The sequence below is a fragment of the Mobula birostris genome, chromosome 10, assembly GCF_030028105.1.
Source record: "Mobula birostris isolate sMobBir1 chromosome 10, sMobBir1.hap1, whole genome shotgun sequence".
NCBI lineage: Eukaryota > Metazoa > Chordata > Chondrichthyes > Myliobatiformes > Myliobatidae > Mobula > Mobula birostris.
The window spans coordinates 102,280,065-102,342,346 of NC_092379.1; the positions used below are offsets into that span (position 1 = coordinate 102,280,065).

At 40.9% G+C, this 62,282-nt stretch overlaps 1 protein-coding gene across 1 annotated transcript; it reads left to right on the forward strand.

The window, feature by feature from the left end:
* Positions 1 to 774: 774 nt before the first annotated feature.
* Positions 775 to 42,252, forward strand: LOC140204210 (ribose-phosphate pyrophosphokinase 1). The gene is made up of 7 exons (XM_072270725.1): positions 775 to 1,054; positions 16,517 to 16,700; positions 19,230 to 19,328; positions 26,181 to 26,305; positions 29,000 to 29,173; positions 33,504 to 33,663; positions 40,103 to 42,252. The coding sequence occupies exons 1-7, from the start codon at positions 933 to 935 to the stop codon at positions 40,193 to 40,195; spliced, it is 957 nt and encodes a 318-aa protein (XP_072126826.1). The 5' UTR covers positions 775 to 932; the 3' UTR covers positions 40,196 to 42,252.
* The last annotated feature ends 20,030 nt before the right edge of the window (positions 42,253 to 62,282 follow it).

Below are 62,282 nucleotides of genomic sequence, written 5' to 3' on the forward strand. Positions count from 1 at the left end.
ATTTTTTGACTCTCCATGTGCTCCCACCTCCCTTCAGCTCACTCAGAACTAGCATAGGGTTCCCTTTAAGCTTAAACAACAGGAATTCTGCAGATGCTGGAAATTCAAGCAACACACATCAAAGTTGCTGGTGAACGCAGCAGGCCCCTTAAGCTTACTGTCCACCAAACCAGATCCTGCAAGATGCCACATTCAATCACAACTTCATTCAGCACTTCAAAGGCCAATTCTTAAAAAATTCACACAAAAAATGCTGGTGAACGCAGCAGGTCGGGCAGCATCTATAGGAAGAGATACAGTCGGCATTTTGGGCCGAGACCCTTTGTCAGGACTAACTGAAAGAACTGACTATCTCCATACAGTACCTGTGGAGAAAGAAACAACCTAGGCATAATAGAAAAGAATGATTGATAGTTCCACGCAAAATACTATGCATATATCTTTACATATGTATTTTATCTAATGAAGCAATAAAGAACTGAAACATTAACATAATTTTGCACTGATGTTATTTGCTGAATAGTTGTATCATTTTCTGATTTAACGAAATTTAAAACGTACGTAATTAAAATACATCGCATTTGCATTGTGTAGACCTGGTGCAGTTAAAGTTAAACACGATCAGTATCTGATCTGAGTACCAATACAAATATTGCTCTTCAACCTGAAAACATATTACGCAGCAGCACCGAGCAATCTGGAAAATTGACAGATTCCGGACGAATCAGCAGTCTAGTTACGGCGGTAGTCCCACCCTAATAAAAAACGTACGGTACCTACCCACCACACCATCCTTTCCCTCACTCTCACCAAACATGGTGGCGTAGGGTCAGCATTTTAAAATCGGAGTCTCATCGATTTGTACTTACAATCTCTTAACGAATTAAGCTGTTTTAATTTATTATAAGTTATATTATAAGGAAACTAGAAATATGCCTAATATCAAGATTTTCAGCGGTAGTTCTCACCAGGATTTATCACAGAAGATTGCCGATCGGTTGGGGCTCGAGCTTGGGAAAGTAGTCACGAAAAAATTCAGTAATCAAGAGACATGGTGAGTACAATGAGGGAAGAGGTTGCGGTTGCTGGCAGCATGGGTGTTATAATTTTACAGCCGACATAAAAGACCTGTTTATTTTCCCTGCGTGACTGTGGAGAAGTCGTTTGTTAAAGTTGCTGTGGCCTTGTGGTCAAGGCGCGGGCACGCTGTTGCTCGCAAAGTAGGTCGGGATTTGGTGTTTTTTTCCCTCGCCTGGCGTCCTAGTTCTGAGTTGGAGATCTGTCGTTTTCGACTACAACTTCCAGTAGGCCTCGACTGGCGGTAAAACCACGTTGCAACTGGCTGGTGGGTGAAAGAAAACGCGAGAAGCAAGAAAGAGCTCTTACTATTTTTTAAAAAAATTTTCTTTGCGTAATCATACATTTCACTTTCCTGGCGCTGCCTTTGCATTAATTGTACCTTAGTGCAGATTTTCTACCTCTTGAAGTTGTAACCTCGGTTTTACTGCTGTAAATCGTGCAACCTTAGCAACGTCAGATAATCGGTTATTGCGGTGATTGTACCCATTAAGTTAATAGCACAATGCTTAATTGAAGTCCAAGATTAAATTATGCCATTAAGCAGGCATATTATTGAGAGTTGTGTTGTTTTAGCACAGTGCTGGTGTTTTCAACTCCTGGGACTGATTTCAAGCCCCTTTTCAAAGCGACGCGAGCAACTGCAGATGCTGATTTCTGGAGTAAAAGTAAGATACTGGAAACACTGAAGTCAACGGGATGGAAGAGATTTTGGGGCAAGACTGCATGAGAAATGAAAGTTCAGGGAAGATGGCGATAGTGCAAAGTGATAAGGTGGGGTGAGACAGGCTGATAGATGATGGGTGGAAACAAAAAAGGTAGGGGAGAAGTGGAGACAGAAACCAAGTATAATATTGGGTAGTAGAACCATGCAGGTACCGGAGGGGGATTGAAAAGGTGAACAAGGGAGAGAATCCGAATCAGGCTTAATATCACAGATATATGCTGTGAAGTCGGTTTTGCAGCAGTAATACATAAAGAACTATAAGCTAGAATAAGGAATGTATTTTTTAAAATTAAGTAATGCAAAAAGCACAAAATAGTAAGGTAGTGTTCATGGGCTGATTCATTGTCTGGTTAGAAATCTGATATTGAAAGGGGCGAAGTTGTTTCTAAAATTTTGAGTGTGTGTCTTCAGTCTCCTGAACCTCTGCTTTGATTGTAGTAATAAGAAGAACATGTCTGAGTGATGGGTTCCTTAATGATGGATGCCACCTTTTTTGAGACATCACCTTTTGAAAATGTCTTCAGTACTATAGAGGCTAGTGCTCATGATGTTGTTGGCTGAGTAGCAACCCTCTGCAGCTTTTTCAGATCCTGTGCAGTACCAGGCCCTCCATACCAGATGATTATGTAGCCAGTTAGAATGCTCCTGCAGATCTGTACATCTGCAGAAATTTGCTAGTCTTTGGTGTCATACTGTACCTTGTCTCCTCAACTCCAAATGAAATTATAGCCACAGTTATGCCGCCTTCATGCCTTCTTCATAATTGCTTCAATATGCTGGGTTCAGGTGAGATGTTCAAGGATGTTGACACCCAGGAACTTGAAACTGCTCACTCTTTCTCCTGCTGATCCTTCGTTGAGGACCGGTGTGTTCCTTCAGTAGGTTCAACTTAATGTCAGAGAAAGGTATACAATACATATCCTGAAATTCTTTTTCTTCACAAGCATCCACAAAAACAGAGGAGTGCCCCCAAAGAATGAATGACAGAACCCGGAAGCCCCTCCAGCTTCCCCCTCCCACACATAAGCAGCAGCAAAGTGACAAACCCTCCCACCCAGCAAAAAAGCATCTGCACCCTCCACCGAGCACTTGAGTGTGCAGCAAAGCATCAATAAAGACACAGACTTGCAGTACCCCAAAGACTACTCATTCACCTGGTAATTCGATATACCACAGTCTCTCCCTCTCCCCCTCTAATAAGGGGGAAAAAGAGGTGTCCCTGTTTCACAGCGACAGGGGAGACAGAACAAAACAATTTGCCGATTTATGATGTTAAAAGACTGTTGTGTCGCTATTTCCAAACTCTATGCCCAAAGTTCTTGGGTCTCTGGGCACACAGCCAGCTCGCTGTTTACGATTTTCCGTCTCCCACAACACACCAGCTTCCTGCGGCAGCCCTGACCTTGAATCCGCCCGCCTCCAGAGCAGTGAAAATCCGGCACACAAAGGCGTGCTAGCCTTCTAGGTCACATCGTTGGCATATCGAAAAACAGTCGGTTGCGAGGCCCTGAAAGCAGGTCCCATTCCCGCAAAGAGCCAAAGTCCGTGTCCTCAAGGTCAGGCCAGAGTCTTCAAAAGAACTCTGAGAAGGAAAAAAGAGAGATATTAAAGATAGAAATAGAGCCGTTTCTGAAGATGCAAGCAAAGGAGTCACTATTAAACGCTACCATCTGAAGCTCCACCCTCAACTTCCCCTTCCTGACGTCCACAGTCAATTCCTTGGACTTAACTGATGTTGTGTGTTGGATTCTGGTTCTTAACTCTAAGGTTCTTTTTATAAGTCTGGAATGAGGCATAAACTTTGCTTCATCATTTTATTAAGAGTTGAGTGACTACTGAAAGAGGAGAGAGAAACTAAAGATGGTCCTAATGTAAAACAGCTACTTTTTAATTCAAATTCATCGATAACAATAACCCAGTTAAAAAGCACTTAGTTAATACTGAAGTAAAAATTAACTAATGAGAAAATACTCATTCACTTAATGAAAGGACAAAGAAGCTTCCAGAATTATACTTTGTATAGTCATTAAGTGTTATACTTATGGCCATTTAAAATACAAGCAGATAATTGTTAAACTGCAAAGGAAATGACAAACAGTCAGATCCAACGTGAGTGTAAGGTGGTTGTAATGCTACTCGACCAGTTGATCTATCTCACTCCTATAAATTTCCTCGTTGCCAGCTGAGATCCTGCTAACAACAGTTGTGCGTGATGTTTGAGCTGTACTAGCCACGCATTCATGGATATAGAGAGAGCAGAGCAGTGGGCCAGGCACACATTGAGGTGCACCAGTGTTGATTATCAGCAAGATGATATTACCAATCTGCGCTGACTGTGGTCTCAATGAAGAGGTCAGGGATCCACTTGCAGAGGGAGGTACAGAGGGCTAGGTTTTGAAGCTTATTGATTAAGGATGATACTGTTGAATGCTTAGCTGTAATCAATAAACAGCAGCCTTAAATAGGTATTGCAGTTATCCAGATGTCCAAGACTGAGTGGGGACCCAGTGAGATTGCATCTGCTGTAAATCTATTGTGGCAATAGGCAAATTGTAGCAGGTTATGACCAGCCTCTCAAAGCATATCATCACAGTAGATGTGAGTGTAACTGGGTGATAGCTGTTGAGGCAGCTCTTGGCACTGGTATGATTGATGCCCTTTTGAAGCAGGTGGGAACTTCCACCTGCAGCAGTAAGCGATTGAAGATGTCCTTGAACTGTCCTGCCGGTTGATTGGCACAGGTTTTCAGTGCCCTAGCAGTTACATCCTCATGAAAGATGTTCTGACGTTGGCCTTTGAGACAGAGATCACTGGGTCGCTAGAAGCTGCAGGGATTCACACAGGTGTAGTTTTTTTAAAACATCTCTTTATTGCTTTTACAGAGTGAAAAGAAAACACATAGGTTTGAAAGTACAGCAAAGTTAAAAGGAAGAAACAAAATACATAAATCAAAAGAAAAAAAAACACACAAAAAAGCAAACACCCCGCTATTAAAAAAAAGCGGTCAATTCAGTTCATTACTTTTATCATCCTGAATATTGTTCTCCAGAAACTTGTAGAAAATGTCCCAAGTTTCTGGAAATTTGCCAAGTTTTTCTTGTGATATAGCTTATCTTCTCTGGAGCAAGATAAAAAGTCATTCCTTTCAGCCATTGTGAGAGTCCACTGGTTGTTGGTTTCTTCCATGTATAGGCTATGCAGCGTTTAGCTTCCAAAAATCAAATATTAAGCAGAGACCTTATATTTTTGGAGGTTACAAAGTCCTTTGGATAAATATTCAGAATACATAATTTAGGATCAAGGGGTACCTTTTTTTCCAATAATCTGACTAATCAAATCCAGCACCTTCTTCCAGAAACAGATTATCTGAGGGCACTCCCACATGCAATGGAACAGACCCCTTTTGGTGGTTACAGTTAATGCATGCGTCTGGAAAGTGATGCAACTTGACTGGAAATTTACTGTTTGGTTATCCATTTGTGTTGTAATTTAGAATGAGTGTTCACTGATAGGGTTTGAACTAAGGAACATGCTTCTGACCACTCTTTTTCTGACAGATACTCATGCAGATCAGTTCTCCATGCTTGTAGTATGTTGTTTGATGACTCTTTTCATTTACTTGCAAACAAATTGTATAATATAGACACATGTCCCCTAGCTTCAGATAATTTCAGAGTGATGTCTTCTAGGGTAGATAAGGAAGGAGCTTCAAACTGTAACCTTGCCTGGACATAATAAAACTTCGCAACTGAAGATATTTTAAAAAAGTGTTTTGCTGGAATTCCATATGTGGCCTTGAGTTCTTCATATGACATAAATGTATTGCCATTATAAAGATCAGACACCTTAGCTATGCCTCAGGTCAACCAAGTTTTAAAACCAGGGTCTGCTGTGCTGGGCCAGAAGTTATCATCACCAAAGATAGGAGTAAACTGGGATAATTGTGATGTCTCTCCCAAATACGCAAGAGCATCATGCCAAACCCTTACTGCATTTTTTAAGAAAGGGTTTTTAGTTAGTTTGACCAGTTTTTTCTTATCTGCTGAATACCTGTATAGTTCTAGAGGGATATTGATCGACTGGGATTCCATTGAGACCCAGGTAGATGAGTGATCCTTAACAAAGTAAAACATTCTTGCTCTTATTTGGGCCACCCAGAAATACCATATAAGATTTGGTAGCTGTAAGCCGCTTCTATCATACGGCAAATATAACAGGGAAAGCCTGAGTCTTGGATGTCTTATTATTCCAGATAAAATTAGAAAAAATTTTCTTTAATAAATATAAGAAAGCTGATGGAGGAGAAAGTGAGATAGATTAGAAAAGGTACAAGAACTTGACATTTTTAGAACGTTTATGCATCCAATCAAAGATATGGGCAATTTCATCCATCTGTTTACAAGATGAATAACTGAGTCTGTGAGAGGGTTATAATTAGTTGGGATAATTTTTATCAATAGTAGGAGTAATTTTAACACCCAAATAAGTAAATCCCTGTTCTGACACCATAAACGGAGTTTGAAGTGGGGGATGGAGTCTCTCATCTTTATCCATGAATAATATTGCAGATTTGTTGTTTATTTTATAGCCTGCAAAAGTACCAAAAGTACTTACCAGGTCAATTAAGGCAGGTAATGTTTGTTTCAAGTTGGAGCAAAACAAAATTACATCATCCGCGTACAGGGGCTATGCAATGTTTTATATCTCCTATAGTTATTCCTGATATGTTAGCCTGTTTTTGAATTGCCATAGCAAGTGGCTCAATGGCCAGGATAAACAGGAGGGGAGATGGAGGACAGCCCTGTCTTGTTCCCTGTTGGAGTTTAAAAGGTGCCAAAAAAAAGCCCATTAGTTAAAATTTGAGCCTGTGGGTTGGAATAAAGAAGCTGTATTCACCTTAGAAATTTCCCCCCATACCAAATCGTTCTAAAACTTTAAATAGATATTGCCATTTCACTCTGTCAAAGGCTTTCTCGGCATCCAGTGACAGAATAGCGCTATCAGGGCTTCCAGATTTTTCATAAAGTATATTAAGCACTCTTTGAATGTTGTGGAAGCCTTGCCTTCCCTTAATAAATCCATTTTGGTCAGGGTGGACCATTTTTGGCAAGAGTGGCTCCAGCTTCCTAGCTAATACCTTACAGAGAATTTTAAGATCATTGCTCGGAAGTGTGATTGGCCTATAAGATCCACATAGAGACGGTGGTTTTCCAGGTTTTAACAGTAGTGTAATTGCTGCCATATTAAGAGAGGAGGGAAGGGATCCAGTATCAAATGAATCCTGATACATATCAAGCAGAGGTGGTATTAATTTAGTCTTAAAGATTTTATTTATTGCAATCAGAATTCCATCGGGCCCAGGAGTTTTCCCTCCTTTCATGTTAGTTATAGCTGCAGACAATTTTTTAGCCTCTAAGTTAAACTCCAGTGAAGTCAAGGACGTTTCATCCAGGGGTGTAAATTCTAACAAGTCAAGAAATTCCTTTTGTATTTGTGGAGCTGGAGCTGAATATTCTGAGTTATACAGATTTTGGTAAAATCTCAAAAAGAGATTGTTTATTTTGGGTCAGCAGTTGTCATCCCCTCATCTGATTGTATGGAGTTTATTGCCCTTTCTGTTTGTATTTGTTTCATGCTCCAGGCCAAGAGTTTACTAGCCTTTTCACCCTGCTCAAGATAGGATTGCTTCAGTCTCATCAAACTTTTTGTTGCCTTATTAATGGACAGTACATTATACTTAGCTCACAGTTTGAGTTCTACAGATAGCTGCTGAGAGGGATTTTGAAATATTTCAGATTCAGTCTCTTACTCTTTTTCAAACTGTTCTATTTCCAATCTAAAGGATTTATGTTTAAAGCTGGTAAAGCTAATCATCTGACCCCTTAGAAAGGCTTCCCACATTATAGCAGATGTCTGGTCCGTATTTCCAAAATAGTAATCTATCTGTTCTCCAATAAACTCTGTAAATTCTGGATCCCTCATCCAAGTCGTTTGAAGCCTCCATCTTGAATAATGTAAAGTGTTAGGCAGGTTCAAAATAAATGAAACTGGGGGGTGATCTGAAATTCGTCATTCCCTCCTACAATTTAAAGTGGTTCATAGGGCTTATATGACCAAGGATAAATTATCTCGTTTTTATAGGGATATATCTCCCTACTGTGATAGGTGTAACAATGGAGAAGTTTCACTTATTCATATGTTTTGGACATGCCCAAGTCTTGAAGTATTCCAAACTTTTTCTGTACTCTTTAAAGTAAATTTTGAGCCTAATCCTTTGACCGCCCTATTTGGTATTGTTGGAAGGAAAGATATCATTCTGAAGACATCTGACCTGCCCATTCTGGCTTTTACCTCTCTTATGGCTAGAAGGGCGCTTTTGTTTAAATGGAAGGGTGTTGTTTTTCCGCCTAATCATCCTCAGTGGTTACAGGATTTTATGGCATACCTAAATTTAGAAAAGAATCATGTTCAATTTCTGAATCTAACTTAGATTTTCAAAATTTGTGGGGGCCATTTTTAAATTATTTTCATAATTTTTGACTTGTTAAAGTACAGAAGTTGGTTAATAGTATATTTTATTATCTGATAATTTTTTTTCCCCAAACATCTTCGACTTTGGTAGTGGGTGTAGATCTTTTTTTTAATAAAATTGTTTATATTCTAATATATGAATTAATCTAATCCATATGAATATAGAGTAAGGAGTTTATTAATGTTATTCAATATACTGTATTTGGTAGTATCATATTCGGTCTTTTACTTTATAATATGTATTCTCTTGAACTCTGTATTCTTCTATATAGAAATCAATAAAAATATTGAAAAAGAAAGAAGCTGCCATCTTGAGTAATGTAAAGCGTTAGGCAGGTTCAAAATAAATGAAACTGGGGCGTGATCTGAAATTATTATGCTATCGTACCAGCAGCTTAAAATTGTGGATATTAAAGCAGCTGAAACTAAGTAGTAATCAATTTTGGAAAAGGTCTGGCAAGTGCTAGAATAGCAGGATGAAGTTAGTTTATCCGGGTACTTCCTTCTCCACACATTAACTAAATTAAAGTCTTTAGCACATTGCAATAACTCTTTTCTTGTCTGATGGTGAGGCGTATCTATCCCTTTAGATCTGTCTAGTTCAGGTTGAAGTGCACAATTAAAATCACCACCTACAAAAAGGCCCAGCAGAGCAGCTAATGATAAAAACAAGTGTCTGAAAAACACTGGATTGTCATCATTTGTCCCATACACATTGACCAAATTAAACCTGATTGAGAAAATTTTGCACTGAATAATAAGGTATCTGCCAGATTGGTCTTCAGTAACATTAACAAGGTGGAAAGGCACCAACTTATGTATAAGGGTAATTACCCACCCCCATGAGTGTGAGCTGAAAGAGGCTGAAAAAACCTGTCCCGGCCATCTCCTCCTTACTCTAACTACAGGTGTCCCCCGCTTTTCGAATGTTCGCTTTACGAAACCTCACTGTTACGAAAGACCTACATTAGTACCCTGTTTTCACTTTCAGAAGGTGCTTTCACTGTTACGAAGAAAGGCAGCGCGCACCCCGAGCAGCTGCTCTGCCCCGGATTGGGAACGGCATTGCTTAAACACGTTGCATTGAGCAGCCGTTAGCAAGATGAGTTCTAAGGTGTCGGAAAAGCCTGAAAGAGTAAGGGTGTTACACTTAGTGTAAAACTAGACATAATTAAGCGTTTCGATCGTGGTGAACGAACAAGGACAAAGTGCGTTTGGCTTGTGGAAGTTGACGAAGGTGATGTTGAAGAGGTTTCGGCATCCCATGACCAAGAACTGATAGATGAAGAGCTGATGCAATTGGAAGAGGAAAGGATAACAATCGAAACCGAATGCAGAAAGTGAAGCAACTGTGTGAGATTTTCGCTGCAATAATAAAGTACAACTTTAATTTTGAAAGGGTACGTAGGTTTAGGGGATATTTGCAGGATGGTTTGAGTGCTTACAAACAACTGTATGATAAGAGAAATACGCGAGGCTCAGCAGTCAAGCAAGCCTTCCACAGCAGACGACGAACCTCGACCTTCGACATCGAGGCGGGCAGTCATAGGAGAAGATGAGCTGCCTACCCTGATCGACGATGAGATGACACCCCTGTGTCCTACCACCCCAACATCCGGGCCCCAGGCAGATACTGTACCAATTCGCGGAGAATGCAGCAGTAGCCAGGAGGCACACAGCACATCTTTAAGAAAAAAGCTGAAATAAACATGCTAATTAATTAGGTGCTGCCTAGCGCGTAATTGTCAGCCCAGATCAGAGGCGATGCAATTGGCAATCGCCTCTGATCTGCGCTGACATTTACGTGCCGGGCAGCACCTAATTAATTAGCATGTTTATTTCGGCTTTTTTCTTAACGATGTACTGTGTGCCTCCCGGCTACCGCTGCATTTTTCGCGGCAATGTATCGGGTCGGTGGCCTGGAGGGTGGGGGCCACTGCACCACCCAGCCTGCGACGACTCAGTCTAACACACCATTATCAGTGTGCTTGGCGCTGTTTTCCCAATTCCGGTAAGTGATACTACACTGTACATACATTATTTCTACTTTATATTGGCTGTGTATTTTTACGTGTTATTTGGTAGATTTGGCAGCTTCATAGTTTAAAGGTTACTGGAGAGCGCATTTATGCCAACAGTGCTTGCGTGAGATTTTCTGCCCAGAGTGCTTGCGTGAGATTTTCGCTATGGAGATCTTTGCAGGCAATCGTTGTAGAGAAGTATTTCTAATTTATATAGGCTGTGTATTTATCATATCATTCCTGCTTTTACTATACGTTACTGTTATTTTAGGTTTTATGTGTTATTTGGCATGATTTGGTAGGTTATTTTTGGGTCTGCAAACACTCAAAATTTTCCCATATAAATGGTAATTGCTTCTTCGCTTTACGACATTAAGGCTTACGAACCATTTCATAGGATACAACAGAGATAGACAAACAACCAATGTGCAAAAGACGACAAACTGCAAATACAAAAAGAAAAGAAGAAAATAATAAATAAATGAGAACTAAGTATCAAGAACGCATGTAGTCTCCTTAAAAGTGAGTTAAGAGGTTGTGAAATTAGTTCAGTGTGGGGTGCATGAAGTTATCCCCTCTGGTACAACCCCCTGATGGTTGAAAGGAAGTAACTGTTCTTGAACTTGGTGCTGTGGGGCTTAAGGTTCCTGTACCTCCTTCCTAATGGCAACAGAGAGCACAGCCTGGATGGTGGATGTCCTTGATGATGGATGCTGCGTTGTGACAGTGCTCCATGTAGATGTGCTCAATGACGGGGACAGTTTTACCCTTGGACTCAGCTGTATGGACTGCTATTTGTAGTGTTTTTTCAGTCAAAGGCATTGGTGTTCACATAGCAGGCAGCGATGCAACCGGTCAATATTCTTTCCACCGCACATTTACAGAAGTTCGTCAAAGTCTTAGATGACATGCTGAATCTCGGCAAACTTCTAAGAAAGTATAAGCACTGCAGTATCTTCTTTGCAAAGGAAGTTATGTACTGGACCCAGGACAGATCCTCTGAAAATTATAGTGCCAAGGAATTTAAAGTTGCTGACACTCCACTTTTGATCCCCTGATGAGGTCTGGCTCCATGGAGCTCCGGTTTCATCCTCCTGTGGTCTACAATCAGCTGCTGCTGGCGGGGGGTGGGGGGGGGTGTGGAGGGAGAGAGAGAGATGTATGTGTATATATGTGTGTGTGTGTATGTGTATATATGTGTGTGTGTGTATGTGTATATATGTGTGTGTGTATGTATATGTGTGTGTGTGTGTGTGTGTGTTTGTGTATGTATATATACACATACATAAAAATCTGGCCGAATGGTACAACAAACAACATATATACACACACACAAATATATATATATATATTGTTTGTGGTACCATTCGGCCAGATTTTTATTTGTTTGTGTGTGTATATACACACACACACACACACACACACGAAAATGACATTGGAGGTGTATTTAGCCTCACAGTCCTAAGTATAAAGTGAGTAGAGCCCGAAGCTGAGTATCCAGCCTTGTGGTACAATTGTGCTGATGGAGATTGGAGTAGATGCCAATCCAAGCTGATGGGTCTACAAATGAGGAAATTGAGGATCCAGTTGCACAAGAAGGTTTTGAGGCCTGGGTTGTGGAGCTTATTGATTAGTTTTGAGGGGATGATGATATTGAATGCAGAGCTGTAGTCAATAAAGAGCATCCTGATATATGCATGAGGTTCAGATGCTCCAGAGTTGACTAGAGAGGCATTGAATTGGCATCTGATGTTGATCTGTTGTGACAGTAGGTAAATTGGGGCGAATCCAAGTTGCTCCTCAGGCAGGAGTTGAGATACTTCATCACCATGCTCTCATGAACAGAAGGAAGTATTTAAATGGCAAAATGGAGTAGTGATGAAATGTAAAGAAACAGATGGGTCTAGAGAAGGCACAAATAATGCCAAAGGCATTAAATCTCTGTCTCCATCCTATTCTAGCTTCTGTGTCCCTATATTGTTCTAAGAAAGCTGGAATTGCATGTTATCCTTTAATGAGCCATCTAAAGCCATCTAGATTAAAGAGCAGTGTCAAATTCCAAGGACTGAGGAGCAGCTTCTGATAAGGATTCTACTGTTCCTATTGCATCCCCCTACCCCACCCCAGTTCAGTTTTACTTGTCCCATTACTGCTGTTTTGCACACACATTTTTAGCAATCATTCAAATAAAGATTTTGCCTTTAACCCCTTCCTCCGTACTCATAAAAGCTATTACAAAGAAATCTGCGGATGCTGGAATTTCAAGCAACACACATAAAAAATGCTGGTGAACGCAGCAGGCCAGGCAGCATCTATAGGAAGAGGTACAGTCGACATTTTGGGCCGAGACCCTTCATCAGGGCTAACTGAAAGAAGAGGTAGTAAGAGATTTGCAAGGGGGAGATCCAAAATGATAGGAGGAGGGATGGAGCTAAGAGCTGGAAAGTTGATAGGCAAAAGGGATATGAGAGAATCATGGGACAGGAGGCCTAGGGAGAAAGAAAGGGGGAGGGGGGGAAGCCCAGAAGATGGGCAACAGGGGTACCCTCCAACCTGATGGCATGAACATTGACTTCTCTAACTTCCGTTAATGCCCCACCACCCCTTCATACCCCATCTGTTATTTATTTATTATTAATATTCCCCTCCCCCCCCCCAATTTTGTTTAAAATGTTGAAAAGAATGTTTTTGGAGATCATTTCATCTTCTACTTACTTAACTATTCACAGTAAAAGAAATTTTGACCGGGGTGCCCAAACTTTTGCATGCCACTGTATATATCCTGTGCCTTCTGAATTACTTCCAGAAATTCCAGCCATTGCTGTTCTGCCATCATCCCTGCCAGTGTTCTTTTCCAGGCAGTTTTGGCCAACTCTCTCGTGCTTCTGTAATTCCTTTTACTCCACTGTAATAATGATATATCTGACTTTAGATTCTCCTCAAATTTCAGAGTAAATTCAATCATAGTGCAATCACTTGTACCTAAGGGTTCTTTTACCTTAAACTCTCTAATCAATTTTGGTTCATTGCACAACATCAAAACTAGAATAGTTGATCCCCTAGTGATTCAACTACGAGCCACTCTAAAAAGCCAACTGGTAGGCATTCTTGATATTTCCCCTTTTGGGATGAAGCACCATTCTGATTTTCCTAATCTGTCTGCATTGTGAAGTCCCTGAGGACTATTGAGGACTCTTTTGGCATCCCGTTATAGTTTGTAGACCACATCTTTCCTATTGTTTGGAGGTCTGTATATAAATTCCATCGGAGTTTTTTTTACCCTTGCAGTTCCTTAGTTCTTCCCACAATAATTCAACACCTTCCGACCCTATATCACCTCTCGTGGTTTGATTTCATTTTATACCAACGGAGTCATACCACTGCCTCAGCCTACCTGCCTGTCCTTTTGATACAATGTGTCTCCTTGACGTTAAATTCCCAGCTATAACCTTCTTTCCCCCATGATTCAGTGATGCCTATGACATCATACATGTCACTTGTAACTGAGCTACAAGTTCATCTTATTCGGTGTACATCATGAATTCAAATATAATACCTTCAGACTTGTATTCTCCCTTTTTGATTTTCTCTGTCTTTTATATTGCCACTCATCCAGTTGACTGCAATTTTGCCTTATCAGCCTCTCTTTTCTATGAGTCTCCCTACATATTGCCTTTGTAAACCTTGAACTGGAGCCAACACATAAGGCATGACAGCGCATCTGCTTTCTTAGAAGTTTGCATAGATTCATCATATCACCACAAACTTGTATACCGATACACAGTGGAGAGCATCTTAACTGGTTGCATCACGGCCTAGTAAGGAAGCATCAATGCCCAGAAACAGAAGGGTCTCCAGACGTGAATATGGACCAGTCCATCACAGGGAAGCTCTCCCCACCATTGAGTACATTTGTATGGAGCTTTGCCACCAGAAAACAGAATCCATCATCAAAGTCTTCCACCATCCAGGCTGTGCTCTCCTCACAACTACCATCAAGCAGGAGGTACGGGAGTTTTAGGTCCCACACCACCACGTTCGGGAACAGGTATTATCCTATAGCCATTTGGTTCCTGAATTGGCATGGATAACTTCACTGACCGTAACTCCAAATTAATTCTTGGGACTTCGACTCTTATACATGCCTTGCATGGCATATCTTTTGCACGTAAGTATTTATGTATAATTTTTCATGGGTCCTATTGTATTTCTTGATTTTTCCTGTAAGCCTGCACGAAAATGAATCTTTAGGTCATGGTAACATACACGTACTTCGATAATAACTTTGAACGTTTGAACTTCATCGAGTACAAGTGGTTATATGCTTGTTAATTATTCTAGGTCTTTGTATTGGAATGATCTTGGCACAATATCAGAGGTTTTAAATTGAAGTAACTATATAGTTTGGAATAAAAATAGAGTATCAGTTATAGAAACCTCAAAACTACTGGACTGTTTTAAAAATCCAACATACTTATCTCCTTGATTGCATTTATACAAATGTTACTCCCATCTGACGGCAGTGTGGTTGATTATTTAAAATCTATCAGAAATGATAGTTGTATCAGGCGATCACAGCAAACCAAATAAACATGTTTATCAGTGTAGGCACTGAACTTTCCTTCAGTCTTGAGGTCAGAAGTGGGGATATTTGTTGATGATTGCATTCTGTAAACTTAATTTGCAAGTCTGCTGATAATAAAGCAATCCATAATGACAGGGAACAAAGCTGTGAACAATTTCAGGCTTGGGAAAATGCATATGTTAATTCCACCACAAATCTATAACTATTTCTGGCAAGGGAGAGTCTAACATTCAAATCCTGCTGTTCAATGGCAGATCCATGCCTACCATCAGCCCAGATCTAGGGTTGAGGGCAGTATCCTCTACCAGAAGTCTAATTGGATCAGCTATAAATAATATTTTCACAAGTTCATGATACTCTACATCACATGATTGTCTGATTTCCAAATTCAGTAAGGACTTCTAACTCCAATGAAACTTGATTACAGTGTTCATAATATCTGTAACAAAGTATCCCACTTGGTTGGGACTCACTGTACAATCTGTACACCACAGTTAACCATGCCAGTACAATGTGCCATTTAGTTATTTTTCATCGCAGCGACTTGACAAGACATAACAGTGCCCTTTAGAAGGTAAAATGCATCAATCGCATGGGGTCTCTGTCAATAACTATCTAGATTTAATTGAATAGTTGCATCTACTAAAATCATTTAGTGTAGGCTTCAAAAATTTGTTTTAGAGGTTTGCTAGTGCTTGTATTATTGATGTTTGTATGATTTCATCAGAGTGTTTGGATTAAAAGAAATGTGGATCAATCATTGAGTAATTCTTAACAAAATAGTGATTATTAACTGAACAATCGGGGTGAGTGATATAGTTGGCTGTATACTTGCTATCCATTCATATTTTAATAATCTAAATTTTATGTGTCCTTAAACTGGAAGAAATTTGATACTGATATTGACCTCAGAAGCCACCCTAACCCTATCCCTTTCGTGTAACATCACTCTCAAACTGTTCTTTGACTAGTTTGTGTTATGGACTGTCACTGATCAACATTCCTCAATCCTTCCCAGTATTTCCACCATTGTCTTGTGTGCAACCCTTGAATGGGGATTAGTGAGAAATTAGAGGGTAAAGATGTTTACAGGGTGTAAAGTGGTTGTGGAGAGACCAGGTTTTTTATAAAACTGTTTTTCTTTGTGAGATAATTTGCCAGTTAGCAAAAAAGGAGGTTTTTAACAGTTTTAAAAAGTAACTGTAGAGAGGGAATTACAATACTGCTGTATGCTTCAGAAATGTTTTTATTGCTGGGAATGTATCAAAGGCAGAAGTTTAGAGAAAAGTGACCTTGAGAACAAGTTCACTTATTTTTGGGGTGTTCTTTGGAACTACTTTCCTTGGACTAGAGAACCCAAATCTTCCAAATGAATAAGTACTACCTGATTTTTGTTTGTTATTCCACAACCCATCCTTTCCTTTTCATCCCCATTTTAACAGTGCTGTACAGAGTCACTAAGATCACTGCTTATTGTGTGATTGCTGAGCTCTGCATAAGCAAAAAATTTAAAATTAATAAACAGTGATTTTGATTTTCTTTTCCTTCCTCTTTCTCACTTCCCTGCCCCTGAAGTGTGGAGATTGGTGAGAGTGTTCGCGGTGAAGATGTTTACATTGTACAAAGTGGTTGTGGAGAAATCAATGACAACCTCATGGAGTTACTCATCATGATCAATGCCTGTAAGATTGCCTCGGCCTGCCGTGTCACCGCAGTAATCCCCTGCTTCCCATATGCAAGGCAGGACAAGAAAGACAAGGTAGGATTGATTTGATTTTTTTTTCCCTCTAAATTTAAGTTCCTATCAATCCAAGTCTAAATACACTAATATTGACAAAATTGATGGAGAATACAATACCGTATTTTAATTTTCTTTGTATGATAAGACTTCACTGACAATACCAATCAAAAGTGGATGCCATTTCATATGATTAGCTTGGAAAAATTTTTTTAAATGGAAGTGGGGGAATGAGTGTGGTTGGTGTAACATACCTCAAAGGTCAAGTTATCAAAAAGAATCATGGGTGGAATGATTCTGTTACTTCACAAAGAAAATGCACTTACTGGTTTTGTCATGATATGAACTTGCACCACAATTCATTTGCTCATGTACGTTGATTGGTTTGTCAAGTAGTAAGTTTTTCTGACTTTTCATCTACACAGTGTGTTAGTGCAAGGTTACTTCAAGGAGCTTGGTTACCTGTCCATCTGATTTGTATGTACTCTACATGAATAAACTTAAATTGCATATTTTAAGTGGTTAACAAATGCCCTTTGTCCATCACCACTACTGAATGTTATCTTGTCAGTGAATTGGTTACACATATCAATCTGTTGGAGGAACTCAGTAGATCAAGCATCAGTGATTGGAGAGGAAGCCCTGATGTAGAGTCTTGACCTGAAGCATCCGCAGTTCCAGAGTTCTTGCATGCACCTTGACCTGAGAAGTTTCTCCAGCAGATTACTTTTGCTGCAAATTCCTGCATCTGCAGTATCTTGTTTCTATACAAATGAACTCTTATCTGATTCTCCATTATTAGGAAATACATTTGTGGCCTTCCATTGTCTTTCACTTTAACCAAATGACCTGTGTATCCTATTTATTAATTTTAAAATTTTAGCCCGATCGATGACACTAACTTCATGGAGTCATCCAATTAGATAGAAACATCAAAGTTTCTCTTTTATAGAACATGTTGCATCCCAGTTAGCTGGCTATGTTTAATTTGTTCCCTCAGGAAATCTAACTTGGAACATCAGGGCACGAACAGATAAGTTCCAAGAAGATTCTGTTAAATCAGTTGAAGCTTTTAAGTTAAAAATTCTGTTTCAACATCCTTTGTATTTACTTAAAAAAAATCTTCATTAGCTGCAGTATCGACCATTATATTACATTGTGGTTACTATTTAGTCGATGAAAACTACCTAATTATACCCCTATTAGCTAATCTTAAGACCAACCTAGGCTGCACAGTGGAGGAGTGGGTGGTTTGAGAGGAGAATTAAAGAGAAAGCTAAAGACCTGGTGAGCAGAATATGTGACAGGGAAGGTGTGGTGTCTAGAATTGACCATGAAATTGGAAATGGAGCTATAGAGGGGAAAACGATCAAGAACGGATATGATTCATGACAAGAACTTGACGTATATAAGGTGCAGGAACCAGGGTTCATGGGGAGATACGACCATACCAAGGTGAAGATTAGAATAATGAGATAATGAGTACAGTTGCTTGAGCAGAAGTGGTGAGGTATGCAATTTAGAAGTTAGTAGTTATTATCATGGCCAGTGTGTAAAGAGGTACTGGATGACAAAATATTCAACACTGAATTACACTAGATTGGCAGAGTAACATGGAATCAACTTGTGGTGGAAATCAGGCACAATTCAGTCATCCAATATAGAAAATTCATCCATGTTGTACAAACAGATTGAAACTACAGGCATTTGTGCTTGATGTGAAGGTAGATGCCAGTGGGATATATATGGAAAACTGGCAAAGGCAGCATGTTCAAAGTTTACTATCAAGTGCGTATGTTACCATCTACTACAATTTTGAGATTCTTTTTCTAAGGAGGAAAGAAATACAATACAACTGTGAAAAACTATACCTAAGGACGGACAAGCAACCAATGTACGAAAGAAGACAAACTGCAAATAAAAATAGTCCTAAGAATAGGTTGTAAAAAGTCCTTTTAAAGGTCATAGAATCAGTTCAGGGTAGCAGTTAATGAAGTTATCTGTGCTGGTTCAGGAGCCTGATGGTTGTAGGGTAATAACTGTTCCTGAACCTAGTGGTGGCTTCTGTTCCTCTGTGTAGAAGGGCCAAGTCCAAGGATGTCTCCTTTCTAGGGATTCCTGAATTAGCCTTACGAATAGTGTCAAGTGTGATAATATTAAGGCAATAATGAGATGGGATTTAATCCGAACATCCTGACCTACTGGGTTCTGAGGGAGGAGAGGCATTGGAGAAAGTTGGATTGGTTGACCATGACAATTGGAAAGGGTAGTAGGTGGCTTCTGTTTCAGCAATATTAGTTTGAAAATTAATTGTATTCATATTTACAAATACATCAAAATAATGGTGAACGCAACCTAAGGATGTGCTGGGGGCTCATCAGTTGTAAATGGATTACAATTTGGTTGCACAATTGAATGTCATCTCATCTCAAGCTGCTGCTTAATGAATTATTCTCTGGGAAGTAAAATCTAAAGGGATACTTAAAATATACTTTTATTTTGTGCTTAAATTTTTTAAAGTTTAAAATAAGTTCCTTTATTTTTTTTAAGAGTCGTGCTCCTATATCTGCAAAATTGGTTGCCAACATGCTGTCTGTGGCTGGAGCAGATCACATCATCACAATGGATCTTCATGCTTCTCAAATACAGGTACGCTGGGCTTGATTGGAAGAAAACTGATTATCTGATAAATTTTGGGGATTATAAAGTACAGTTGCAGCCAGTTTTTTTAAACTTAATCAGTTTTTAATAGTTTTTGAAGGCCACGATAGCACAACATTATTATACTTCAGGACAGTAGAGTTCGGAGTTTAATTCCAGTGTTATCTGTAAGGAATATGTGTGAGTTTTCCCCAGGTGCTCAGACTTCCTCCCACAATCCAAAAATATACTGGGTAGGTCCTTGTAAATTTATGGTGATTTGGCCAGGGTTTGTAGGTTTTCACAAATAAAACAGTGAGGCATTTTATGTTTAAGAAAAGAATTATACAGCTCATTTATTGAACTCCAAAAATCTGAACACAAAGCACAAAAAAAGCCCTTTACGTAATTATGTCATCACGTCGGACTAGCATTTTAAAGTGAATCCCCAACTTGATGTCGGCGGCTGTGAGTTATGTACGTTACACCAGTTGGGGGTTGCTGGGGCAGTGTGGCTCGATGAACCTACTCCTTGGTGTTTCGCTAAATAAATCACTTGGACAATTCTCTGAGCTTGTCTCGTTTGGCCAACTACACCCAACTCCTCCATCATGTTTATGTCAATCCTATTTGACTGCATTAATTCCACATGCTACTTATGTTCGTTTAGGTCCCAGTCCAGATATCTCTCCAATCTTGTTAATTTTCTGACTCCCATCTCCTCTGGCAACTCACTCCGGGTACCTTTTCTAAGTAGTAAGTACCAAGTACTGCATTAACCCTAGTTAATGGTGCAGCTCCCTCTCTCTGCCATGCCAGAAGCATTGTACCCAGAAATTTTGAGTTGCCAGTCCTGTCCATCTCTCAACCATGTTTATGTAATAGCTATGACGTGCTGATCCATGCCCCAAGTTCATCTGCCTTGCATGAGTTTGCAGCATGACTACCTCCCTGACCACTCTGATTCCTTTGTGTCCCTCAATGAGTATAACTGCTGTCCATTCAATCCATGTGGTGTGGGAGGGGCTGAAGCTGGAGAAAGGGGCGGCTGGCTCACATTTAGAGAAAGTTTGGTGACAGTGCGAGAGGGAGGATAGGCAGGTGATAGAGAAAGGGATATGCTGAGACCGATGGCTTGAGATGTGTCTATTTTAATGCAAGAAGCATCATGAACAAAGCGGTTGAGCTTAGACCGTGGATCAGTACTTGGAGCTATGATGTGACCATTACAGAGACTTGGATGGCTCATGGACAGGAATGGTTACTTCGAGTGGCAGGCTTTTGATGTTTCAGAAAGGACAGGGAGGGAGGCAAAAGAGGTGGGGGCGTGGCACTGCTGATCAGAGATCATGTCACGGCAGCAGAAAAGGAGGAAGTTATGGAAGGATTGTCTACGGAGTCTCTGTGGGTGGAAGTTAGGAACAGGAAGGGGTCAATAACTCTTCTGTGTATTTTTTATAGACCACCCAATAGTAACAGAGACATCAAGGAGCAGATAGGGAGACAGATTCTGCAAAGGTGTAATCATAACAGGGTTGTCGTAGTGGGAGATTTTAATTTCCCAAATATTGATTGGTATCTCCCTAGAGCAAGGGGTTTAGATGGGGAAGAGTTTGTTAGATGTGTTCAGGAAGGTTTCCTGATACAATATGTAAATAAGCCTACAAGAGGAGAGACTGTACTTGATCTGGTATTGGGAAATGAACCTGGTCAGGTGTGAGGTCTCTCTGGGAGAGCATTTTGGGGATAATGATCACAATTCTATTTCCTTTACCATAGCATTGGAGAGGGCTAGAAACTGACAGGTAGGAAAGTATTTAATTGGAGTAAGGGGAAATATGAGGTTATCAGGCAGGAACTTGGAAGCATAAATTGGGAACAGATGTTCTCAGGAAAATGTACGGCAGAAATGTGGCAAACGTTCAGGGGATATTTGCGTGATGTTCAGCATAGGTACATTCCAGTGGGACAGGGAAGGGATGGTTGGGTATAGGAACCGTGGTGTACAAAGGCTGTTGAAAAACTAGAAGAAGAAAAGAAAAGCTTACAAACGGTTCAGAAACTAGGTAATGATAGAGATCTAGAAGATTTTAAGGCTAGCAGGAAGGAGCTTAAGAGTGAAATTAGGAGAGCCAGAAGGGGCCATGAGAAGGCCTTGGCGAGCAAGATTAAAGAAAACCCCCAAGGCATTCTACAAGTATGTGAAGAGCAAGAGGATAAGACATGAGAAAATAGGACCAATCACATGTGACAGTGGAAAAGTGTGTATGGAACCGGAGGAGATAACTGAGGTACTTAATGAATACGTTGCTTTAGTATTCACTACGGAAAAGGATCTTGGCGATTGTAGGGATGACATGCAGTGGATTGAAAAGCTTGAGTATATAGATATTAAGAAAAAGGATGTGCTGGAGCTTTTAGAAAGCATCAAGTTGGATAAGTGTCTGGGACTGGACAAGATGTACCCCATGCTACTGTGGGAGGCAAGGGAGGAGATTGCTGAGCCTCTGGCAATGATCTTTGCATCAGCAATGAGGACGGGGGAGGTTCCGGAAGATTGGAGGGTTGCAGATGTTGTTCCGTTATTCAAGAAAGGCAGTAGAGATAGCCCAGGAAACTATAGACCAGTGGGTCTTACTTCAGTGGTTGGTAAGATGATGGAAAAGATCCTGAGAGGCAGGATTTATGAAGATTTGGAGAGGATAATATGCTTAGGAATAGGCAGCATGGCTTTGTGAAAGGCAGGTTGTGTCTATGAGCCTGATTGAATTTTTTGAGAACGTGACTAAACACGGTGAAGATAGAGCAGTAGATGTAGTGTATATGGATTTCAGCAAGGCATTTGATAAGGTATCCATGCAAGATTTGGGATCCAAGGGGACATTGCTTTGTGGATCCAGAATTGGCTTGCCCATGGAAAGCAAACAGTGGTTGTAGATGGGTCATATTTTGCATGGAGGTCAGTGACCAGTGGTATGCCTCGCGTCTGTTCTCGGACCCCTTCTCTTCGTGACTTTTATAAATGTCCTGGATGAGGAAGTGGAGGGATCGGTTAGTAAACTTGCTGATGACACAGAGGTTGGGGGTGCTGTGGATAGTGTGGAGGGCTATCAGAGGTTACTGCAGGACATCGATAGGATGCAGAACTGGACTGAGAAGTAGCAGATGGAGTTCAACCCAGTAAAGTGTGAGGTTGTTCATTTTGGTAGGTCAAACATGATGGCAGAATACTGTATTAATGGTAAGGTACTTGGCAGTGTGGAGGATTGGAGGGATCTTCGGGTCTGAGTCCATAGGGCACTCAAAGCTGCTGCGCAGGTTGACTCTGTGGTTAAGAAGGCGTACGGTATATTGGCCTTCATCATCAGTGGTATTGAGTTTAAGAGCTGAGGTAATGTTGCAGCTATATAGGACCCTGGTCAGATCCCACTTGGAGTACTGTGCTCAGCTCTAGTCACCTCACTACAGGAAGGATGTGGAAACCATAGAAAGGGGATTTACAAGGATGTTGCCTGGATTGGGGAGCATGCCTTACGAGAATAGGTTGAGTGAACTTGGGCTTTTCTCCTTGGAACGGTGGAGGATGAGAGGTGACCTGATAGAGGTATATAAGATCATGAGTGGCATTGATTTTGTGGATAGTCAGGCTTTTTCCCAGGGCTGAAATGGCTATTATGAGAGGGCACAGTTTTAAGGTGCTTGGAATTAGGTACAGAGGAGATGTCGGGTAACTTTTTTACGCAAAGAATGGTGAGTGGCATGTAATGAGCTCCCCTCGATGGTGGTGGAGGCAGATGTGATAGGGTCTTTTAAGAGAATCATGGAGCTTAGGGCTGTGGGTGACCCTAGGTCAGGGGTCCCCCGACCTTTATTTGCACCGCAGACCAGTTTAATATTGACAATATTCTTGCAGACTGGCCAAGTGGTGGCGGTTGGGGGGGGGGGGGGGCGCGCGGTGTGCACGCTTCGCAGAGATATGATATTGGAAATGGAAGCAACGTTTTCAGTGCTTTCGTGGCTGTCTCAGGATATTCAGCCTTGACTTTGATCCAGAATGCCGGTAGAGATGTTACGTCAAACATACTTTTCAGCCCACCGTCATCTGCAAGCTCGAGGAGTTGATCTTCCCGCGCTGACGTGGATGATTCACCGGGGACATTCACAAATGCGTCGCTGTTACATAACCGGCAACAATGAATATGAATTGAAACAGGTTATATAAAAACAACCAAACATTTATTAAACACGGATAAATGATTAAAAAAAAACAAACGAAAATCTTAACTGGAAGTTAACCACTATGCAGCCATTCAACAAATCGTCACTCGGCACTGGTTCTTAAAGGGTTAAATGCAAAAACAGTTCTTAAAATGGTAAAGTCAGATATAGTTCTTAAAATGGTAAATTCGAAAGTCCAACAGATTTATACGTTCAATTGGGGGAGACTTCTCTGGAGAAGGATTTCTTCATAGACGCGACTTTCCTGCTGGTTCTGTCCAAAGGATTCACGATGCAGGAAATAAACAGTTTAAAACAATTGTCCTTAAATTCTAGAGAGCAAACCTTGCATGAACTCTTTTCTCTTTTGGCAAGAGTTATCTTCGATGCAGGTCACTACTCCTTCAATGAAGACTCAATAAGGTCGATCCTTTGCTGAACTGCGGAACGAAACCGACTCCTCAATCCTTCGGGTCCTGTACTTCGATAAAGTCTTCACTCTCCCGTACTACCGCTGGAATAAGGTACATCAACACATCTAGCAAAAATTGCCAATCCAGCACTATTGTACCTTGCAACAGAACGCAACACTCCGTTTTTTAAAAAAGTGAAACTGCATCATAAAATAAATACGCAACAGAAACGGAGACACAGATGCACGTTCTAGCTGGAAAACTTAAAAACTAACTGCGTCATCTGGGGTCTTCCCTTATATACCCGTGGTGCACATGTCATCACGTGACCTCACGTCGGCTGGAAAATTACATCAGGTGACCTCCAAAAGACCATTACATCATTCTCACAAAAAAAAAATCACCGATCTCCTTGAGGTATGTAACATCGCGGACCCATTCCTTTGCACGTCTTGGGTCATTTGCGGTTGGGAAGTAACACTCGAATTCTGTCGACAGCGAAGATAGGTGATCACGCACCAGCTGTGAGAAGGACGGTGCAGCCTCAGTCTCTCCCAAAATCCCAGTTAATTTTGGGAACATGTCAAATATGCACCTGTCCACTCACTGTCCCCACAGTTCCAGTTTGGCTTTGAAAGCAGATACTATATCAATCAGTTGTCATTCTCCCCTGAAGTGACAAAGTGAGTTCATTGAGCAGGTTGAAGATGTCAAATAAGCGAGTTTTGCTATCTACTCCTCATCACTGAAGTGTGCTGCCAGTGGTGACTTTTTTCCTCAAAGAAATCTCTGTAGTTGCTCTCTTAACTCAAAAACTCTGGCCAGGGCTTGCTTTCTTCTACCCCCGCCTCCCCCCAATAGCCACCTGACCACCTGACTTCAGTGTGTAAGAGAAGGCGTTTGTGCTCTGCATCCATTTCCTCATAAAGTTGCTCAAACAGACGTGAGTTAAGGGCTTTTGCTTTTCAACAACATCACTCAATACTCTGTTAAGATCAGGTGACATTTTTCGGCTAGCTAGCATTTCCCTGTGTGTGACACAGTGTGTAGACTGGCATTCAGGAGCAACCTCTTTGACTTGTGTAGTGAAACCACACTCGTTAAGCCGTTCCAACAGCTGTGCTCCGCTATGTCATCGATTCTTCTTGAAACTGGTAGCTGAAAGAGAAACCTGTGCCATCTTGTTAGCTGCAGCTTCTACCAACAGTTCACGGTACATGTCCTTGGCAGCAGGCAGAATCAATTCTTCACCAACAGTGAAAGGCTTCTTAGCCTTAACAATACAGCTAGCCACTAAGTATAACGCTCTCAGAGCAGCAGCATTTGTGGAGGTGGTGGCTCTCAGCACTTGCTTCCATCTCGCTTGCTCTCGTTTTCTCCGCTCAAAAAAACTCAACGGGTTTGTCTTTAAGCGCAGGGTGTTTGGACTCAAGGTTCCAAAGCAGTTTTGAGGGCTTCGTTGCCTCATTAGACAGCTTGTCTCCACATATCACACACAGGGGGCTTAGAGCTTGCAAGTCACTGGTCACAATAAAGCCATATTTTATGTACAACCTGTCATATTTTCTGTTAAAGGAAGCTTTTTTTTTTGCAGTCTCGGCCTCGGCTGTCTCTGTGTTATCATCATTAGGCCTTTAATGTCCCCTACCATCTCTTGCAACCAAACTCTCAAGTGAAGTTTTTTACTAATCGAGTAGTTGTAGGTTAATGACCGACTGATGACCTTGCGTGCATTCAAGTTCAACAGTGGGCGTGACAGGAAATGAGGAAAGGTGCAGCTGACTCATATCGTTTCATATCGCCAAATTATATTGTTTCCTCGCAGCCCGGTAGCACATTCTTCGTGGCCCAGTGGTTGGGGACCACTGCCCTAGGTAATTTCTAAAGTAAGTACAAGTTCGGCACAGCATTGTGTGCTGAAGGGCCTGTATTGTGCTGTAGTTTTTCTATGTTTGATCAGTGATTTTAACTTTCTATCCATGTTCCACTCACTAAACCTGTCTTTAGCATTTCAATGCTTACAGTAATACTATGAGACAAATGAGACAAAATGAGCTCTGATTAGCCAAAAAAAATGACCATTGGGTTTTTTAAAATTACTAATACTGCAGAGTACGGCAAGACAACCTGCAGAGTTTCTCCAAACAATACTGCTTGTTCGCCAGTTCACTCTGCCCTTACACGTCTGTGTGCATTACTTCATTTCCTTTTGATTCTTGTTCTCCCATAGGGTTTCTTTGATATTCCAGTAGATAACTTGTATGCTGAGCCAGCAGTACTTAAGTGGATTAAGGAAAACATCGCAGAGTGGAAAAACAGTATCATTGTATCTCCTGATGCTGGTGGAGCAAAGAGGTGAGTGATTGGAAGAGGGCAGATGATTCAACTTACGATACACATATTTTCAGATCAGTGGTTTAATACCTACCCTAATTCACTTTCCATTGTGGAAATGCTCCTATTTGAAATCAGGAGTGTTACTGTAAACCAACCTTGTTTCAATTCTTTTTTGGCATTTGGTAAATTGGTAGAATGAATCTTTACTATAAAACTACAACCGCACTACAAACTACCTTCAATCATGTTCTGCAATGTGATGTGGCTTCATTTTATAAATTAGTATCTTGAGTTGAATTTTGTATTGAATTAAATTGTGTAGCTTTTTTCCTGTAGAAAGGAATTCATTCAACCTTTTTACATTAACAAATAGGTGATAATTTAAAATTGCTTTTTCTCATACTTTTTTCAAATTTTGCATTGTAATTATTTTGGGGAGTGCACTTTTTCTGCTAGATATTCAATGTTTCATGTCTTCCAAAGTCCTGAGTTTTTGATAAAGTTGTGTTATTGGAGTGTATTGTAAACCTTTCTGTGGCTTCCAGTTAAGTCGGATGTGTTTCTTTTTAAATTAGTTGGTTTGCTGCTGTCCATTAACTGGCATTGACTTCCCCCTTTCTTTTCCATGAACTGTATCTTCAATCCAATAAAAATGACAATGAATGTGCATTCTCTAGTATTCCCAGTTTTCAAAGAGCATCTGGATTTAACCTGCTACATCCTTCTCAGAAATTGATTGACATTTTGTTCGAATGCTAAGCAATATCAGCATTGTCAAGCTATGGACTTCAACTCTGGGTCTCCCTCTATTCCCCATTTGCTTCCTAAAATAACTTATCCAAATAATTTCTATATAACCATTTGCATGGAACTTATTTACTTGTGCACATTCTGTCTATCGGTCAGGATGAGGTTTCTGTTTTTTTAATTGTATAATAATTTTCATTACTGTTATCAATTCTATTAATGGTAATTTTTGCAGATCTTTGTGCAATTTTGGTGTGTGGTTTAAGGTCAAAGATGAAAGCAATGCAAAGTCCATTGCCTCTTTAGATTATACCAATCCATTTTCAAGACTACCTAGATTAACATCGCCTTTCACTTTAGCCTTGACAAATCTGCATTTAATTCTGGCCACCATTTATGAAATTCTCTTAAAATCATTGTTCACTTTCTTTTTAATAAGAGTTACACATACCAGGATTGGGTTCCTATTATATTTTACATAATGATTCCAAGCCAATTCTTTCACCACAAGAGTTGCCAAGCTGGGATGTACTTTATTGGATATAGGTATCCTTTAGTTTATGTAGGAGTTGCATTCCTGGAAAATATTGCACTAATCAAAAATGCAGTTCTCTTTGGTTTCAAGTAATAGCATTGATTGTGTTTCAGAGTGCAAGAGTTTTGATTGAAAATATCTAACTCCTAAAATTACGTCAGTGCCAGTACCTGAATAATAAAGTATTCATTTCATAGTTATACAGCACAGAAATAGGTTTTTTAGCCTAATGCATTCATGCTTACCAATGTGCTTTCTTGTCCTATTTCCCTGCATTTGGCCCATATCCCGCTCAAAAAGTTCCTATGCATGAACCTGTGCAAGTGTCTTTTAAACACCGTAATTGTACTTGCCTGCATCATTTACAGTGGTAGCTCATTCCATATGCTCTTTCTACCTCATTTCCTCAGTATGTAAAAATGCCCTTGGGGTTTCCTTCGAGTCTTTACCTTGTTGCCCTAAATCCAAACCCTAATCCAAATAGTTTTAGACTCCCCTACCCTGGAAAGAAAATTGTTCACGTACCTTATCTATGCCCATCAGGTTTTTATAAGTCTCTACGAGGCCATCCTTTGCTTCAGAGAACACAGTCCCAGTCTAGCCATTCTGTCCTTGGGACCCAAGCTTACCAGTCCCAGCAAATGTCCTTATCAATATTTTCTGCATCCCCTCCAACTTGATCAGTCCTTCCTATCATGGTGATCAGAATTGCACACAATATTTGAGGTACAGTCTCGCCAACATCCTGCAAACTACAAACTATTCACTTCCTGTCCGAATGAAGGTACGTATGCCACAGGCCTCCACCACCTTACTCATTTTCAGGAATCCATGTATTTGTATTACAATATTAATCAAAACCTGAGGTTATGAAAACAAACATTAAGGATGTTCACCAGGTGGGAGCATAGAAGATGTTACTCTCCCAGTTTATTCCAACCTGCTTTCTTCACTTTGCTGATATTGGCTCCCTCTCCTTGCCTCGCCTGCAGTAAACTCTGCAATTCCTTACCACCTACTCCCCTCTCTCTAAATGAGTTGCCATCAAATTAACAACTAAACAACTCTCCACTTAATGGCATTTCAATCGCTAAAGGCCCATAAAGCAAGATGTCTACCCTAAAGGCTCCTTGGATTATAGCAAAATTAATAAATTCTACATGATTGACAGAGACCAGTACATTCTAAAATCATGGAATAGATCTGCGGGCAGCTTCCGGGCTCACCGGTAATTTTTCTATCATTCCTAATTTTATCAGCATTGACTTTCAGCTAATTATTAAAATCATGAAGTTGAATAATGAGTTAGAACAAAACAAAAGCTTGGTAGGTTATTGTCATAATTGATGTTCACTTGCACATGTTTTTATGTTCAACCATAGAAAAGGAAGAGGATATCCTTAACAAATTTGCTTTCCTTCCAATTGTAGAGTTACGTCTATTGCTGACCGGCTGAATGTTGATTTTGCACTGATTCATAAGGAGCGTAAAAAAGCCAACGAAGTTGACAGAATGGTTTTGGTTGGTGATGTGAAGGATCGAGTAGCTATTCTTGTTGATGATATGGCAGACACCTGTGGCACAATTTGCCACGCTGCAGACAAGTGAGTTGCTGAATTATAGATTACAGAAATACCATGAAACACTCTTCCACTAAAGAAAATGGAAAACACAAAGAGATTCTGCAAATGCTAGAAGTTTAGAGCAACAAACAAAACGCTCCAAGAATTCAGCTGGCCAGGCAGCATCTATGCAGAGGAATAAGCAGTTGATGTTTCAAGCTAAAACCCTGGAAATAAAGGGGAAAGAAGCCAGAATAAAAAGATTGGGGAGGGGGTGGAGGAGGTGACCATCCTCCAGTGACCACCCATTTCAGTATGACTTACCATGGCATTCCTATGCCAACGCTAGACCGAGGAGCAGAATTAGGCTATTTGGGCCATCATGCTTTTTCCGCCATTCCATCGTAGCTGATTTATTATCCCTTTCAAATCTATTCTCCTGCTGTCTCCTTGTAACCTTTGATAGGTTTTTCTTTAATAAGGGTGTCAATCTCCACCTTAAAATATCCAATGGCTTGGCCTGTACTGCCATCTGTGGCAAAGAATTCCTCAGATTCACCTCCCTCTTGCTAAAGAAATTTTTTCTCATCTCTGTTCTAAGTGGATGACCCTCAATTCTGAGACTGCCCTCTGGTCCTCGACTTTCCTCACTATAGGAAACATCCTCTCCACATCCATTTTATTCAGACCTTTCAATATTGGATAGATTTTAATGAGATTCTCCTCCCCTCAAATAAACTCCAGCAAGTGCAGGCTCAGAGCCATCAAATGCTGCTCATATGTTGACCCTTCTTTCCTGGGATCATTCTCATGAATTTTCTCTACTCTCTCCAATGCCAGCATCCTTTCTTAGATAAAGGGGCTCAGAACTGCTCACAGTACTCAAGTGCAGTGTGACTAATACTGTAATGCTGGGGTTTTACATCCTTGCTTTTGTATTCTAGTCATTGCAAAATGAATGCTAAAATTGCATGTGCCTTTTTTTTTTACCACCGACTCACCCTGCAGGTTAACTTTTTGGGAATCATGCACGAGGACTCCCAAGTCCCTTTGCACCTCTGATTTTTCACTTTCCTACGTTAGTTTCCATCTGATAGTTCTTTGCCCATTCCTCTAATCTAAGACTTTCTGCAGACACACTGCTTCCTCAACACTATCTTTGTATCTTCCAGCTATCTTTGTATCATCTGCGCAAAACCATCAGTTCCTTCATCCAAATTACTATTTCCTCAAAGAATTCCAACAGGTTTGTCAAGCGCCATTTCCCCCTAAGGAAACCATGCTGACTTTGGCTTATTTCATGATGTTCCTCCAAGTACCCCGAATCCTCATCCTTAATAAATCCAAGATCTTTCCAACCACTGAAGTCAGCCTATGATGTAGTTTCTTTTGTCTCCCTCACTTCTTATGCAAGGAACATACCTCTACTTTCAGATCCTTTCTCAACACACTGGCTATGTACTAACAAAAACGTACTGGAAACTTCCTTGATATGTCATTCACCCGATCAGAGACATCCTTGACCCTGGCACCTGGAAGGTAACCTACCATCTGGGTATCTCCTTCACATCCTCAGAATCTCCTATCTGCTCCTGTAATCATAGAATTCCCTATCACTGCTGCACCTCAAGTTAAAAACACTAACTCTGTATTGATAAAAATTACTAGAAACTTACTTTCTTGGAACCGCTGCCTGAGCTTGCCAAAGCCAGACCACTCTAACACTACCGCAGCCCAACAATGGCCATTCCGCTAACGCCTCCTTTTTATTGGCCCCATGTTGATTGCTGCCTACCGAGGGGGTGGGGCTCTCTTCAAACCTCGTGCTGCATCACCAACAAACAACCTCTTTCCACCCACAGAGGTAAAAAAAAAAAAAAAAAAACATGTCCATGTCCTCGTCCACTGTCACGGTTAAGCCACCCTCAGGCTAGAGGAGCAGCTCCTAATTCCATTGGGAAAGCCTGCCTTCTGCAGTCTGACTCCCCTCTTACTCTCTCCCTTTCTGCAATGTTCTGTTTGCTCTACTATCAGATTCCTCCTTCGTCAGCCCTTTACCTGTACCTCTTCTTACCTCCCAGCTTATTTCTTCTCGCCTTCCTCCTCACCTGGTTTCACCTATCACTTGGTAGCTTTTACTACTTTACTTCCCCTTTTGAGTTCTAATGAATGGTCTCAGTCCAAAATGTCAACTATTTACTTCTCTCCAGAGAAAATGAAAGCTGCTTTACTGGAGCAATACCAATCCTCATTTTCTACTTTAAATCAATGGTATGGTACCTTATAGTTCACTTCTATTGGAGCATACATGAATGAATGGTTGGGATCATTATTGTCTGTGTATGGTTTTATTTTTTTATATATACGCACGCGCGCGCGCACACACACACACACATACTCTCGATCTCTCCCTAAAAGGCATAAAGTTGAAGATTACACATTTCTTTAATACTTTAAGCAAGATTACTTTATTTCCATCTTTTAGAGTTTCAAAATACCAAAAAAGGAAAGGGGCCCAAAGCAAAAGTTTGGGCACCCTGCATGGTCAGTACTTAGTAACACCCCTTTTGGCAAGTATCACAGCTTTTAAACGCTTTCTATAGCCAGCTAAGAGTATTTCAATTCTTGTTTGGGGGATTTTCACCCATTCTTCCTTGCAAAAGGCTTCTAGTTCTGTGAGATTTTTGGGCCGTCTTGCGTGCACTGCTCTTTTGAGGTCTATCCACAGATCTTCGATGATGTTTAGGTGAGGGGATTGTGAGGGCCACGGCAAAACCTTCAGCTTGTGCCTCTTGAGGTAGTGCATTGTGGATTTTGAGGTGTGTTTAGGATTATTATCCTGTTGTAGAAGCCATCCTCTTTTCACCTTCAGCTTTTTTTTACAGACGGTGTGATATTTGCTGATATTTAATTGAATTCATTCTTCCCTCTAGCAGTGAAATGTTCCCCATGCCACTGGCTGCAACACATGCCCATAGCATGATCGATCCACCCCCCGTGCTTAACAGTTGGAGAGGTTTTTTTTCATGAAATTCTGCACCCTTTTTTCTCCAAACATACCTTTGCTCATTGTGACCAGAAAGTTCTATTTTAACTTCATCAGTCCATAGGACTTGTTTCCAAAATGCATCAGGCTTGTTTAGATTTCCCTTTGCAAACTTCTGACGCTGAATTTTGTGGTGAGGACGCAGGAAAGGTTTTCTTCTGATGACTGTTCCATGAAGGTCATATTTATGCAGGTGTCTCTGCACAGTGGAACAGTGCACCACCACTCCAGAGTCTGCTAAATCTTCCTGAAGGTCTTTTGCAGTCAAACGGGGGTTTTGATTCGCCTTTCTAGCAATCCTACGAGCAGTTCTCTCGGAAAGTTTTCTTGGTCTTCCAGACCTCAACTTGACCTCCACCATTCCTGTTAACTGCCATTTCTTAATTACATTACAAACTGAGGAAATGGCTACCTGAAAACACTCTGCTATCTTTTTATAGCCTTCTCCTGCTTTCTGGGTGTCATTTATTTTAATTTTCTGAGTGCTAAGCAGCTGCTTAGAGGAGCCCATGGCTGCTGATTGTTGAGACAAGGTTTGAGGAGTCAGGGTATTTATAAAGCTTTGAAATTTGCATCACCTGGCCTTTCCCAATGATGACTGTGAACAAGCTATAGCTCTAACAAGCTAATTAAGGTCTGAGACCTTGGTAAAAGTTATCTGAGAGCTCAAATCTCTTGGGGTGCCCAAACTTTTGCATGGTGCTCCTTTCCTTTTTTTTCCAGTATAAAATTGTACAAAACAAAAATAATTCACTAACCTTGCTTAAAATGTTGAAAAGAATGTTTCATCTTTAAGTTTGACTTTTTGGAGATCAGTTTATCTTCTACTCACTTAACTATTCACAGTAACAGAAATTTTGACCAGGGGTGCCCAAACTTTTACGTGCCACTGTGTGTGTTTGTGTGTTTATTTGTTCACTAAACTACCTGGTTCTAAAAATTATCTGAAGATAGTTTCGCATTTGCCTTTTTGAAATACTTATTCTTTTATAAATTGATGCCTTATGAAAGGATCCTTTCATTTGTAAGGTATTTAATAAATGGGCATCTTGGTGGGCATGGATGAGTTGAGCCAAAGGGCCTGTTTCCTTTCTGAATGGCTATAGCAGTCTGTAAAACCTGCTAGTTGAAGTGCTTTTGCATTTGGTGGGAGGAGGGGGTGATGGAATCAGTTAAGTTGTTCAGGAATACTGGAACTGTCCAGTATTTTTAACTTGTAATAATAGATTTAAAAAAATTTTCCTGTGATTGGAGTGAAGTGTATAAAAGCAGCAGAATGAAAAGAATAGAAGCTTAGATTCTGATTTGATATATTTAACATCACAGGTTGCTCTCTGCTGGAGCTACCAGAGTCTATGCTATTCTCACGCATGGAATCTTTTCTGGTCCTGCTATCTCTCGCATCAACAATGCATGCTTTGAAGCTGTGGTAGTTACAAATACAATCCCTCAAGAAGACAAAATGAAAACCTGTCCTAAAATACAGGTAGGTGAAAGAAGAATTTGCTACAGGGAACATTTGTTCAAGTGTATAGATCTGGAACGGTGCTTGATCTTGATTGATGCTTAAGCTTGATCAATTAGAACCACTAATCTATGGCTACTAACACTAATTTGTTTATTTTTTCCCCTGGGTTTTCTTTTATAAATTGCAGGCTGTTGTATGAGAAGAAATGAAGTACTGCCCAGCATTCTCAAAATATGATGGCAACTGGCTTTTAAAACTTGGGGTGTGCAATATTACTTAAACTTCGTGAGCAAAATGTAATTTATAGTTTTCAGATTAATACCAAATTGGGAGGGATATCCTCTATTCAGCAGAGAAGATTACCATCAATAAATTAGAAATATTGGCAGAGAGGTCACAATTGGCAAATTTCAACATGTAAGGTTTCATTGAGTTTAAAAAAAAAGGCTGGAAGACATGTGAATATAGTGAATTCTGGTTAATTAGGGCAGCTGCTTATTTGGGACAACTCTTAAAGAATGAAAGTTAATTGGGGGAAAAGCCAGGATTCCCTTTGTTTGGGACACTGTGCTGCTTAATTGAGACAGGATACTGTTGCCAAACAGTTTCTAACTAGCGTCAGATGTGTGCATTTGTGTGGCCATTAGACACTACACCATGTTTAGCATGAACCATTTTTAAATAGTGTTAGTCGCATCTGCTTGTGTTCAAAATTTTGTAACTGATACTGTGAAATAAGCGTAAATCGGAGCAACATACACAAAATGCTGGAAGAACTCAATAGGTCAGGCAGTATCCATGGAAATGAACAAACAGTTTACGTTTCAGATGAAGACCCTTCTTCAGAACTGGAAAGGCAGGAGGAAGAGGGAATAAAAGGTGGCGGGATGGAAAGGAGGATAACTAGAAGGTGAAAGCCAGGTGGGTAGGAAAGGTAAAGGGCAGGAGAAGAAGGAATCTGATAGGAGAGGAGAGTGGGCCATGGGAGAAAGGGAAGGTAAAGGAGCAGCAGGTGGAGGTGATAGGCAGGTGAGAAGGTTAAGAGGCCATGATGAGGAATAGAAGAAGAGGGGAGGGAGAGGTTTTTTTTTTTAACCGGAAGGAGAAATTAATAGTCATCATCAAGTTGAAGGCTACTCAGATGGAGTGTAAGGTGTTGCTCCTCCACTGTGAGAGTGACCTCATTGTGGCATAAGGGAATGCCACGGACCGACATGTAACTTGAATGGATATTAGAATTGAAATGTTAGGACACTGGGAAGTTCTGCTTTTTGGTGGGTGGAGCAGACAGAGGTGCTTGACAAAGCAGTCCCCCAATTTACGATGGGTCTCAACAACGTGGAGAAGGCCACTTCAGGAGCACCGGATACAATAGACGATCCCGGCAGATTCACGGGTGAAGTGCTGCCTTACCTGGAAGGACTGTTTGGGATACTGAATGGAAGTGAGGGAGGAGGTGAATGGGCAGGTGTAGCACTTAGGCTGCTTGCGGGGATAACTGCTGGAAGGGATGTTAGTGGGGAGGGACAAATGGACAAGGGAATCATAGGGAGCGATCCCTGCAGGAAGGTGGGGGGGTGTGGGCAAAGACGTGTTTAATGGTAAGATCCCTCTGAAGATGGCAGAAGTTGTGGAAAATGTGTTAGATGTGAAGGCTCATGGAGATGCGGGTGAGGGTGAGGTGGTGAACAAAGGGAGGCCCAGTTCTTTGAAGGATGAAGACTGAAAGGGAAAGCCTTGTTCTGGGAACAGATGTGGCGGAGAAGGAAGTGAGTAAAAGGAAGCGCATTTTTACAGGAGACACTGGGAAGAAGTATAGTCAAGATAGCCTTCAGAATTGGTAGGTTTATAAATGATGTTGATCAACAGTTTGTCTCCAGGGATGGAGACAAAGAGATCGAGAAAGGGGGAAGGAGGTGTTAGAAATGGGCCAAGTGAATTTAATGGTAGGGTGAAAGTTGGAGGCAGAGTTGATGAAATTAACAAGCTCAGTATGAGTGCATGAGGCAGCACCAATACAGTTGTCAATGTATTAGAGAAAGCATTGGGGAACATTACCAGGGAAGGCTTGGGAGATTGATTGTAGCCAGTGAAAAGGCTGGCATGGCTAGGATTCTTGCGGGTGCTCATGCTACCCCTCGAGTATTGAGAAGTGGAAGGAGCCAAATGAAAATTTGTCGAGGGTGAGGTTCTGCTAGAAGGAGGAGGGTGATGGAGGATAGATGATTAATTCCTCTATTAGAAATTAACTATTGGAAACTAATAATTTTATTTTATAGTACTAACTTGTCCTGTATATCATTCAAATACATAATCTGTTACTCAGTTAAATGATTGTTTGTCTTTTTCATGCTTTTTTAACTTTCCATGAAACTTCAGCTAATTGGGGCAACTGTTTAATTGGGCCAAAAGGTACTGGTCCTGATGTGTCCCAATTAACCAGAATCCATTGTTGCTGCAGTAAAGGGATTCTTTGTATATTTTTTGGGAGATCTGGCATTGCTTGTAAGGCTGACATTCTCCAATCTCAGTGGTCTTCAAAAGATCTTTCAAGCCACCTTCTTAAACCTCTGCATTTCATCTTGTGAAGGGAAAAAACTGATTCTGCATGATTCCCGTCATTAAGTTGTTCGTTTTTAATATATAAGCATAAGGGTAATGAAGAGCACGTTACCTCGACAGAGATTGTCTTTTGAGTTTTCCCAGGGTGGGGTGGGAGAGGAGGGGCAGGAGACTTCTTACACAAAAGGGAATATAAATTATAAAGAGAAGAAGCAAGTTATTAAATTTGACAGAACACTTTAAAAATTCAATGTGTTTAAAAGGGGAGAAAGCTAAGCTAACCAGTATTGTAACTACAGATAGTTTCTGTGCATGTTTTAAAATAAGTGTCGGCCCTGTAGGAAGTTTAGTTTAGAGAATGAGAGAAATGCAAAGATTTTAAACAGGTATTTTCCATTAACCACACAGAGGATGCAAGCACTACCATAGAGCAAAATGATGAATTGGAAGGGAGGCAGAAGCCAGAGAAAATTGCCATCAAGTAGAGAATTGGTACTTCACAATTTGGAGCTGCAGACTATGTCCTTGCATTGTGATGGGTTTCATTTTAACGTCTTGAAAGAGTTGGCTAATGAGATTGATGCATTGGTATTAATTTTCTAAAGATTTTCAGATTCGGCTGATTACTGTCAGAAAATATGAAATGTATTCAAAAGGGCGGAGAACAGGCAGGAAACTATAGATAGATTCTGGTATTGTACGGGACGACTGGAAAATTGCAGATGTTACTCTGCTATTTAAGAAGGGTGGGAGGCAGTAGAAAAATAACTATAGACCTGATAACCTGACATCAGTGGTTGGGAAGTTGTTGGAATTGATTGTTAGGGATAAGATTATGGAGTACCTGGAGGCACATGACAAGATAGGCCAAAGCCAGCATGGATTCCTGAAATGAAACTTCTGCCTGACAAACCTACTGTAATTCTTTGAGGAAATTACAAGCAGGATAGACAAAGGAAATGCAGTAGACGTGGTGTTCTTAGATTTTCAGAAGGCCTTTGACAAGGTGCCGCACATGAGACTGCTTAGCAAGATGGAATTGCAGGGAAGTTACTAGTGTGGATGGAGCATTGGCTGGTCGGCAGAAAACAGAGTGGGAATAAAGGGGTCCTATTCTGGCTGGCTGCCAGTTACCAGGGGAGTTCCACAGGGGTCAGTGTTGGGACTGCTGCTTTTTACAATGTATATCAATGATTTGGACTGTGGTATTAATGGATTTGTGGCTAAATTTGCCGATCATACAAAGATAGGTGGAGGAGCGGATAGTTTTGAGAAAACAGACTTAGATAGTTTAGGGGAATGGGCAAAGAAGTGGCAAATGAAATGCAATGTTGGGAAGATGTGTGGTCATGCACTCTAGTGGAAAAAATAAACGGGCAGACTATTATTTAGATGGGGAAAGAATTCAAAATGCAGAGATGCAAAGGAACTTGGGAGGCCTTGTGCAAGATACCCTAAAGGTTAATCTCCAGGTTGAGTTGGTTGTGAAGAAGGTGAATGCAATGTTCGCATTTGTTTCTAGAGGTATAGAATATAAGAGCAGGGATGTGATATTGAGGCTCTGTAATGCAGGGGTCCCCAACCTTTTGTGCACTGCGGACCGGTTTAATATTGACAATATTCTTGCCGACCAGGAGGGGGAGTGGTGTTCAACTAGGGTTAAACTCACCTCAACAGGCCTTTTACAGTTTCTTTCACAACTTTCTCACTCCCAAATAAGGGACAAAAGTAGCAGTCAAATCCTGACGAAGGGTCCCAGCCCAAAACGTTGACTGTACCTCTTCCTATAGATACTGCCTGCCCTGCTGCGTTCACCAGCATTTTTCGTGAGTGTTGACAAGACAATTGTGTTTACCCCAAGAAAGACTACCATGACCATGAAGCCTTGCGCGGGCAGCTGTGTGCACACATGTGACGTGTACGTGCCGATTTCTTCCCCCCACACGCAAATCAGTCTTGGCTTAATCTTCCCGACTATACTGTACATACACTATTTCTACTTTAGGCTGTGTACTTATCATATTCCTGCTTTTACTATATGTTATTTTAGGTTTTGTGTTATTGGCATGATTTGGTATGTTATTTTTTGGGTCTGGGAACGCTGAAAAATTTTTCCCATATAAATTAATGGTAATTGTTTCTTCGCTTCATGCCATTTCGGCACGAAAAGTTCCATAGGAACGCTCTACCTTAGCGGGGGAAATACGGGACAAGTATGGGATAAAACAATTTAGCCCAATATATGGCAACCCTTGTTCAAGTTCAATAGTGCGTGACAGGGAATGAGGAAAGGTGCAGCTGACTCATCGTTTCCTCGTGGCATGGTAGCACATGCTCTGTGGCCTGGTACTGGTCCATGGCCCGGTGGTTGGGGACCTCTGCTATAATGCTGGTGGAGACCACACTTGGAGTATTGAGTAGTTTTGGCCTCCTTATTTTAGAAAAGGATATATTGACATTAGAGAAGGTTCAGAGAAGATTCACGAGAATGATTCCAGGAATAAAAGGGTTAGCATATGAGGAATATCTGGCAGTTCTTGGGCTATATTCCCTGGAGTTCAGGAGAATGAGGGGGGATCTCATAGAAACATTCCGAATGTTAAAAGGCCTGTACTGATTAGATATGGCAAAGTTATTTCCCATGGTGGGGATTCTAGGACAAAAGGGCACGACTTCAGGATTGAAGGACGGTCCTTTTAGAACTGAGATGTGGAGAAATTACTTTAGTCAGAGGGTGGTAAATCTGTGGAATTCGTTGCCACGAGTGGCTGTGGAGGCAAAGTCATTGGGTGTATTTAAGGCAGAGGTAGATAGGTTCTTGATTAGCCAGGGTATGGGGTGAAAGCAGGGGAGTGGGGATGACTGGAAGAATTGGATCAGCCCATGATTAAATGGTGGAGCAGACTTGATGAGCCAAATGGCCTACTGCTCCTATATCTTGTGGTCTTACAGTCTAACTACTGGCCAATTTTAGAAGCGATTACTAAAGATGTTGAGGGAAAATTCATGTTATTTGGGTAAAGTCAACTTGACTTTCTGAAAAAGTAATGTCTGATGAATTTATTTAAATGCTTTTGAGAAAGTAACATGCTATAGATAAAAGTGAACTAACTGGTAGCTGTATGAAGATTATCAGATAAAGTTGCTGCATTACATGTTATAAAATGGTATAAGAGGTGACTTTTCAATGTCGGTAGAAAATTGACAGACTGATCAACTGGAAGCAGAGAGGAGTCATTACTAGGTCTTTTCCTGAATGGATCACCACTTGCTACATCTTACCAAAGGGATTGGAGCTGGCGAAGGCTAATTTTTGTTCTCCATTCGTACATCTATATTGTGCATTCCACTAATGCTATCAATTTCAATGCTCTGACCAGTTGCATTCAGAAGAAACATTACCCAATTTTGTCTTGATTATCTCGTCTCGATGTCTTCTGCTCAAAATACTTCCTCCAATTTATTTTTAAAAAACCTTAATTTTGTCAGATCAGCCTCTGTTTTTAAGTAGGTAAAGCTGTGATGTTCAGCTTTCCCAGTGGGCTGATATGCTTGTTTGTTCTGAGCTGCTTATAAACCATATTACTATTAAATCTCCAATCATGAAGTGCTTTATGTTAACAAAACTATAGTGTATTGTGTACCAAGTAAATTTTTAAAAATCCTCTTGCATTGCTGAATATCATAATGTATTCCATGCTGTTTTCAACTAGTAAGCTTTGGGATGTAGATAACATACTCAAAAGTGCATAAGAGTAGTTTTTAAAACAATATTTTGGTTGGTAAAGTTCCCATAAGCTAATTGAGCTCAACTGTATGAACTTTTTAATATATAAAAGATTTCCAATTAATATTTGTAGCAAGACTTAATTAGAAACATCTTTTGTTCTCCTAGGTTATTGATATCTCCATGATACTTGCTGAAGCAATTAGAAGAACTCACAACGGAGAGTCTGTGTCCTATCTGTTCAGTCATGTTCCATTGTAATATTTACAATATCTGCCATTTCAATATTATTCTACCAAATTATTTTCTTTATCTTGCGTTCATGCATCAAATGATAAAAGGAGTTCTTCATTGCTACTTCGCATTGTAGTACACTTCTATCAGATCTGTCAGTGGAAAAAAAATAGTATTTTATATCCATCAATAGATTAGATATTTACAATTTAAAAACAGCAGCTGTGATTGGATTTAACAGGAAGGACATATTATATATCCCTCTTGATATTAAAAGGTGGAGAGTTCATTTGTTTTAAATTATGTTGGTATATTCCTACCTTTGTTACCATATTGCAACACATCTGCCACAATAGAAAGCTGCTGGTGTTTTACTTTGGCAGATTATTGTTGTTTTAGAAAACTGGAATAATTATTTTTGTGTCAATGTAACCTTCCTCATGTTATTTTCAAGTGATACCATTTGTGCTTGTATCAAAGAAACAATGTGTTCAAGCAAATTTTACATAGTTCCCATCTCAAACACTCAAAATGATGCAGAGAAAGCAGGGAATAACTTTGTTTTTATGCTGCCCTGTGCCTTATTAGAAATACAATAATTTCATAGTTACAAAATGGTTTTGCATGGTACTGATGCATTGCTTCTGAGATGTGACTGAATCGGCTTGAGCTTTCCCTCAATTATCTTCCAAAAAAAATTTCAGTGAATTGAAACCCTAGTGAGTATGACAGGCTTCTGAGGATTCCAGGCAAATGTGATTGGGCTAGACGAAAAATATTTTTAATGTGTTCAATATAGGATTGCATTTTGCTGCAAAATCCAGATATGGACAAACAAATTCTAACTTGTCCTTTGTTACAATTTATTTACTTGGCATCTTTATTCTTATTCTGTGTATGTTTTTGAACCTTGTATTTGGAAAAAACTTCTTTGTGTTGCAACATGATTATTTCTGTTCAACAAAGTCTTTTAATGGATGTAAAGAAATTAAATCCTTCAAGTTGCTTACACTTGGACCATGGAAGTAGAAAATTTACTTTGCTCCTTGTTTAACAGTAAGCTATAATGCTGATATATTTTTCCAATAACAGTGCAGCTTTTGCAGGAATGAATTTGTGAATTCATGCACTGGCCATCCTGGAAAAATATCTTTTTGGCATTTTATAAGATGTGATTGTCCAAAATTTTGAATGCACACAACCTTAAATTATTGATATTTCAGTTGCAAGTTAGAAATTTGGAGTTTCACATTTTGAGGACGAGAATCCAGTTCATAAGGATATGAAAGTATACTTGTTACTTCTCCGAAATGAAAGCTGAAATGAGTGAATACACCAAATGAACGGTGGCTCATAGGCACCCTAATGGATGAGGGGTGCCTAAACTTGTCAGATTAGGCCATGTTGAAAGTACATTTCTCTTGTCATGTTTTACTTGAAATAGCATTGCTAGACAAGATGAGAAAACTGGATTGCTAAAAGTCAGATGTGTGTATACTGTCTAAACTACATGTTTTCCACTACAAGAACACTGAAAGCAATTAATTCATAATTTCTATTTATCTAGGGTGACATTAATATACTAATTTATCCAAATTTGGGTCATCAGATGTTAAAGTGGAAAACAAGGAGAAAATGTATCAGTAATGCAGTTATTGATATTACGCATAGTGTTGTTGGTTCATTCTGGGTTCTGCTCATAAACTGGCCCCAAGTTTCCTCTTCTTTTGGATTCTCTTCTGCTGTTCAGGTCTCCAGCAGATGACCTCTGCTCGTCTGTGAAATTCAAAAGAAACATTTTGCTCCAGGAGACTGATTTCGCATGAGCAATGTTTTTGGCTGGTGTTCAGATTGGAATTGTCTCATTTGTAAATACAATTCAAATATCTGACATCTGTGCTTAGAAATTTGTTTAAATCATTTTGAACATGGCAAATAATCCTATCCAGTTATGTTAGGATAGTTCTACACATTAAAATAAAATCTGCAACTGTTTGGTTTTTACATTGTTTTCTATAGCATAGAGAAAGCTGAAGGCTTTTTACATTTTCAATTATGTGTAATAATAAATGTGATGACTGTTACTTTTGATGTGCCAGTGTCCTCAGTTTCTCTTCGCCCACTCCACTGGGTTTGAAAATACAGTTGATCCCTCTTTTTCACTCACCACAACCATATTATTGTAGCTCAATCGATACTCCTTGTCAAGTGGCCTACCTTGTCATGGATATGTTGAGCTTATTGAGCATTGTTGGAGTGTACCCTTGCAGTCAAATGAAGAGTATTTCACCACATTCCAGACTTGCACCTTTTGTAGATGGAAAGGCTTTGGCATGCTGGGTAGCAAGTTTCTCATTGCAGGATAACTCGGTTCTTGGAATCACAATACTTATATTGAGATCCAGTGGAGTTTCTGGTCATTGGTAAACCTGTCACATAATGTTAATGGGAGACAGAACAACAGATCATTCTGTCACTGTCTTAAGCATGTTTGTGGCATGACTATTTGCAACTTCCAAACCTATGCCTCCAAGTAGGCATAGACTGACTCATTTTGAGTCATGAAATCATTTATTGTGCGATTGTTAGTATACATCCAACTTGTATTACCCATCTTCAATTTCTTTCAAACACCCGAGCAACTGGAACAAAAAGGATCTAGTGCTTTCCCAGTATATATGATGAACAAACTCTTCTTGGGCTTCCAGCCAGTTCAGGTTTTGATTATAGCGGATATTTTGATAACAGATCTACCAACTTCATCAGGGATGATGCCTGGGCATGTCTACTCTGGTGGTATTTATACCCTGTAGTCCAATTCTCCTGGTTGGTTAGTCCTCATCCAGTCAGGCTTCTGTACTCCAGCCTTGTTTACAATTGAATTCCAGTTCTTTCTTGGAGTGAGACCTTTGTTAAAATTCATTTCCTCTGGTTTTATTTCAATGGCTTCCTTTACCTGAACAACTACTACGATGAACTCTACAATGATTTATTCTACAACCACCCTGAGCGTATTCCAGGTATTGACTGAAACCATTGGTTTGTTTTTGATGTGATTGAAACTTGAAGATTTGCTTGGAGTCCTTATAACAAAAGGAGGTCCAAATGTATTTTAGAAATTAGAACAGTTGCCCTATTTCTAACCAAGTGTCTACATTCCCAAGCCATTACATATTGTTAACTTAGAAAACATTTGAATATCATGAATGTTAAAGCAATGACCACAGGGATTATTAACTCAAAATGCTGAAAATACTACGCAGATTAAGTGGCACCTTGACCTGCATAGTGTGTAACAATGAACACAGTGAAAGTTGGAACCAATGTTGTTGAAATGGTTTATGTTTCAGGAAAGAGTATGACATTAGTATGGACAGAAAAGCATAGGAAAAGATTTGAACAGTGAGAGGATGAGTTTTTAGTATTAATGACCTAAATGTTCAAATTAACTGCTTTACTTCATTTGTATTTATCTGCTGCTCAATGTTCTGGATTCCAATTACCACCATATAGAATGAAGTTTTCAGGATAACCCTTCAGAGATTGGGCTTTGGTGAGTAAAGTCAGTAGAGCGGGAACAGCTGTTCCAATTTGCCTGCCAAAGCAACAGGTCCACAGCAGATGATATCTCATTTGCTCTTTACACAACCCTAGTACATCTGGACAGCAAGGGTGCATACATCAGGATGCTCTTTATTGATTACAACTCAGCATTTAATACCATCAACCCCTCAAAACTAATAGGAAACTCCAAGACCTGCGCTTCAATATGTCCCTTGTGCAATTGAATCCTGGATTTCCTCCAATTGCAGACCACAGTCAGTTTGCATTGGCAAAAGCATCTCCAATCTCCATCAGCACAGGTGCAGCACTGGAATATGTGTTTAGCCCCCTTTGCTACTTGCTTTACACCTATGACTGGCTAAGTACTGCTCTGACAGCACATACAAGTTTGCTGATGACACCACTGTTGTGAGCTGTTTCAAAGGGGGTGATGAATGAGCATATAGGAGGGAGACTGAAAATTTGGCTGAGTGGTGGTGTACTAACAACCTCTCAATGTCAATAAGACCAAGGAACTGATTGTGGACTTCAGGAGAGGGAAACGAGGTTCATGCGCCAGTACTCATCAGAGAATCAGAGGTGGAGAGAGTCAGTAACTTCAAATTCCTGGGTGTCACCATCTCAGAGGACCTATCCTGGACAGTTTGTAAAAAAAAAATATATAATTTCAAAGAAAGCATGACAGCACCCCTACTTTGGCGGGAGTCTGGAGATTTGGCATGTCATCAAAAACCTTGACAAACTTTTGTAGATGTGTGGTGGAAAGTGTGCTGACTGACTGCATTATGCCATGGTATGGGAACTCTAATGCCTTTGAGTGGAAAATCCTACAAAAGGTAGTGGATTTGGCCTAATACATCATGGGTAATGCCTTCCAACCATTCAGCACATCTACATTAAAAGCGGCATCCATCATCAAAGATCCTCACCACCCAGGCCATGCTATTTTCTCACTGCTGCCATAAGGAAGAAGGTACAAATACCCCAGGACTTGGACCTCCAGGTTCAAGAACAGTTGCTACCCCCTCAACCACCAGGCAACTGGGATAACTACAGTCATTCTATTTCTTGTGTTCACACAACTAATGGTCTCGCTTTCAGGACTCTATATTGTTGTTTCATGCTATTGTTATTTATTTATATTTGCATTTGCACAGTTTGTTGTTCATTGAACCTGTTCTATAGATTGCCAAGTATGCCCAAAGGAAAAAGAATCTCAGGGTTGTATGCAGAAATGAATGTACTCCAATAATAAATTTTACTTTGACTTACTTTGGGAAGCTTTGAGAAACAGATGGGTTTCGGAATAAAGACAATCAGAAGGAGTAAAAACTACTCAAAATGTCCTTGGCAGGTAGACTTAGCAAACTAAAAGGTATTTTATAAACATGGAGTTAGGAGGGCAGGACCACTCATAGCCAAAAGAGGGAATGGCTGAAATCCTAAATGAATACTTCAGTTGGGACTTCCATAGATACACAGGGGAGTGTATCCTAACTGGGTGCATCACACCTGGTATGGAAACACCAATGCCCTGCAATGGAAAAGGCTAACGAAAGTCTTGATGCTACCCAGTCCACAGGCAATGCGCTACCATTAGAAGGTGTGTATCATCAAAGACCCTACCATCCAGGCCATTCCTTCTCACTATTACCATCAGGCTCCTGAACCAGCATGGATAACTTTAATCACCACCATTCTGAACTCATTCAACAACCAACACTCACTTTTGATGACCCTTGTCAATACTACTTGTTTATTTGCACAGTTTTTTCCCCTTTGGATGTTTGTCAGTCTTTATGTATTGTTTCTCATAAAATTCTATTGTATTTCTGAAACTTTGTGAAGTTTACATATGCACTTTGATAATAAATTTACTTTGAACATGTTGCCTTTGCCAGTTTTCACACATACCCCACTGCTAAAACCTTCACAAATCCCTGTACTTTCAAACTGTTCAAAATGGATGAAGTACAGTTTCTTAATTTGTTTGACTGAAATTTTGTTTGATTTCTAACTCAGGCTGATTCAATGTTCTGCCAATCTAGATCAAATTAGCATTGCAAATCTTGACAGCCTGCACCTCTTTACTGAGCTCCAGATCCATATCATGGGACATGATAATAACCACACACTTCTGCCTCTAATAAATTGCATACCTCACCCCTCTGCTGAAACAGCTATACTCAATGTTCCAATCCTGATATGGGTATTTGAATCAGATTACATGATCTATATGAGATCCTTGCAGATGGGCTAGATTGGATTCTAGAAAACGAAGGGTACTGGTGTTGTTCTGAGTAGAGATCAGTAATCAGCAGTGTTCCATCAGGGTCGGTGCTGGGATGTATAGGAATGGTAATTGAATAATCAGCACAACTCCTATGACATTTACAATAATGCTGCTGACACCACTGTTATTTGTAGAATCACAGACAGTGGTGGGGAGGCTTACAGCAATGAGCGTTCAGCTGGTGTGTGGTGTTGCAAAAACAATCTCATGCTCAGTGTAAACAAGACCAAGAAGCTGACCAGCCTTCAGAAAAGGGAAGTCGGGAGAACATGCCAGTTCTCTTTTAGGAATCAACAGTGGAAAGAGTAAGCAGCTTCAAGTTCCTGGTTATTGAATGGTTCCCTGACATCAAGTTGGATTCTTGACCCTACAATCTAGCTTGTTATGATATTGCATCTGCAGTGTATTTTTTCTGTAGCTGTTGCACCTTATTCTGCATTCTGTTATTGTTTTACCTTGTACTTGCTCAATGTACTGTGTAATCATTTGATCTGTATGACCAATGTGCAAGGCAAACTTTTCACTGTATCTCAATACATGTAACAATAAAAGTTGATTCCAATACAAAGAAGGCATACCAGTGGCTCTACTTCATTAGCAGCTTGAGATTTGGTATGTTACCAAAGACTCTTGTAAATTTCATAGATGTACAGTGGAGAGTATTCTGACTGGCTGCATCATAGCCTTGTATGGAGTTTCCAGTGCACAGTATTGCAGGAGGCCACTCTCCCATCAAGGGGGCAACTCTCCCCATCATCAATGTGCCTCAAGAAGGCAGCTGCATGTGGACACTCAGCATCTGGGACATGCCCTCTTCTTGTTACTAATTCTGATTCTAATGATTTGGGCAAAAATGTAGTTTGCATTCAACACAAAACTGGCAGAGTTGTAGATAATGAAGATGTTTGTTGAAGGATACAGAAGGATATGGACCAGTTGGAAAAGGGAGGTAGTTTAATTCAAACAAGTGTGAGGTGTTGTAATTTGGAAAGTTAAATATAAGAGAAAAGTATACAGTAAATGACAAGACTCTTATGAGCATTGATGTACAGTGGGATCTTGAGCTACATGTCCATAGCTCCCTCAAAAAGGCAACAAAAGTAGATAGGGTGGCAAGGAAGCCATGCAACATAGTTGGCTTCATCAGTTGATGTGTTGAGTATAAAAGTTCACAAGAAAACTCTGAAGCTACATTTACAGTATGAAGAAAAATAAGGTAATGTGCCGAAATGACTATCCCCTGGTAGCTCTGACATTCACCCTCATGAAATGAACAAGAAGCTGGTCATGGCACTCAACTACAATCTCCAGACAACCTTAACCCACCTCAATTTTCCCCCCACTAAAGCAGGTTTATGGCCCTACATTCATTTCAAGAGTATTTGGATAAGAAAGACACATACATTAGTCTATAATTTATTGACTGTAGTTTCACTTTCAATACCATAATTCCAAACAAGTTGATCTCCAAAGCCCAAGACTGGGGACTCAGCATCTCTCTCTGCAACTGGCTCCTTGACTTTCTGAATAATGGACTGAATCGGTAAGAAATAATAGCAATGCCTCCTCTATGATTACCTTCAACACTGGTGCCCTGCAAAGCTGCATCATCAGCCACTACTTTATTCTAGATTCTGCTCTAACTTCATTTACAATTTGACAGATGACACCACTGTAGTGGATCAAATCTCAAGATGGAGTATAGAAAGCAGATAGAGAGCCTAGTGGCATAATGATAAGAACCTTTCCTTCACTGTCATTAAAACAAAGACTTCAGGAAGCACGTGGATATATCAATGGTGCTAAGGAAGAGATGGTTAAGAGCTTCAAGTTCCTAGGTGTAGACATCACCAATAACTTGTCCCAGTCCAATCAGAAGACTAAGAATGCACACGAGTGTTTCTACTTCCTCAGAAGGCAAAGGAAATTTGGCATGTCCCCATTCACTCTCACTAACTTTCACAAATGCAGCAAAGAAAGCATTTTATTCAGATGTGACAGGGCTTGGTAAAGAATGCTGCAGAGAGTTGTGTCCTCAGATTAGTCCATTAATGAAAATCAGCTTCCCCTCTATGGTCTTTGTCTACACTTCTCACTGCGTTGAAAAAGCATAATCAAAGACCCTTCCTACTCCAATTATTCTTTCTTCTATCCCTTTCCCAGCAATATCTTACATCCCTGATATTAATAATGAGAAAATACAAAAGCTTGAAAATACACACCACAAGGTTCAAGGACAAAAATTATATCAGAGATGATCTGGCAAGTGTGGATTGGAATTGGTTGTTTTCTGGCAAAGGCGTACTTGTTAGTGGGAGGCCTTCAAAAGTGAAATTCTGAGAGCACAAAGCTTGTATGTGCCTGTCAGAATAAAAGATCAAGATGAAAAGTGTAGGGTAAATTGGTTTTCAAGAGATATTGAGACCCTGGCTAAGAGAAAAAAGGAGGTGCATAGCAAGTATAGGCAGATAGGAACAAATTAGTTGCTTATGGAGTATAAGAAATGCAAGAAAACACTAAAGAAAGAAATCAGGAGGGCTAAAAGAAGGCATGAAGTTGCCCTAGCAGACAAGGTGAAGTAGAATCCCAAGGGATTCTACAGATATGTTAAAAGCAAAAGGATTGCAAGGGACAAAACTGGTCCTCTGAAAGATCAGAATGGTAATCCATATGTGGAGCCAAAACAGATCAGGAAGATCTTAAATACATCCTTTGCATCAGTATTTACTCAGGAGATGGACACAGTGTTTATAGAAGTGAGGCAAAGTGGCATCAACTTTATGGACCTTGTACAGATTACAGAGGAGGAGGTGCTTGCTATCCTGAGGCAAATCAAGGTGGATAAATTCCCAGGGCCTGACAAGTATTCCCTTGGACCTTACGGGAGGCGAGTGCAGAAACTGCCAGGGCCCTAGCAGAGATGCTTAAATCATCCTTAGCAACAGGAGAGGTACCAGAGGATAGGAGGTTAGCTAATGTTCTGCTGTTTGAGAAAGGCTCGAAACATAAACCAGGAAATTGTAGGCCAGTGATCAACTTACATCAGCTGTGGGAAAGTTATTGGAAGGCATTCTAAGGGACTGGAAACATAAGTATTTGGTTAGACATCGACTGACTAAGGATAGTCAGCGTGTCTTCATGTGTGGTAGGTCATGTCTAAACAATCTTACAGAGTTTTTCGAGGAAGTTACCAGGAAAGCAGATGAAGGCAAAGCAGTGGACATTGTCTACATGGCCAGGCATTTGACAAAGACCTGCATGGGAGGGTTAGTCAAGAAGGTTCAGTTGCTCAGCATTCAAGAGGAGGAAGTAATTTGGATTAAACATTGGCTTTGTGGGAGAAGCCAGAGAGTTGTAGTTGATAATGGCCTCTCTGACTGGAGGCCTGTGACTAAAGGTGTGCCGCAGGGATTGGTGCTGGGTCCATTGTTGTTTGTCATCTATATCAATGATCTGGATGATAATGTAGTTCACTGGATCAGCAAATTTGCAGATAACACCAAGGTTGGAGTTGTAGTGGACAGTAAGGAAGGCTATCATGGCTTACAGAGGAATGCGCATCAGCTGGAAAATAGGCTGAAAAATGGCAGATGAAAATTAACGAAGACAGATGTGACGTGTTGCACCTCGGTAGGACCAACCTAGGTAGGTCTTACACAGTGAGTGGTAGAGCACTGAGGAGTGTAGTGAGATAAAGGGATCTGGGAATGCAGGTACATATTTCATTGAAAATGGTATCACAAGTAGAGTTGTCAAGGAAGCTTTTGGCATGTTGGCCTTTATAAATCAATGTATCGAGCACAGGAGATGCGATGTTAAGTTGAAGTTGTATGAGACATTGGTGAGGCCTAATTTGGAGTATTGTATGCAGTTTTGGTCACCTACCTACAGGAAAGATATAAAGAGAAAATTTAAAAGGATGTTTGCCAGGTCTGGAGAACCTGAGTTATATGGAAAGATTGGATAGGATTGAATAGGTAGAAGTTTGAGAGGAGATTTGATAGCGGTATACAAAATTGAGGGGGGCATAGATAAGGTAAATGCAAGCAGGCTTTTTTCACTGAGGTTGGGTGGGAGTACAACCAGAGGCCATGGATTAAGGGTGAAAGTTGAAATGTTTAAGAGGAGCATAGAAACAAAGAAACATAGAAAACCTACGGCACAACACAGGCCCTTTGGCCCACAAAGCTGTGCCGAACATGTTCTTACCTTAGAACTACCTAGGCATACCCATAGCCCTCTATTTTTCTAAGCTTCATGTACCCATCCAGGAGTCTCTTAAAAGACCCCATCGTTTCCGCCTCCACCACTGCCACCGGCAGCCCATTCCACGCACTCACCACTCTCTATGTAAAAAACCTACCCCTGACATCTCCTCTGTACCTACTTCCAAGCACCTTAAAACTATGCTCCCTCATGCTAGGCATTTCAGCCCTGGGAAAAAGCCTCTGACTATCCACACGATCAATGCCTCTCATTATCTTATACACCTCTATCAGGTCACCTCTCATCCTCCTCCGTTCCAAGGAGAAAAGGCCGAGTTCACTCAACCTATTCTCATAAGGCATGCTCCCCAATCCAGGCAACATCCTTGCAAATCTCCTCTGCACCCTTTCTATGGTTTCCACGTCCTTCCTGTAGTGAGGTGACCAGAACTGAGCACAGTACTCCAAGTGGGGTCTGACCATGGTCCTATATAGCTGCAACATTACCTCTCGGCTCTTAAACTCAATCCCATGATTGATGAAGGCCAATGCACCGTATACCTTCTTAACCACAAAGTCAACCTGCGTAGCAGCTTTGAGTGTCCTATGGACTCGGAAACCAAGATCCCTCTGATCCTCCACACTGCCAAGAGTCTTACCATTAATGCTATATTTGAAACATAGAAACACAGAAAACATACATCACAATACAGGCCCTTCGGCCCACAAAGCTGTGCCAAACATGTCCTTACCTTAGAACTACCTAGGCTTTACCCATAATCCTCTATTTTTCTAAGCTCCATTAGCCATCCAGGAGTCTCTTAAAAGACCCCATCATTTCCGCCTCCACCACCGCCACCGGCAGCCCATTCCACGCACTCACCACTCTCTGCGTAAAATACTTACCCGACATCTCCTCTGTACCTACTTCCAAGCACCTTAAAACTATGCCCTCTCGTGCTAGACATTTCAGCCCTAGGGAAAAGCCTCTGACTATCCACATGATCAATGCCTCTCATTATTTTGTACACCTCTATCAAGTCACCTCTCATCCTCTGTCGCTCCAAGGAGAAAAGGCCAAGTTCGCTCAACCTATTCTCATAAGGCATGCTCCCCAATCTAGGCAACATCCTTGTAAATCTCCTCTGCACCCTTCCTATGGTTTCCACATCCTTCCTATAGTGAAGCAACCAGAACTGAGCACAGTACTGCAAGTGGGGTCTGACCAGAGTCCTATATAGCAGCAACATTACCTCTCGGCTCTTAAACTCAATCCCATGATTGATGAAGGCCAATGTACCGTATACCTTCTTAACCACAGATTCAACCTGCGAAGCATCTTTGAGTGTCCTATGGACTCGGACCCCAAGATCCCTCTGATCCTTCACACTGCCAAGAATCTTACCATTAGTACTATATTCTGCCATCATACTTGACCTACCAAAACAAACAACCTCACACTTATCTGGGTTGAACTCCATCTGCCACTTCTCAGCCCAGTTTTGCATCCTATCAATGTCCTGCTGTAACCTCTGACAGCCCTCCACACTAACCACAACACATGCAACATTTATGTCATCAGCAAATTTACTACTCCATCCCTCCATTTCCTCATCTAGGTCATTTATAAAAATCACAATGAGTAGGGGTCCCAGAACAGACCCCCTATCATGGTCCAGTCCGTAAATCCCCATTCTGGTTCACGTTCCGGTCCGTGGACTCAGGACTCCAGGTCCTCCAGCTGACCCTTGTTTGAGCTAATCATAGGTACCTGATTCCCATCTTTGGGTTTGCAATATAAGTAGCCTTGGGGTTGAGTGTGGGCTGCTGGTTTGTCTTGTCAGTTCCCCTGAGAGCAACCTGCCAGTGGAAGGCTAATGTGACTTCTTGCTATCTCTAGGCTGCGTTGGAGAACCATCGCTTCATGGAGCCTTGCTGTCAGTAATCAGAGCTGTCTTTGTGGTATGGATTTGGCTGTTTCCTGGGCCTGCTGAGTGGCCGTCAGCCACTCTGAGCTAGGTAGGGATCCAGCTGTTTCCGTAGCCAGCTGAGGTTGCTGGCTGAACTGAGACTCAGAGTAGAGATGGAACTGTCTGTCGTTCTTTGGTGTTTGTCTCTTCTTGTCCTCGCCTCCGTGGGGTAAGCAAGGCTGTTTTGCTGTTGCCCTGCGGGGGGACCTGTCTTGTCTTGTCCTTGCCCCTGTTGGGTAAGTCCAGCCGTTCTGCTGTTACCTGATGGAGAGACCTGTCCCACCTTGGTGTGGTGATGAAGTTGAGTCCCGGCTTGTCGTAGGATAAGTCCCGGCTCTATGTCTATGTTCTGTCCTGTCTCATGTTTGTGTTGTGTTAAAGATGAGTCCTGGCTTATCGAAGGATAAGTCCCGGCTCGATGTTGAAGTTCAGTTCCTAGTCTGTCTCTCAGCTCCAGTCTCTGAGTTATCAGCCTGCGCATTTCAAGACGAAGATCCCAAGCCTCGAGGATCCCAAGCCAAGCTCCAAGAACCCAAGCCTCGAGGATCCCATGCCAAGATTAAGACTCTAGACCCCAAGCCTCGAGGATCCCAAGCCAAGCTCCAAGAACCCAAGCCTCGAGGATCCCAAGCCAAGCTCCAAGATCCCAAGCCTCAAGGATCCCAAGCCAAGCTCCAAGAACCCAAGCCTCAAGGATCCCAAGCCAAGCTCCAAGATCCCAAGCCTCAAGGATCCCAAGCCAAGCTCCAAGAACCCAAGCCTCGAGGATCCCATGCCAAGCTTAAGACCCTAGACCCCAAGCCTCGAGGATCCCAAGCAAAGCTCAAGACCCAAGACCCCAGCCTTCAGCCAAGCTCAAGACCCAACACCCCAAGCCTCGAGGATCCCAAGCCAAGCTGAAGACCCAAGACCCCAGCCTCAAGCCATGTCATGTCCTTGCCTGGTTCCGGGGTCCGAGCCCGAGGCAAGACCCAGGTTCTGGGTCCTTGTCCAGTCTTGGGGTTGGAGTCCGAGCCTTGTCTTGTCTCCAAGCTCAGTCCTCTAGACCCCAGCCACATCCTGTCCTGAAGTCATGTCATGTCCTTGCCTGGTTCCGGGGTCCGAGCCTGAGGCAAGACCCAGGTTCTGGGTCCTTGTCCAGTCTTGGGCTCAGAGTCCAAGCCTTGTCTCCTAGTCCATGGTTCCTAGTCCTGGTCCCGCTTTCCCTAGCCCAACTCTGCATTCTTGTCCCTGCTCCTTGCCTGAATCCTGTCATGTCCCTACTCTAGTCAGGTCCTGTTCCTTGTACTTTAGTGTCTGTGTCTTGCATTTGGGTCTGTTCCCAGCACCCCCTTTGTGACACCCCCTGTCACCGGCCTCCACGCAGAATATGACCCGTCTACAACCACTCTCTGCCTTCTGTGGGCAAATCAGTTCTGGATCCACAAAGCAATGCCCCCTTGAATCCCATGTCTCCTTACTTTCTCAATAAGCCTTGCATGGATACCTATCAAATGCCTTGCTAAAATCCATATACACTACATCTGCTGCTCTACCTTCACCGTGTTTAGTCACATTCTCAAAAAATTCAATCAGGCTCATAAGACACTAGCCAACCACCAAAGTAAGACTGACTGGCCTATAATTTCCTGGGCTATCCCTACTCCATTTCTTGAATAAGGGAACAACATCCACAACCCTCCAATTCTCCGGAACCTCTCCTGTCCCCACTGATAATGCAAGGATCATTCCCAGAGGCTCAGCAATCTCCTCCCTCCCCTCCCACAGTAGCCTGAGGTACATCCCATCCAGTCCCGGTGACTTATCCAACTTGATGCTTCCCAAAAGCTCCAACACATCTTCTTCCTTAATATCTACATGCTCAAGCTTTTCAGTCTGCTGCAAGTCATCACTACAATCACCAAGATCCTTTTCCGTAGTGAATATTGAAGCAAAGTATTCATTAAGTACCTTTGCCATCTCCTCCGGTTCCATACACACTTTTCCACTGTCACACTTGATTGGTCCTATTCTCTCATGACTTATCCTCTTGCTCTTTACATACTAGTAGAATGCCTTGGGATTTTCCTTAATCCTCTCTGCCAAGGTCTTCTCATGGCTCCTTCTAGCTCTCCTAATTTTGATCTTAGGCTCCTTCCTGCTAGCCTTATAATCTTTTAGATCTCTATCATTACCTAGTTTTTGGAACCTTTCTTGAGCGCTTCTTTTCTTGGCTAGATTTACAACAGCCTTTGTACACCACGGTTCCTGTACCCTACCATCCTTTCCCTGTCTCATTGGAACGTATCTACGCAGAACCTCACGCAAATATCCCCTGAACGTTTGCCACATTTCTTCCGTATGTTTCCCTGAGAACATCTATTTCCGATTTATGCTTCCAAGTTTCTGCCTGATAGCCTCATATTTCCCCTTACTCCAATTAAACGTTTCCCGAACTTGTCTGTTCCTATCCCTAACTTGTCTATTACTATGTGGGGAAACTTTTTCACTCAGAGGGTCGTGAGAGTGTGCAGTGAGTGGCAAGCACAAGTAGTCCATGCCAGCTTGATTTCAACTGTTAAGCACAGCTTGGATAAATACAGAGATAGTAGGGGTAGGGAGGATTATGATTAAGTGCCGGTCAATGGGGAGTAGGCGTTTAAATGCTTTCGGCATGGACATGATGGCTCCAAGAGCCCGTTTCAATGCTGTTCTTCTCTATGACAGCTTCTATCGTGAAATGACCTCGTACTTTATAGGTGAATTTGACCTCACAATCCATCTCGTGTTGGCCCTTGCATATTACTGTCTAACTCTTTCACTCTAATTGTAACTGTAACACTATATTCTGCATTGATATTGCCCCCCCCACCCCTCGATGTATTGCTATTACGTTTTTGAAATGATCTGTGTGGATTGAGTGCAACCCTAAATTTTTCACTGAACCTCCATAAACCAATTCCAATTCCATTTCTGGTCACTGCATTACAGGAAAGATGTGGATGCTTTGGAGAGGGTGCTGAAAAGGTTCAGCGGGGATGTTGCCGGGATTTGAGTTTTAAGGAGAGATCGAACAAACTAGGATTGTGTTCTCTGGAATTTTATAGGCTTGGGGATGGAGGGGGGTGGTGGCGACAAAAGAAGTGTACAAAATTATGATAAGCATGTATGAAGTAGCTAGCGTCGTTTCCCCGGAGTGGAAATATCAAATACTGGCGGGCATAGTGTTAAGGTGAGAAGGGGAAATTTTAAAGGAGATGTATGAGGTACGGTTTTTATTTGCACAAGTGCATAGTTAAAGAGGCTGTACAATTCCGGATGTCCTTGCGTGGTCTTTCCCAGGCTTTGCGGCGGAACTGCCACTTCGAACACGTCGGCCCAACCTAATACTATACTGTTGATACTGACACTGTTTCATTAACGATTATCTGTGACTGAAATCAAGTCTCGCGGAAGTGAAAACAATTACAGAATTCAAAAATCTTAAACCCTATTTTTAGAATGATACAAGTCGGAAATACTGAATAATGGCGTATCAACAGCTCAGTTCATTTCGAGAGTTAAAACAGAAACAGCTTGGAACACTCGCGGGTCAGACACAGAGAGGAAGGCTTGCTTCCGAGACTCCGCGCATCACTGGTCTCCATTTCTGGTTTCATCTGTCATCCTGTTACTTTGGGACTAAAGCTGCTCCAGCCAATTAGAGCCGCAGCTGCCGTTTTGCTGAATCAATTGAACGGATATTATACCCTCCGATCAGAACCGTGTAAAGTTGAGGGAAACGGAAAAATACCATCATCGCTCAGCAATATCTTACATCCTTGATAGATAATACTGTAATAATAACGAAAAATACGTCGATTAAGAACGACAACCGGTGAAATTCCTGGGTAAGGTAATTGCTTTAATTACTTCGAAAATCAGAGGTGAGACGATTCTCTTGTGGCTACCGGAGGTACAGTTTAACGTTGCTGCTAATTTCGTGAATTTCCAAATGATGTAAGATATTGCCCGTGACATAAATGCATCCCGCCTTTGTCTCCTGTTGCCTGCAATGGCCTCGTCGGAGTCAGATGCAGCCGCCAGTCGGTAATAGTTCATTAATGCATCTGGTTTCTGGGCCTGTTTTGTGCTGAACATGTTAAATAACTGAAAGAATATACTCTCCATTTGCACTTTTCATTGAAATGCAGCAAAAAAAAGTTTTTTTTTCTTGTTGCTAATGAGTTGTTATTAAATGGACAACTTCATATTCTACAATTTTCTTTGACCTATCTAAACATGAATCCATATCTCAGCTGGTCCTTCTGGATTGACAATGATTTGCGTGTGTCCTAAGGTAGCTGATGAGACCAAAATGGGATCAGCAGATACTGGTGGGCAAGGCACCTGAAGCAGCTTGAGGATTGCACCTGCTGTCCTATACAATGGGCTCCATGTTCAACAATGGCTCAACAGACAGGAGTTTCAATGCCATTCCAAACTTTCCTTCATCATCAAGATTTTAAAATGCCATTTTGAAACCTTTCTATTCAGACTGTGTTTCGATCACTAGCATTTTGTTTGCTGACCTCAGTTTTATAATGCTTGGATGTTTTCATTCCAGAATAGAGTGTAACATTGCTCCTCTAAAGCTGTTAAACATGCTGTTTTGAACTAGATCTCAACAGCATTTGAATATCCCCTCCAATCACTCAAGTTCCTACAAACATGTATATTGGTTCCCTGTTTCTCTAACAAATTCAATGTCAAATTCCATTCTCTCTTTGAACCTCTCCCTGTCTTTTCATTGTTTCTCTTTGGCCTTTGCCACAGTTTGTACACCACTCCCTCCCGCATCACCCCACCCCACCCCCCACCCCCCATGCACACAGTTTGTCCCACCATTGACTGCAGTACCTTAACTATCTAAGCTGCAACTTCTGCAATTCCCTCTTTGTAACTTTGTCTGTTTAAAACCCTTTGGAAAACCATTTTGTTAATTGGTATTTTAGTTCGCTCTACTAAACTTTCCTTTCCTAGCCCAAGAAAAGGAGCAAATTAATCAAATCTGAAATTACCAGTAGAATTGGGATGGAAGGACTGAATGATGAAAAGGACAGGTGCAAGACTAGAATTGCTGAATTCAGAATTGGGTGTACAAGCAGAAATATGCTCAGACAGAAGATGAGGTGCTGTGTCTCAAGCTTGTAGAGCTTTGTTGGAACCATGTATGAAGCCAAAGACACAGAGCTCAGCTTAAAAGATGAAGATCTTTAAAGACAAGGAACTCAGAGTGAGTGAAATGGGGAATTGAAAGTTACAAATAACTGGAAGCTCAAAAACTTCTATAGTTGTACCGTGGAGCACATTCTGACAGGCTGCATCACTGTCTGGTATGGAGGGACTACTGCACAGGACCGAAAGAAGCTGCAGAGGGTTGTAAATTTAGTCTGCTCTATCTTGGGTACTAGCCTACAAAGTACCCAGGACATCTTCAAGGAGCAGTGTCTCAGCAAGGCAGCGCCCATTATTAAGGACCTCCTGCACACAGGGCATGCCCTTTTCTCACTGTTACCATCAGGTAGGAGGCACAGAAGCCAAAGGCACACACTCAGCGATTCAGGAACAGCTTCTTCCCCTCTGTCATCTGATTCCTAAATGGACATTGAACCGGTGAACACTACCTCACTTTTTAAATATATGTTATTTCTGTTTTTGCACAATTTTTAAACTATTCAATATACATATATTGTAATTGATTTACTTAATTATTCATTTTTTTTCTTCTATATTACCATGTATTGTATAGAACTGCTGCTGCTAAGTTAACAAATCTCACGACACATGCCAGTCATAATAAACCTGATTCTGATTCTGATTCTGAATCTTTGAGTCATTCTTGTATAACAAATTAGCAGTCAATGAAGACTGGGCATATAATATACTGGAAGAAGTACAAGCAAATGGCTGCTTCTACTGGCAAGACCACTGGGACTCTTGATAGCTTGAAGGCGAGGTCCTAAAAGGCAGGTTTTTAATCTGTGGTTCTATGGAAAGAGTAATGAGTTCTGATGGTGATGGAAGGGTGATCTAGAGTACCCTAGAGCTATAACAGATCCTGAATAAATGTTGAAAAGGAAGGGGAAAAAAGGATATATCTGGTCATAGCACCATATTGAAGACTTCATAAATGGTTGGTTGAATGAGGAAGCTGATGAGGTGAAAGAAGAATGTAAAGGAAATCTTACCTTTTTCTGAATCAGAGGAAATAGAGGAAGCAGTAACACAGGAAATGTAACGTATATTTCTAATAACCTGTCTCTGTTAAACTATGATAGAAAGGAAACCACAGTTGAGAAAAATAGGTATCAGAAACACGAGCGAAAAGAATGCCAGTGTCAAGAGTAATTAAAAGATGGAGATGGAGAAACTGGAAGAATGCAATATCCTACAGAAAGCAGAATAAGAGGAAATATAACAAGGGAGGCTACGGTGGGCTTGTACTCGATACTGGTCGTTATCATATTTCCATGAAGTGAAAATAAACAAGTCGGTAAAGAGTATGCTGCTTTTGCTGATCGTGATGTGGTTTCCTCTACAGTGGGGATATGCTGATTGGCTGACTGCTTTAATGAACGCTCATGTTCAAACTGTGAGGGTTACCACAAACTTCTAAGTTTTGTCACTTCATTTCCCCTCTTGTATTCCTACTGAAACCTTAGTTTACAATTTCATATATTGTTCTGAGATCACAAAAATATAAGAAATAGGAGGATTATCTCCTTTAGATCAACATGTCTGCTGCCATTCTGATCACTTATCTTGGCAAAACTTTTTTCCATCAACCTCGTATCCCACGACTCCTTAAATATCTCAAAATCTATTTCTATCTTAAATATACACAGATACTGAGAATGTGAGCAAAGAATTCCTGAGGTTCAATACCCTTTGGATGATGAAGTTACTTCTCTTTTCATCTGACAAGAGAAATAATTGGAGTGCCCTCATACATATTGTGGGTATAAGATCAAGTACCCTGTGGTGAAACATTCACCACTTGATTCCTTGGAAAGCCACTTCATTAACTGTCAGTCTTGAGTATGATGTGGAATACGTTCCCCACACTTGGATGAGACATCTTTTAAAACACCCAAAGCTTCATACAATCCAGGATACAAAGCCCACTCGACTAGTATCCCGCTGTAAGATGTTATCTTTCCCAAAGATGATCAGAAGTGTTTAGAAATGGAACAGTTTAACTGCTTCACAAAGAACTAGTTAAATAGCTGTCCAAAATGATGATAGTTTGGGTAGAAATCAGTGAGGAGAACCAAAGACTCCGGGGTGTAAGATAGACCATGTGTGTTGACAAGGGATTGATAGATGGAGTGCAACGAGGTTATCAGTTTTGGAAGGAAGAATGAAAATAAGATTATATTTAAGTAGTGTGAAACTACAAAATATTGTGGTACAGCAAGTAGTTAGGAAGATTAATGGCATAATGGTCTAATTTCAACAAGTTTTAAAGCAACCTTACTAGGTATTAATGAGAAAACAGAATACACTTGATCTACATTTTAAGGTCTCGTTCCATTGGAAATGGAGCAGAGTAGATTCCTCTAGTTTAAGGAGTACATGTACAAGATTGGGCAGGTTTGGCCTATACTCTTTTGAGTTTAGAAGAATGAGAGGTGATCTTAATGAAACATGGAAGATTCGGGGGTGGGGGTGGGGATTGACAAATGGTTGATGAGACAATTCAGATCAGAAAGATGAGGATGTTTTCTCGCAAAGAGTCACAAATCATTGGAACTCTGCACCCTAGACAGCTGTAGAAGTGCAGAGTATTAAACTACAAAGATGTCAAGGAGTATGGGTAGGGAGCAGGAAAATAGTGTTGACCGGGTTTGGATCCGCAAAGACTTCATGAATGGAGGAGCAGACTCAAGGGGTTGACAGACCTATTCTTGCACCTGCTCTTATATAAGTCAGACAAGCCCTGTAATAGATATGACGAGTTCCCTCATGATCCATCAGTATTTCAAACAGGAGTCCACAGGATGTCTCAGTATCATCTGTGGATAATCATCATTTTGGTCTTCTGCCTAAGTGATCACATGAAGTATCCATCTCAAAGAGCTCTCAATTAGCTGCCTAGATTGTATCCTTCATTCCAGGTATCAAAAATCAAGAAATCAAGCAATCAAAAATCCTCTCTTTACATCATCATCCTAACCCAATCACAAATGAACAAGGATCCCAACTAATAGCTCCTTGTTTAAGTATAGCGGCATAAGTCTTCCCTTTTGTGGATCTACTTTGGTAGTCTTGGTGAGTGTTCTGTTAAACAATGCTTTCTGCTAAGCCTCGCTGAAGGCACCAGCTCAGCTAACAAGGTTTCCTTTTCCCTTATCCTCATACTAGTCACCATGGTGTGTTTACAGTATTTATTTCTCTTGAGAAGATGTAGCACAAAGACAAAAAGCTGTGCCTTTTAGAAGTTGCTTCAACATCCTTCTGCTTTTTCATGATTTTCTTCTTTATTTCCATAGCTTGACAGCTAGAACAGAGTAGCACTGAACAGCCCATTCAGCCATGAATATGTGCTGATCTTGACGCCACTCTATACTAAATCACCTCTTCCTCTCGATCATCCATACCTGGCCATTTCCTTCATATTCATATGTCTATTTAAGTTCCACCAAACTGCTTGCTTCTACTTCTATCCCTGGCAACTTATTCCAGGCACCCATCACTTTCTACATTAAAAGAAAACTTACCCCTCATGTCACCTTTATACTCTCTCCCTCTAACCTTAAAAACATGCCTTCTATTGTTTGACATTATACCCTGGGGAAAAGATTCTGACTGTCTACATACCTATGCCTCCCATAATCATTATAGACCTCTATCATTTCTCCCCTCAGGCTCTGACACTCTAGGTCCATATCTGTGCAACCTTTGCCTATAGCTCAAACCCACTAATTCAGGCAGCATCTCGATAAACCTCTTCCGCTACTTTCCCCCTTCTCCACATCTTTCCTATAATGGGGCAACCAGAACTGCACACAATACTCCACATGTCATCTAACTAAAGTTTTTCTTAATAGCTGAATTATTTCTTTAAACTCTGTCTGCCATTTCTTTGCCCATATCTGCATTTGAAATACATCTTGCTATATTCTTTGATACTCCTTTCACCATCCACAACTCCATTTTGGTGTTAACCACAAACCTGTGAATCCACCCATCTTCATTTTCATGCCAATCATTGCTATGCATTACAAACTACAGAGTTCCCAGAACCAAACCTTGTGGAACATCACTAGTCACAGACCTCCAACCTGATTAATAGCCTTTCACTCCTATTCTGTCTTCTACGGGCAAGCCAGTTCCAAATCCGAACTTTCAGTTCACCTGGGATCTCATATATCTTCTGAATCAACCCACCATGAGGAACCTTACCAAATGCTTTACTAGAGTCCATGTAGAATACATCCACTGCTTACCCTCTTTAAACACATTTGTCACCTCCTAAAAAAAGCAATAAAGTTTGTAAAGCATTACCTGACTCACAAAAAATTATTTTGACTGTACCCAAGTGAACCATACTGTATCAAATGTGCATAAATTCTATCTCTCTGCATCCTCCACAATAGCTTCTCTACCAATTACATGAGGTGCACCAGTCTATAGTTACCTGGGTTATCCCTATTTCCCTTATTGAACAAAGGACCAACATCTGCTACACTTCATTCCTCTGGGACCTCACCTGTAGCTAGAGAGGACACAAAGATTCTTGGGAAAATTCCAGTAATCTCCTCACTTGCATCTTCCAATATTTTGGGATATATGCCATCAGACTCTAGGGATTTATCCACCTGAATGCTTGTCAGAAGACCCAGCACTATTTTTCCTTAATCGCAAAGTGTTGCAACACATTAGTATGCCCCATTTTTTTTCACTATTCTTAAATTAATTCTCAGTAAATAGCAATACAAAATACTCATTTACAAACGTTTGTAGTACTTCAGCTACTTGCTGTGACTCCAAGCAAACATTCACTCTTTTATCCTTGAGTGGACCTATCCTCTCCTTAGTTATACTCTTTTTCTTAATAA

Excerpts from the sequence above, each read along its gene's own strand:
- LOC140204210 (XM_072270725.1), top strand. The coding sequence starts at position 933 with ATGCCTAATATCAAGATTTTCAGCGGTAGTTCTCACCAGGATTTATCA. Across the intron at positions 26,306-28,999 it reads GATGCTGGTGGAGCAAAGAG|AGTTACGTCTATTGCTGACC; the intron begins GTGAGTGATTGG and ends TTCCAATTGTAG. Across the intron at positions 29,174-33,503 it reads ATTTGCCACGCTGCAGACAA|GTTGCTCTCTGCTGGAGCTA; the intron begins GTGAGTTGCTGA and ends TTAACATCACAG.